At 38.5% G+C, this 62520-nt stretch overlaps 1 protein-coding gene and 1 long non-coding RNA gene across 2 annotated transcripts; one reads left to right on the forward strand and one right to left on the reverse strand.

Annotated features, from left to right (window-relative positions):
- Nucleotides 1-8547: 8547 nt before the first annotated feature.
- On the forward strand, nucleotides 8548-47135 carry BLOC1S5 (biogenesis of lysosomal organelles complex 1 subunit 5). Its single transcript, XM_004388938.2, has 5 exons — nucleotides 8548-8680; nucleotides 12990-13072; nucleotides 32118-32247; nucleotides 36355-36413; nucleotides 44991-47135. Exons 1-5 carry the CDS (start codon nucleotides 8566-8568, stop codon nucleotides 45168-45170), a joined length of 567 nt encoding a protein of 188 aa, XP_004388995.1. The 5' UTR covers nucleotides 8548-8565; the 3' UTR covers nucleotides 45171-47135.
- Nucleotides 14648-19214, reverse strand: LOC111822881 (uncharacterized). The gene is made up of 3 exons (XR_002825970.1): nucleotides 18942-19214; nucleotides 15717-15841; nucleotides 14648-15190 (listed from the first exon to the last, which is right to left on the reverse strand). It is a non-coding gene; the product is annotated as an uncharacterized LOC111822881 (long non-coding RNA).
- Nucleotides 47136-62520: the final 15385 nt, after the last annotated feature.

The following is a 62520-nucleotide window of genomic DNA, read 5'->3' on the forward strand; positions in this document are numbered from 1 at the left end:
ACACACACACACACACACACACACACACACACACACAGACTTGTCTTAAAGGCCCTTAGATTCTTAACCTTGGGTTGGCCTTACCAAGTCTGCAGTTCATGACTGTTCAGCGTTTGACTTTGAGTCTTGACACTGGACAAAAGAACTGTATACTTTACCATCATTGCCAGAAACTTGGGGAACGGGGGACAGACACTGCACTGAAGCAGTCGTCCTCAGACTGTAGCAGGCATGGGAATCAGCTGGGGCTTGTTAAAACACTGATTGCTGGGCCCTATTCTGAGTCTCTGATTCGTTAGGTCTGGGTGGGGCCAGAGAATCTGTGCTTCTAAAAAGTTCTCAGGTGATGCTGATGCTGGTGTGGCGACCACACTCTGGAACGGTTGTCCTACACCTCTCTGAAGCCTAGAGGACAGCCCTAGAACCACCTGCATTCTTCCAAAACTCATGCTTTTGTCTTTTTACATTACCTGAGTCCAATTTTCTGGGGGTGTGGCCTGTGTGATGATGGAGGCATTCTGAGTTCTGATTGGTTGGCTCTGTCACAGGAGCCCGGTTTCTCTCCATAGTAGCTCGCAGTAAAGCACTATACGTTCCTCTGATGATGTGGCAAGATTCAGTGCAGGAATGTAAAGTTGCTGCAACCTAGAAGACCACTATGGCCGATACACAGCTTGCCACAACACACCAACCTGATGTCCACGCCTAGTGTGGCGTACTCATCTCCATAACTTGATGAGGTTAATATGCACTAATATTTAGTATCTTATCCAAAAGACCCTGTAATCTTTTCTCTCACCTGCCTTCATCAGTTTCTTCCATTCCTAATTTTTTTTAAGTGTCTTTGAAAATAGGTTAGACAAAAGGGGTAAGCAGTAATGCCAACAGAAAATGTTCCAGAGGAAATTTCATGAAGTGGATCTGATAAAAAGTGAAATTAATTGAGGACCTTGATGGGCTTTGTCTTAGTTACCTAGTGCTGCTATAACAGAAATTCCACAAGTAGATGGCTTTAACAAAGACAAATTTATTCTCTCACAGTCTAGGAGGCTAGAAGTTCAAATTCAGAGTGCCAGCTCTACGGGAAGGCTTTCTCTCTCTGTCAGTTCTGGAGGAAGGTCCTTGTCATCAATCTTCCTCTGGTCTAGGAGCTTCTCTGCGCAGGAAACCCAGGTCTGAAGGACGTGATCTGCTCCTGGCACTGCTTTCTTGGTGGTATGAGGTCCCCACGTCTCTCTGCTCACTTCTCTCTTTTATATCACAAAAGAGATAGGTTTAAATTGTAGATTAATTTTGTAGGCTGAGTCTACATAACTGCCACTAATCCCATCTCATTAGCATCATAGAGATAGGATTTACAACACATAGGGAAATCGCATCAGATGACAAAATGGTGGACAATCACACAATAGTGGGAATCATGACCTAGCCAAGTTGATATACATATTTTTGGGGGACACAATTCACTCCATGACAGACTTATACTAAGGAATGAATTTGAATGTTTTTTGTTCTTGAAATACATAAGATTAATACTGTGAAAGCAGTCTTTTGCGCGGCCTTCTGACCCCCACATGGACGTCCTAGTCAGAAGTCTTGTTAATGGAGGCTGGGAGCTGAGCCTCCCTCTGTCCAAGTTTTTTCTTCCTTATCAGGGAAACTCATTCCCTGTTCTGGGTACAATGTCAGCTTACTGCTTACACATGTGTGTTACACGGCACCTGGCCAACCCGACTTTTATAGCTGTTCCTGGCCGGAAGGAAACAAGGTCCCTCTTACGCAGCAGAAAACTGGTGTGTGCAGAACATCATCCCTGCATCGGCTGCTGCAGGGAGTGACCTGCTGGCCATAGGTGACCGATGCCACTTCTGAAGCTGACCTTGCTGTTGCTTTTCTGAGTGAAGCATTGTTCCATCCAATGCCTGCATGTAAGTTGTGTCTTTTTTGGTGACCTCAGATCTTAGCTTGACAGTTTGGTGCAGCAGGTAGGAGGACTCATTTCTATCTTCTAATTTTCATACAATTAAATATGAGGTTACAGCAAATTATTTACCCTGAAGTCAGAGCTTTACTTCTAAATTAATAATATTTCCATGCTTTAGATGTTTTAACTCTCAAAAAGTGCAATGATTGGAAAAATCCTTTAAGATTCCATGGTTTAGAAGTGTTTGACATTGAGAATCTCTGAAAAATGATCTTGTATAGGGTGCTGAGGAGCCCTGGTGGCACAGTGGTTAAAGAGCTGGGCCGCTAACAAAAAGGTTGGTGGTTTGAATCCACCAGCGGCTCCTTGGAAAGCCTATGGAGCAGTTCTACTCTGTCCTATAGGGTCACTGTGAGCTGGGAGTCAGAATCAACTCAAAGGCAATGGTTTTTTTGTTTGTTTGTTTTATAGAGTTCTGTGAAGGTGAGAATAGCTATTCTTAAATACACAGTAATAGTAGATGATGTATGAATCCATATATATAAAATTTTTGATACGACATTTTAGAACTGGAGGACAGATTATAAGTTGCCAGGAGGTTAGGGCAAAGGGAAGAGTGGAGGGAGATGTGGTTATAAAAAAGGCAACATGAGGGATCCTTATAGTGTTGGAAGTATTCAACATCTTGTCTGTGATTGTGGTGGTGAATACACAAACCTAGACAGATGATAAAATTGTATAAAATTTAGTATACACACACATACGCACAAATGAGTACAAGTAAAACTGGGGAAATCTGAATAAGATTAGTGGATTGTATCAATGTCAATACCCTGTTATCATTGGAGAAAACTAGGAAAAGTATAAAAGGGATTCTCTGTATTATTTCTTACAACTGCATATGAATCTACAATAACCTCAATACAAATTTCATTTTAAAAAATATAAACAAAGTCTCATCAATCTACAGATAACAAGAGAGAACACCAAGACCTTAAGGGAGATGATCTAGAGTCCCTTTCAGCTGCGAAACTGTGACCATATAAAAATAAGAAGGATAATAAGAGGCTACTATGTACAACTAGGAAACCCTGGTGGCACAGTGGTTAAGAGTTCGGCTGCCAATCAAAAGGTCAGCAGTTTGAATCTACCAGGTGCTGCTTGGAAACCCTATGAGGCAGTTCTACTCTGTCCTACAGGGTCACTGTGAATTGGAATCAACTCGATGGCAACGGGTTTGTTTTTTGTTTATCTATAACTAACTGTACCCCAACCAATTACGTAACCTAGATGAAAAGAACAAAATCCTAAAAACATGCAAACTACCTAAGTTGATTCAAGAAGAAACAGAAAATCTCAAAAGACCTATACTAGGTGAAGAGATTAAATCAGTAATAAAAAACCTCCCAAGAAAGAAAAGCCCAGGACTGAAACCAACACCACACTAAAAGGATTACACACCATGATCAAATGGGATTTATCCCAGGAATGCAAGTGTGCTTCAACATTAAAAAAAAAAAAAATCAATGTAATATACTACATTAATAGAAGGAAAGAAAAGAACCAAATGATTTATGCATAAAAGGCATTTGACAAAATCCAACAGCCTTTCAAGATAAAAACAACAAATTAGTAATAGAATGAAAATTCCTCAAAATGAGGAATTTTGCAAAAAATCCACAGCTAATATCATATTCAATAAGGAGCCCTGGCGGCACAATGCTTGGCAGTTCAAACTCACCCATCGCTCCACTGGAGAAAGACCTGACAATCTGCTTCCTTTAAGATTACAGCTAAGAAAACCCTATGGGGCAGTTCTACTCTGTCACATGGCATTGGTATGAGTCAAAATTGACTAGATGGTACCTAACAACAACAACATCATATTCAATATTGAAAGAACTGAAAGCTTTCCATCTAAGAACAGGAAGAGGACAAGATGCCCGCTTTCACCACTGCCATTCAACATTGTACTGGCAGTTCTAGACAGAGCAATTAGGCAAGAAACAGAATCAAATAGTATCTAAACTGGAAAGGAAGAGTAAAACTATCTCTATTTGCAGATGGCATGACTGTATATAGACAATCCCAAAGAATCCACAAGAAACCTGCTAGAGCTAATAAATGAATTCAGCAAAGAGGCAGGGTACAAGATCAACGGACAACAATCAGTTGTGTTTCTATATACCAGCAACGAACAATTTGAAAAGAGAATAAAGAAAACAATTTCATTTGCAAAAACATCTAAAAGAATAAAATACCTAGGAATATACTGAATGAGGGAAGTGAAAGATTTGTATACTGAAAACTGTAAAACATTGCTAAAGGAAATTAAAGAAGACCTAAAATAATATAAAGACATCTGTATCGATGTATTAACTAAAAAAAAAAAAAAAAAAACCATTGCCATCAAGTTGATTCTGACTCCTAGTGACCCTATAGGACAGAGTAGAACTGCCCCATAGTGTTTCCTGGTGGATTTGAACTGCCGACCTTTTGGTTAGCAGCCATGGTTCTTAACCACCACGTCACCAGGGTTTCCAATGATGGATTGGAAGACTTAATATCATTATGGTGGCAATACTACCCAAAGCAATCTATAGATACAGTGCAATCCTCATCAAAATTCCAACAACCTTCTTTGCAGGAATAGAAAAGACAATCCTCAAATTCATATGGAACAGCAAGAGGCCTCAAATAGCCAAAGCAATCTTGAAAACAGAACAAAGTAAAAGGACTCACAAATCCCAATTTTAAAACATATTATGAAGCTACAGTAGTCAAAACAGTGTTGTACTGGTATAAGGGTAGATATATAGACCATGGAATAGAATTGAGAGTTCAGGAGTACACCCACACATCTATGGCCAATTTATTTTCAAGAAGGGTGCCAAGTCCATTCAATGGGGGAAAGAACAGTCCTCTCAATAAATGATGCTGGGACAACTGGATCTCCACATGCAAGAGTGAAATTAGACCAATACCTCACATCATATATGCAAATCAACTCAAAATGGATCAAAGACAGAAATGGAAAAACTAAAGCCATAAAAACTGTTAGAAGAAAACACAGGGGTAAAACTTCGAGACCTTGTTTTCGACAATGGATTCTTAGATAACACACTGAAAGCATGAGCAACAACATACATATATTGGGCTTCATCAAAATGAGAAAATTTGTGCAGCAAAGACTTCATTAAGAAAGTGAACGGACAACCTACAGAATCAGAGAAAATATTTGGGAGTTATATATGATAAGAGTTTAATATCTAGAATATACAAGGAACTCCTACAACTCAACAACAAAAAGACAAACAACTCAGTCAAAAAATGGGCAAAGGACTTGAACAGGCATTTCAAGAAGGTACACAAATGTCCAATAAGCATATGAAAAGATGCTGAAAGTGCTAAGTCATTAAACCAAACAAAACCGTTTGCTGTTGGGTTGATTCCGACTCATAGCAGGTAAGTCATTAGGGAACTGCAAATCAAAACCACAATGAGATACCATTTCTCACTGACTAGGATGGCTATTATCAGAAAAATGAAAAACAAGTGTTGGCAAGGATGAGGAGAAATTTGAGCTGGTGGGAATGTACAATGGGTGCAGCTGCTGTGGAAGACAGTTTGTCAGCTCCTCAAAAAGTTAAACATAGAACTATCATATGACCCAGCAAAACCACTCTCAAGAGTCTTGAAATCAGGGACTCAAATAGACACCTGTACACCAATGTTCACGGCAGCATTATTCACAATAGCCAAAAGGTGGAAACAACCCAAGTGTCCATCAACAGTTGAATGGATAAACTAAAAGTAGCATAAGCATATATTGCAATATCATTCAGCCATGTTGTTGTTGTTAGATGCTGTTAAGTTGGTTCCAACTCATAATGACTCTATACAAAAACACAACGAAACACTGCCCGGTCCTGCACCATCCTCATAATCGTTGCTATGTTTGAGCCCATTGTTGCAGCCACTGTGTCAATCCATCTCATCGAAGATCTTCCTCTTTTTTGATGACCCTCTACTTTACCAAGCATGATGTCCTTCTCCAGGGACTAGTCCCTCCTAATAATATGTCCAAAGTACATAAGAAGTCTCACCATAAAGACAAAATTCTGATATATAGTATGACATGGATGAACCTTGAAAACATTATGCTGAGTGAAATAAGTCAGACAGAAATGGCAGATATTGTATGATCCCATTTACATGAAATATCTAGAATAGGCAAATGCATAGAGAAAAACATTTACTAACGATTACCAGGGATGGTATTTTAATATCTACCTCGACTAATGAGAGGATTTAGACGTAAGGTAGGTGATGCGTGGATGGCACCTTAGAGTTTGTAAAGTGCTAAACAAGTAGAAGATATTATATTAGTGATGGATAAAGGTGAATGGAGGGATGGGGGCAGATTACACAGGGCTTTAAAAGCAGATAGAGGAGGTTATTGTTTATACTAATAACATTCATTGAGCATCTACTATGTGCCAGGGACTGTACTGAGTGAGTTACAGGTACTTCCCTCTTTCCTAGTTACAACCCTATAAGATGGGTGTTTCATTGCCATTTTAAAGAAAAGGAGTAAGTGGCAGACTGAGGATTTTAACTCTGTTCTGTCTGGTTCCAAAGTCTTAACTACTGCAGCCAGAGTTTCTTTTACGACCTCACTGTACTACAGTGAGCCTTCTCAGGTTTTCCATAGTTCAAAACATTAAAAAGATAGGTTTGGAGGAACTTTATTCTGGTAGGGGTAGAAGAAAGGCTTGAATGGGAAAAGTGCTTAGAAGTGGAGAGAGTAACAATGGGGTTTAAAAATACTTGTTTTGTAGAAATTGATTCTTAAACTAAGGAAATGATAGTAAGATTATAAAGATCAGAAGCCAAACTGAACTACCTGCAATTAACCAAGTTTACATTTTATTACCTCATATATTTTATGCCTCTTTGCCTTTGGGCTCCTTATTTCTTCTAGAATACTCCCAGTTCCTCCTTCACTCCACCCCACCTGGCTAACATCTATCTCCTCACTTCAAGTCTGAGGACAAACATTGGCCTTCTCCCGGAAGCTTTTCCAGACCCTCCCTCCCCACCTCATACCTCTAAGTGAACCACATTTGTACACCTTCCTCCCTGCTATCATTCCTAGGCCCTATGCTGCAAATATTAGTTTGTGTACCTTCTTTCGCACTAGACTGAGAGACCCCTGAGGGTAAACACTGTGCAGGAAGAGGGGAGAGAGGAGGGGAGAGATTTAGATGATTCTTAGAACCATTGGATGAACACCAGAGGTGAAGAAGCCACTGCAAAGTTGCACATTGTCTGTGTTTTGAAAAAGCTTGAGGACTTGTTGAGACTACAAGATGAAATTTATGGAGTTCATCTAATGGCAGCAGTTAGATACACGTATAGTCCTGTGATTATCTCCTCATGACTACAACAATTCAAAGCAGCCTAGCAAACCAGTCCCTTCCCTAATTACATCATCTTATTTTCGCCCACATAAAAAACAGTTGAAATTTTGCACATACTGTTGTAGAAAAAAAATTCAATCCTGTTTGAAGTTAAAACAGAGAAGTTGATTAAGGGTTTAAAACAATTGTAATTGGGTAACTATGGAGCCATGTAGTCCCAGGACATTTTCATTTTACAAGTATTCTTACCGCGTAAAAAGAGGAACCAAACCATAGGGAGGGCAATTGCAGGAAAATCAATGAATATTGTAATAATCACACTCTGATTGGTTACTGATTCTTAATAGTATAGTTAGTGATTACAGATAGTTTCACAGGATGCTTAGATCACGGTCACAAATGCTTATGTTTGTCTGTCTTACAGAAATAGCTTGTTGGCAACAGCACCCAGCCGTCTTCCTGAGTATGTGTATTTTGAGAATGCAGATGGTCACTTGGTTAAGATCCCTCAGGGCATATGGTTTCACATTTTGGTTTTGACTACGGAGGAAAAACATGTTTTTCTCCAAAAAAAAATAACTATTAGTCCAGAACTCCAGATTAAAATTAGATAGCACGGTCAGCATATTATGCCTGTCTCACTCACTGCACTTAAAAGTTTTCTTTCCCTGAGACAATACGAATGCCAACAGTTTTTTTTGTTTTTCACATGAGCATGAGTGAATCTCATAAGTGATTTGGGCAAGTTACTTAACCTCTTAATTCTGTTTCTTCATTTGTTAAAAAGAAATGATAAAACTGCCCCCGCCCCACCACGGGTTGCTGTGATGACCAAAAATGACAATGCACGTGAATATGTTTCATAAGATATTAGTGGCAGGCAATAACAACAATATAGTAATACTAACACTATTCAGCGACTGTAGCCCCGCCTCCACCTCCCAGCCTCTCTAAACCACAATGAGTTCCAGCAAGAGTTTAGCTCCAACTTTAAGTTATCTTCCTATTCCGACAGTATACGCCCCAATCCAGTATGGCGGCACCAGCTTCCTCAGGATCAACCTGCCGGCTACTTTCACGGTGTCTTTCCGGAATCTCCAGCCGCGTAGACTCAGCCACCCGGCTGCTTTGCGATGACGCCAAAGCACGCGCCTTGAAAGCGGGCCGTGCGGCCTCTGCGCAGGCGCAGCGGGGCCGCGGTGGGCGGAGCCGGCCGGGATGAGTGGCGGAGGGACGGAGACCCCCGTGGGTTGTGAGGCCGCCCCGGGTGGCGGCGTCAAGAAGAAGGACTCCTTGGGGACGGCGGGCTCCCCAGCGCACCTCATTATCAAGGGTACGGAATGACTCGGCTGTCGGCCCTAGCGGATCCCGGCGCAGTCCCTCTTCGCAGGCAGCGCCCTCTGACCCGGGCCGCGCCCCTGGCCGACCCCCAGTTCCCGGCGCGCGCGGGGTGGAGTGGGGTGGGGTGGGGGGTCGTGGCTCTTCCCTGCCGTGTCTTCCGCGCCTGATACTTCCCAGGAACAACCAGTCAGCCGGATTCCTCTTGCTTCTCCACTTTCCCTTGCCGCACATGTGAGCTGTCGGGCCCATCCAGTCTTCCCCTCTCAGCCCAGGGGACCCTGAGCCCAGGGCTTCCTTGGACGTGGCCTCACGGCCCTCCTGTAACGCCGAGAGCACTGAACTTGGAGGTCAGGAGAGGTTCACGCCTCCAGGCAGCCCTTAGGAATTGTATGGTTTTGGGTCATTCGCCTCACCTACTCTCCGAGCCTGTACGCTACTCTTAAAAATAGGGATCATACAAGGAGTAAATGATGTAACGTACATGAAAACATCTTAAAACACCCTAAAGCGCCCTACACTTGTAAAGCCCGCGTGTGCCCTGTCTGCTTTAAGCTCGGAGAAGGGGAGTGGTTGTAACGAAATTCTCTCGGAACCCGAATCCTGTTTGATTCGCAGGTCCCACAACAACCGTGTTACTTGCTTGAAGGTCTTTGCCAGCTAGATACAGTGCTGCACTTTGTCATCTCCATTGTCCCTTAACCCTGTGCTTACCGTGCTGTGCTTGTACAGCCCCGTCGTCTTTCATTAGGACTCCCGAGTCCTTCAGCGCTAGCCTGGGAATCGCTTCTTGGGGCTGCTGCCTGTTTCATTTTGACCTTGTTTGTCGGGCTTGTAGGCACAGATAGCTGTGGCTGTTGAGGCTTTATATTCCAGATTGTCTCTAAAATTTAATTAGCTGTGTGAGAGTGGTGCATGGATATTAGGGCTAAATTATAATCGTTTATATGGGCAATCGGCAATTTTGGTGAACTACTCTCTTTTTTTTCTTTTAAAGATAATTCCACTGAAGATTTCCCCGTGAATCCAAAGTTGAGTTGTGTTTGAAAATATGTCTGGAACTTCCCTGTTTTGTTTTTTTTTATGGGATCACTCTTCATTCTAAAAATAATCTGTTTTTAGTCCATCGTATTTTAAGAACATCAGTTGTAAGCAGGTACTTGTTCCGTTTTTAAAACATTTATTGTGGTGTTTTATATATATATATATATATATATATATACACACACACACATTTATATGTTGTTAGTTGCCATTCAGTGGATTCTGACTCATAGCCACCCCATGTGTGCAGAGTAGGACCACTCCATAGGGTTTTCAAGGCTGTACCCTTTCGGAAGTAGATGACAGGTTGTCTTCTGAGGTATCTCTGGGTGAGTTTGAACCATCAACCTTTCAGCTAGTAGGTGAGTGCTTAACTGTTTGCACCACCCAGGGGCTCATGTTCTCTCTCTCTGTATATACATACACACTCATGTATAACAAAAATTTTGCTATTTTTTACGTGTAAAATTAAGTGACATTAATTACATTCACTGTGTTATACAACCATCAGCACTATCTATTTGGAAAGTTTATCATCCCAAACAGAACTCTGTAACCATTCCCCATCTCCCCAGCCCCTGGTAACCACTAATAAACTCTTCTCTCTATGCATTTTCCTATACTAGATACTTCATGTAAGTGAGAATATAGAATAATTACCTTTGCTGCCTGATTTTGTTCACTTAGCGTGTTTGTAAGTTTCATCCATGTCATAGTATGTATCGGCACTTCATTTTTCTCTATGGCTCAATAATACTCTATTTTATGTATATACCACATTTTGTTTATTTTGTTGATGGACAGTTGGGTTGTTTCAATCTTTTGGCTATTATGAATAATGCTGCAATAAACATTGGTGTATAAATACTTGTTTGAGTCCCTGCTTTCACGTCTTTTGGGTATACAGGCAGTCCCCAGATTATAAACAAATTCTCTTCCTAAATCTGTCTTTAAGTCAAATTTGTATATGCCTTAGTTATCTAGTGCTGCTATAACAGAAATATCACAATTGGGTGGCTTTAACAAACAGAAATTTATTCTCATAGTTTAGGAGGCTAGAAGTCTGTATTCAGGGCACCAGCTCTAGGGGAAGGCTTTCTCTGTTGGCTCTGGGCAAAGGTCCTTGTCTCCTTTCAACATCTGTGGGTCTGGTGTTCCTTGGAGATGTCCATGTGTCTTGTCTTGGCATCAGTGTTCCCATGGGTCTAGGAGGCTCTCAGCTCAGGTTCCTTCTGTCTCTGCTCACTTCTTTCTTTTATCTCTTGTAACATAAAAGGTGTGACTCAAGCAAGGTTGTGGCGAGTAAGGGTGTGATTTAAGGGTGTGACTTGAGTAAGGTGGTGACTTGAGTAAGGCAGTGACTTCATTGACTTACTGAAGGGTGTGACTCAAGACATACTCCACACAAATCCTGCCTCATTCACATATAGAGGTTTAGGATTTACAACACATAATTACACAATACCACAAAACGGAGGACAGTTACATCAGATCACAAAATGGAGGACAGTTACACAATACTGGGAATCATGGCCTAGCCAAGTTGACACATATTTTTGGGGGACACTGTTCAATCCATGACAGTATGTAAGTCAGAACAGTTAGGTACGGTTTGTATCTGATGTCAGTCAAATGTCTATTGTAGTATATAGTATGTAGTGTACATTTCTATGCATAAATTATACACTTCTAGATACACTAAAACATCTTTAACAATAATATGGTAATAATAATAATGTTTTGATGCATGTTGGAAAGTATCGTCCGTTTGTTATTACGGACCATTATATATACCTCAAATTTTTAATATAATAGGCTTTATGGGGGTTGGTTCGTAATTGTGGGTTGTACATAAGTTGGATGTTTGTAACCCGGGGACTACCTGTATACCGAGGAGTGGAATTGCTAGGTCTTATGGTAATTCTGTTTAAGTTTTTGAGGAACTGCCCAACTGTTTAGTAGATTTCTGACTTAAAGTCTACTTTGTCCAATATTAATCTAGTCAACCCTGCTCCCTTTTGGCTGCTATTTGTGTGGAATATTTTTTTCCATCCTTTTACCTTCATCCTGCAAGTGCCTTTGCATCTAAAACGAGTCTTTCGTAGACACCACGTTTGTTGGATCATGTTTCCTATCCATTCGGCCAGTCTCTGCCTTTTGATTGTAGAGTCTAATCCATTTACATTTAAGGTGATTACTGATAAGGAAGGACTTTTGTCATTTTGCTATTTGTTTTGTGTGTCTTACATCTTTTTTGCCCCTCATTTCTTCCAATACTGACTACTTTTGTGTTTAGTTGATTTTTTGTAGTGAACCATTTTGATTCTCTTCTGGTTTCCTTTTATGTATATTTTTAGATTTTTTTTTGTGTGTGTGTGGTTACTGTATGGATTACATTTAACATCTAAAATGTATAACAACCTAGTTTAAATTGTTACTAACTTAACTTCAATAATATACAATAACTGTCTTCCTATACTGCTTTCCCTAACCTCCTGATATGTTGTCCCAAATTGCATCTTTATACTTTGTATTCCCAGTAACATACATTTCTAATTGATTTTTATGCATTTGCCTTTTAAATCATTTAAGACATAACAGGTATAGTTACAAACCAAAAATACCATAAAACTGGCCTTTATGTTTACCCATGAAGTTACATTTACTGGGAATCTGTTTTTCTTCATATAGCTTCAAGTTACTGTCTAGTGTTCTTTCATTTCAACCTATAGGATTCTCTTTAGCATTTTTTGTAGGGCAGGTCTCGTTGTAATGAACTGCATCAGCTTTTGTTTATCTGGGAGTGCCTTAATTTTACCCTCATTTTTGAAGGACGACCCACTGCTTTCTAGTCGTCATGGTTTCTGAGGATAAATCAGCATTTAATCTTATTGAGAATCCCTTGTACGTGACGATTTGCTTCTCTTTTTCTGCTTTCAAAATTCTGTTGATCACCCATGCTATAATAAACATTTATACATGTCTCATTCATTTGCACAAGAGTTTCTCTAAGGTACGTACCTAGGCATGGAATTGCTAGGTATACATATCTTCAGCTTTGATAGATACTGCTAAATTGCTCTCAGAAGTAGTTGTACTAATTTACACACCCGTAGTCCCTCTTAATTCATAGTTAAACTCTTAATTCATTCTTAAACTGGATTATACTCTTCATATATCCATGGCAGGGGGGAGTAAAACAAACTAGATATTACACCACTTAGCATGGATTAACCCTGAATTTCATTTTGTCTTTATAGATCTTGGAGAAATTCATTCAAGGCTTTTAGATCACAGACCAGTTATTCAAGGTGAAACCCGTTATTTTGTGAAAGAATTTGAAGTGAGTATTTGAAACTTACTTTGTAAAAAAGATACTGCCCTAATTGTTAGAGCGTTAATATATGAAGGGGAATTCTTGAATTTTAAAATCCCTAATTCCAGCTCTGGTGTTCATGAAATGTACAAGTGAAACTTACAGAGAGGCATGTCTTCCTCATCTAGTGCTGCTACAACAGAAATACCACAGGTGGATGGCTTTGAAAAAGAGAAATTTATTTCTTCACAGTGAAGTAGGCTAAAAGTCCAAATTCAGGGCATTAGCTCCAGGGCAAAGCTTTCTCCCTCTGTTGGCCTTCTCATCAGTGTTCCCCCAGACTAAGAGCTTCTCCGTGCAGGGACCCCGTGTCCAAAGGACATACTCTGCTCCTGCCACTGCTTTCTTGGTGGTATGAGGTCCCCCTGTTTCTTTGCTTATTTCTCTCATTTATATCTCAGGAGAGTGCCTCAGGACACAATCCAATCTTGTACATTGAGTCCTGCCTTACTAACACAACTGCCACCCATCTTCCCTCATTAACATCATAGAGGCAGGATTTACAACATATAGGAAAATCACACAATACCAGGAATCATGGCCCAGCCAAACTGATACATTTTTTGGGAGACATAATTCAATCCGTGATAAGGCATCATCTTTTAATGGAGTCTGTCTTAGTTACTCAGTGCTGCTATAACACATATACCACAATTGGATGGCTTCAACAAAGAGAAATTTTTTTCTCACAGTCTAGGAGGCTAGAAGTCCAAATTCAGGGTGCCAGCTCCAGGGAAAGGCTTTCTTTTTCTGTTGGCTCTTGGGGAAGGTCCTTGTCATCAGTCTTCCCCGAGTTTGGAGCTTCTCAGAGCAGGGACTCTAGGTCCAAAGGATGCAGTATTCTCCTGGCTGTTGCTTCTTCGTGGTATGAGGTCCCCCTGTCTCTGCTTGCTTCTCTCTTTTATGTCTTAAAATGAATTGACTTAAGACACAACCTAATCTTATAGATCGAGTCCTGCCTTATTAATGTAACTTCCTCTAATCCTGCCTTATTAACTGCCTTTAATCCTGCCTCATTAACATCATAGGGGTAGTATTTACAGCACATAGGAAAATCACATCAGATCACAAAATGGTGGACAACCACACAATACTGGGACTCATGGCCTAGCCAAGTTGACAGACCCATTTTTGGAGGGCACAATTCAACATAACGGTCAGTACAAGACTAGGCAGCAGGAGACTTGAGTTCAGGTTCTGACACCTATTCTAGGGTATTTAATGTCTGTTAATCAGTTTTTTCGTCTATAAAATTAAATGTAGTGAAGTACACAGATTTTAGAGACTTACGGTTCTGCATTTTCAAGACCTATTTTTTATATTTTTTTCTCAGTTGGAGCATCAGCACCTACCCCAGCACTCAAGTTAAAGCTTGAGAATCATCCTTGGCCATTCCCTCCTCATTAGGGGCCAAATTTAGTGACCAAGTATTCTAGATTTCACCTCCTCCATGTCCAGCCCGTCTGACTGGTATGCCTGCGTTATCATCTAGTCAAGTGTAGTCTTCATCCTGCTGCCAGAGTGCTCTAACATACTATTTCACCTTTTAAAACCCTTTAATAACATTTACGGTCTACAGGATAAAGTCCAAGCATTCTATGAACTGGCCCCTACCTTTCTAGTTTTATCACTGGCCACTCCCCACCTTGCATGCTATGTTCCAGCAACACTGATGCACCAAAATGCCATCCTGTTTCATATTACTGTGGTTCACTGTGCATTAAATAGTAGCATCCCAAGCTACCGCTGTTGGATGGATGGCCAGTGGTGTTGCACAAACAACTTCACAATTCTGTGTAAATTGGGGTTCTAGTTTCAGATGAGATGCCAATCAAGCAGGAAGTCTAAACCCGACGAAAGGAGAGAACCTTTTAATAAACCCTTTAAAGCTAGCGAAAGTCTATATGACTATAGAGCACTCAGGTAATGCCATGTGGGTCAGAGTAGAACTCTGCTCTATAGGGTTTTTCATGGCTGATATTTTAGAAGTAGATCACCAGGCCTTTCTTTCAAGATACCTCTGGGTGGACTTGATCCTCCAATCTTTTGGTTAGCAGCCATGAGTTGGAATCGCCTCGATGGCAGCTGGTTAAAAAAAAAACAAAAAAAGCCAAAAAACAACACTCAGGATAGAGGGACAGAACTGCAGCATAAGACAACTATTTCTGGGCTTAACAGACTCCATTACTCAAAAACTGCATAATACTTATCTCACAGGGTTTTTGTAAAGATTTAAGAAGTGTGTATTTGTGTGTTCCTTAGGATATTATCTGGTACCTAGGAGTAACTCTTAGCTATCATCATCATCACCAACATCATTATTATTTTGGGATAAGAGTAGTGTGGAGGACACAAAAAATTATTTGTTATCCCGCTATCCCTTATCATGTTGTATATAGTGAGAGTAAAGTGGAAATTTGTATACAAACTTGCTATGAGTTCTTTACAATATGTTGGATAGATATATTTTTAAAATTACATCAAATGTTCTGTGTAGGGTGTGTGTTTAGTCATTCTCAAACAGACCATTTGGTCGTCTTCATAAAGGTGTGAGTTAGAGAACTCTGCTGGGTATTGTTAGAGGTAGATACCAGCATTGAGAAAAATTTACCTGATTTTTGGAGTCCAGATTCTGGTGTGCAGGGCAGGCAAAGCTGTATAAAGAGCACCTTTTTCAGAATTTGGCTTTGATGATGCTTCTGTTGTGCCTAAGTAGAAGTCAGTCCTCCATTTTTCCTATAAAAAGATTCAATTTTTTTACCTAATTTAATTATACAGTGTATTCTCACATAATTTAAATCTTATGTATTTATTGAATCACATAATTCCTATCACACTATATAAAACAATATGTTAATTTAGAAATAGTACTTTTTCCTTTGTACATTTCATAAAATAATTTTATTTAAACTCTTCTCACATGTGTTTGACACCATCTTTATTGCTAGAATAACTTTTTGAATCATCTAACATTTTGCATACCACATTCTCTTAGATTACTGAGGTGCAACACTTACTGAATTTATGTATAATGCTGTTACTGGAAAACTTTTCAAACCATAAGTATATTTTTGGTAACCCTGAGACAGTTTTTTCTCATATATCCTAAGCATGTCTTTGAATTTGTATACTATAACGTATTATGATGTTTTTTGAAAAAGCAGTCTTTAAAAGATATGTGTACAACAACATTGAGCCTTTACAATTGAGAAGTCATACCGCTAGAAATAATTGCTGAATCTCTATTCAGTTTCTTAGCTTTAAAAAAAAAAAAAATCTGTTCCATTGGATGAGCTCTTGTTGTTGTTAGTTGCCGTCCATTCAATTCCAACTCATGGCAACCCCAAGTGTTACAGAGTAGAACTGCTCCATAGGGTTTTCTTGGCAGTAATTTTAATGGAAGCAGACTGCCAGGCACTTTCTTCCAGCAGTTGAGCACAAACCATTTGTGCCACCTAGGGACCTTGGATGACCTCTCTAAGAGTCTAAACCTTGATTAAGTTGTTTCAGGCTAATGTGTCTTCCCCACATAGTCCTTTGTTGCTCATAATAAAATAATTTATGTGAATAGGAGCAACTGTAATATTAAGAAACTCTCTCTTTACTGAGGAATTTTCTTTGTGGCTAGGAGTGGGAGGACGGAGCATTCATTTTATATTTTCGCTTTTACTGTATATCATTCTGGGCATACTACATATTACGTCTCTAGCGCCTTTTCCCCTTTTTTACACCTGGCAAGTGTGTACCTACCCTTTAAGATCTGGCTTTCTGAAGATTTCCTGACATTACCACCCTACTTTCTCTCTCCCTGTCCTACTTTGCTGCTTCCCCTTTGTTCTTTTTGCCCCACCTGTGTATCTTTATTATAGCACCTGTCATATTGTTTTGAAATTGTTTACATAACTGTCATCTTTTGAGTGCTTTGAAAGTAGGAATTATGTTTTATTTACCTTCGTATTCCTAGCACTGAGCAGAGTATGTGGCCCGTAATAGTTAATAAATGTTTTTGAACTGACTGTTCTTAAATTGAGTTTAAATTTTGGCTCGTCTGCTTTTTAGCTGTGTGACTTGGATGAGTTGATTAGCCTTCCTGACCCTCACTTTTTTCTCGTATCTATCTGTAGTTTTGATGTAGTCTGAGCTGTGTCAGTGGGATTTGTTAATATTGTTGGTTAATGTGCATAAAGTGTCTAGCAACTGCCTACACGTACTGAGTATATATTTGTAAATCCTTTACCTCTTTTCCTTATCTCTCAAGTTTGTTGAGGTGTTCATATACATATACACACAAACACACCCATAAGCTTGCTTTGAGAAACCTAGAACTAAAAGCTATTACAGTTTATTTTATTTATGTGTGTTTGTGCACACACGTATGTGTTTGTGCATATATACACACACACATAGTCCCTGGGTGGTGCAAATGGTTAATGTGTTAGGCTGCTAACAGAAAGGTTGGAAGTTCAAGTCCACTCAGAGGCACCTCAGAAGAAAGGCCTGGTGATCTATTTCTGAAAAATCAGCCATTGAAAACCCTGTGGAGCACAGGAACACATGTGGGGTTGCCATGAGTCGGAGTCGACTCATCGGCAACTGGTTTTATACACACACACACACACACACACATGCACGCACTGTAATAAAAATAAATTACAATACGTACAGATTTTAGTTCTTAAATTTTAATGTCTAATTATCTTGACAGTCTTGTGTGATAACAAGGACAAATACGTATTTTAATTGTCAACCCTGCTTGCTGTGCCAAACTATCAAACTAAGGTTGGGGTTGTCAACAGAAGCATGACTTAAACACACAGGCAGTGTGTGGAACAGTGCATTACTCACACAGAGAAGAGACAGAGCAAGGTCAGCTGTAATAGTGGGTGCCAGTCCCCTATGGCCAGCGAGTCACTCCTCACAGCTGACACAGAGCTGGTGGTCTGCAAACACCCATCTTGTGTTGTAGTTTAAGGACCTTGTGTGCTTCCCCACCAGAAACAGATATAGTAGTGGGTTGGCCAGGTGCCATATGACATGCAAGAATGTGCAGAACAAACAGGTACTCATTAGGCCTCTAACAGGGAAATCGTTTCCCTGATAAGGAAAATGAAAACAGGGACAGAAGGAGGCTTAATTCCCAGCCTCCGTTATCAGGGAATGTTCTGGACTCAAGGCTTCTGATCCGGCAGCCCAGGTAAGAGTTGCTAGGCCATAACAATGACTGTCCTCCTTGCACTAATTTTACAAATGGGCAAACTAAAAAATAGAAAGAGTAAATAACTTACTCAGTGCTACCTGACAAGGCAGGTCTTTGTCGACCACTTCCAAATACAGATTTCTATCCCTGACCTCTTCCTGGGCCACCAGACTGGTATAGCCAGCTGCCTACTTGACATGGTCACTGGAGGGTCTCACAGACAACGTAAACCCGTATAACTAAAAGAGTGCGCTTGATTCCACCCCTGCCTCAGCTGCTGTAACCCTGTTCCTTGCCTGTACAGCAGATGGCACCACTGTCTACTCAGTTGCTTAAGTCAGAAACATAGGAGTTATATTCATTTTCTTTTTCCCTCCACTCAACAACCAGACTTTTAGCAAGTCCAAAACATATTAAATCTTTTTACTTACTCCTCTTGACACTACACCCCACCCTAACCCAGCCCAGCATCATCCCTCACCTGGTCTATTGTAACAGGCTCCTCTCTGGTCTTCCTGTTTTCAGTCTCTTTCTGTGAAATAATCTTCCCTATTCAGGAGCCCGAAGAGTTGTAAATCACATCATTCCACACGTTGTTTAAACACCCCCCTGCATGGCTTCTTTAGTCCAACTCCTTACCTGTGAGAACTCTTGGTGAGCTCTGACTCCTGTTTACCTTTCAGACTTCATCATGTACCACTCTTCACTTACTGTGCTCCAGCCACATCTTCTTCCTGTCTTTTTTTTAAAGACACCAAGGTGATTCTTGCCTTTGTACCTTTGCATCAGCGATTCTGTCTTCCTAGACAGCTTCTCTTCAGTTTTGCATGGCTTCCCCTTTGTTGTTTAGGTTGCTGGTTGAATGTCACCCCTGACCCCTTAATCTAAAACAGTCACTCTGTCATGTCACTCTGCTTCTCTAGAAAACAAACAAAAGACCAGACTCTTGCTGTTGAGTCATTCCAACTCATGGTGACCACATGTGTTATAGGGTAGAATAGTTCCATTTGCTTCCCTGTATAGTACTATATTTGTTTTCTAATGATCCGTAATGAATTATCACAAATTTAGCAGCTTAATACAACACCAATTTATTAGCTTACCGTTCTGTAGGTCAGAAGTTGGGGCATGGCGTGGCTGGGTCCCCTGCTTCAGAAGGCTAAAACTAGGGTGCTGGTCAGTCTCTGTTCTCACCTGTAGCTCGGGGTCCTTTTCAAAACCAGTGTGGTTGTGGCAGGTGTAGGACTGAAGTTCCCATTTTATTGCTGGCTGTCAACCAGAGGTCACTCTTGGCTCCCGGAGGCCACCCCTTTTCTTTGCCACATGGCCCCTTCTGTCTTTAAAGCCAGTAATAGAGTCTCCTTCATGTTGAGTCCCTCTCATGCTTTAGATCTCTTGCTGAGAAGAGCCCGATCTCTTTTAAGGACTCATCTAAGTCGCCCACTGAGGATAATTTCCCTTTCTTAAAGTAAACTGATTTGGGACTTAATTGTATCTACAGAATCACTTCGCAGCAACACCTAGATTAATATTTGATTGAATACGTGGGAGAAGGTGTGTGCACACCAGAGGGTGGGTGTTACGGATTGAATTGTGTCCCCCCAGAATATGTGTTGTAAATCCTAACCTCTGTGCCTGTGGTTATAATCCCATTTGGAAATGGGTTGTCTTTGTTACGTTAATGAGGCAGCGTTAGTGTAGGGTGTGTTTTGAGTCAATCTCTTCTGAGATATGAAAGAGATTAAATAAGCAAGCGAGTGAGCAGAGATGGGGGAAGAGAGACGCCAAGCCATGTGATGTTTACCCAGGAGCAGAAGCTCAAGAGAGGCAAGGACCTTCCTCCAGAGCTGACAGACAGAGAAAGCCTTCCCCTAAAGCCAGCACCTTAAATTAGGACTTCTAGCCTTTTAAACTAAGAGAAAATAAATTTCTGTTTGTTAAAGCCACCCACTCATAGTATTTCTGTTACAGCAACACTAGATAAGTAAGACAGCGGGCACTTTGGAAACCGTCTTAGAATTCTACCTACCATAAGTGTTTATAACTGCCTTTTATTTTTCTTGTTATTTACTTGTTTATTGCTTGTCTTCCTTCATTAGAATACAGGCACCATGAGAGTAGGGACTTATTTTTCCTATTCTGTTGTATTCATAATGCCTAAAGTAACGTCTGGTACGTGTAGGTTCTCTTTTTTTTTATTGTGCTTTAGGTGAAAGTTTACAGCTCAAGTTAATTTCTCATACAAAAATTTATACACATATTGTTATGTGACATTAGTTGCAATTTCTATAATGGGACAGCACACTCCCCACTTCTACCCTGGGTTTCTTTTGTCCATTCAACCAGTTCTTGTCCCTTCCTGCCTTCTCATCCTGCCACCCTACAGGAGCCACCCATTTGGTCTCGTGTATCTGCTTGAACTAAGAAGCACACTCTTCACGAGTATTATTCTGTGTTTTATAGTCCAGTCTAATCTTTGTCTGAAGAGTGGGCTTCGGGAATGGTTTTAGTTCTAGGTTAATAGAGCATCCGGGGACCATGGCTTTGAGGGTTCCTGCACTCCCATTAAGTCTGGTCTTTTTACATGAATTTGAGTTCTGTTCCACAATTTTCTCCTGCTCCATCTCTCTGTTGTGTTCCCTGTCAGGGCAGTCATTGGTGGTAGCCAGGCACCATCTAGTTCTTCTGGTCTCAGGGTGATGGGAGTCTCTGGTTTATGTGGCCCTTTTGCCTCTTGGGCTAATATTTTCCTTGCGTCTTTGGTGTTCTCTTCATTCTCCTTTCTTCCAAGTGGGTTAGGACCAAATGATGCATCTTAGATGGCCGCTCATAAGCTTTTAAGACCCCAGACACCACTCACCGAAGTGGGATACATGTAGGTTCTTAGTATTTTTCAAAAAAACACATAGCAGAGCTTGGACTAAAACTTGGGTTTTCTTACATCTACTACGCTTTTTCATAAGTCATCTCTTTTTTGCCAGTCAGATTAATTTGAAATAATAGATAGATTTTAATAAGAAAAAAGAATGTTTATAAATGCATCTCTAAAAATCTACTTTATATTAAAAGAGTCATAGAATTTTGGAATTAAGATAGATTCTTTAATCCAAGCTTCTCACTTGGTAGAAGCTGAGCCCAGAAATGGAAAGTCATGTGTGAAGAGTCATGCAGCGAATTAGCGGCTGAGTTGTCCCTAGAATCCACGTGTCGTAATACTTACACCTGTGTTTTAAATACTGTGGATGGTTTCTGTGAAAGGGCTGTATAAGTCAAACGAGGTCTTGAATGAAAGGTAAAAGAAGCGTTACTTTTATGCTTTTGAATGCGTCATATTCAAGATTGCTTCTTTTGAAGCAGATACCTCTTTAAGCTAGAATAGAAGATAGTTGCCAAGCCAAGATGGGCATGTGTCAGAGAAAGGAGGAATTCCTTGCATTGTTCAGCCCTTCCAGCATCTTTCTGGAGAGGAGACTATGTTGACGGGTAGAAAGAACATGGACCATGGAGCTTATGTACCTGGTTTCAAATCTTGGCACCTCTCCTATATACCTTGCTTTACTAAGGCTCAGTTTCCTCATCTGTAAAATGGGAACAATATATACTGCAGAGTTTTCAAGTTTTTGTGAAGATTGAATGATATAACGTTTTTTAAATCCTTGGCATATAGGTGTTAGACAAATGTTGGTAAGTATTATTAAGAGAAAGAGGGTAACAAGTACAGGCAAATACAAATTTATTAGTTCAGAACTTGCAGTAATTTGAATTGAATAATTTTTTTTTTGTAATATCTTTAGGAAAACTAGGGATTTGTTAAGCAAATGACAAATATTACCTTAGGAAAGTGTTTTTAATATAAAATTAGGGTATTTATATTTGTTCTAGTTATCACACAAGGTTGCCAAGGAGATGTTTACTAAAGAATAAAATGTTCACACTGGGTATGATAGACACAAGCTTATATTAATTAAGTGGAACAGAATGTCTTGAGCACCTATTTGTGTGAGGCATAATGTCAGGAACTAAGTAAAGCTGTATCAGTTATTAAGACAAACACAGATCCACCCTTTATGAAGCAAGGCATTTTTGCATTGTCATTGAAAAATTCCATCCAAAGGTCTCAAAAATATTGTGTCAGCTGTTATCTTCAATTAAGTGTAATGTAACTCCTTTTCTTGAAAAGCCCTTGATCCAGTCTTTTCACACAATGACCTTTCCAGTTGGGCTTTATGAGGGCTTAGTGTGGTGCAGAAACTTGCCTGCCTGTCAGGCTCAACGACCTTTCTATGTGTTACACTCTAATGGTTCCCCTCCAATTAGAAGGAAAAAGCTGAAGGTATTTTAGAGACTTTCATATATTTTTGCATTATTTGCTGTTCTTTCCTATCTTGGCCCAAATAATAATGTCCTATATTTAATAATAGTGGCCTTGGCCCAGAGTTATATTGTTGGACAGGGGAGAGTGGTAATGTATAGATATCAGTACTTCCTAGAATTTTCATCTTGTCTATGCCACTTAAATGTAGTTTAGTTTAAGAAAAACTGGCTAGCATTCAAAAGTTGTTCATAGTTTATGTATTTTAAAGATAACATGCATTATGGCAACATGATTATCTTTTTGTTTAAACAATTTTATTTCTAAAAGAAGTGAAAGGTACCACATGGTGGCAGCATTACTTAAATTATTAAAGTATTGCTGTAATGTGTTAAGGTCTCTTTTTGTGTTCGTTAGTATTTAAGAACAGTTGACTGTCTTTCTCCTGGTGTGGTATAAATTTTTTATTCCCTTGATTCCAGTGATAATCATGAACAGATTCAGAACTGTCTCTTTTCAGGTGGATACTTCTCTTGAGTATTTATCTAGTAGGATCAGTGGATAAAGGCATTGTCCTTTGAGCCATTATCTTTCTATCCACAGAGGCGATGTCATGGCCTTTGTCACGTGGCACAGAGGAAGATCCATGAGCAAGTATTTATGAAGTGTTTAGAAGGTATAAGATGCTGTACAACTTCATTATTTAGCTTTTAGCAGGCTTCGTTCATTCAGTGCTTATGGAAAAGAAATAGTTAAAGACAAGAAAAAGTAATAATTATTAACGATAGTTTCCAAATATACAATGTATGTGTGATATGAGCCCCTGGAGAATAAAATCAAAGCAATGGAATAGAACAAATATAAAAACCTAGAATTCAAGAAACTTTCCTCAGATAAAAGTAATATTGGAATTATATATTGAAAGGACACATTGCATATCAGGGAAAATTAAGTCAGAGCAGCCAACACTGAGACATTTTCTAATCTATTGGGAGTTTATCGAAAACATAATCTTTTAGGCTTACAGACAAAATGGTTAAGTCACTTATAAGGCGGAGAAATGAGATTGTTAGCAGATTTATCTGTCTTCTGCCAGAAGACAATGGAGTAACATATATAAAGTGCTTAAGGGATGAAAATGCGAGCCAGGGATTGTATTTTATTATGTTGGTGTTTTGAGAACTGGAAAGAAACAGGTAAGACAGGAGAATTAGTAAAAACTCTGTAGCCCTGAGTTTAAATTTGGCAATCAGTATGAGCTCAAGATGTATCTTTTCTTTTTTCTTGAAATCTTAAGTATCAGATCTATTCTGGGGGATACCTTTTATTTTTTAAAAACTTACTTCCTAGCTTTGCCCACTGAAAGGCCTAGAAACAGTGAGCAGCCCAGTAACAGTGTGCACCCCCAGTGCTCGGTCTGTAAATACTATTTCTAAAGCCCAGTGGAATTTAGAGCCCTGCTGACTCCAAGTCTGGAGCAGGAATCTACAGGATGAGTCTGGAACATCAGGTCAAATCCGAAAGCAAAGAAGTTACTAAAGAATACTGGGGGTTTGTCAGAAGCACTGCAGAGCTGACTTGAGTAGGCTCCCACTGGCCAAAGACAGGACAGTTGGAGCATCAATAGGAGAAATAACTGTAATGAATTGAAATGCCTCAAATATGTTTAAATCTATGAATCATAGAGTTGTGTAAAAACATACAAAAACCCCTTACTAATCACCTTTAATGAATACTTGGCTGCTAATCAAAAGATTGGCAGTTCGAATCCACCAGCCACTCCGCGGAAGAAAGATGTGGCAGTCTGCTTCCGTAAAGGTTTACAGCCTTGGAAACCTTACGGGGCAGTTTTATTCTGTCCTGTAGGGTTGCTGTGAGTCGGAACTGACTCAGCAGCAGTGGGTTTTTTTTAAGGAACCAACTTCTTATTTTTAAAACTGGTAAATATGGGGAAAGAACCTAGCATTTTATTGTGCCTTTCCATATATGAACTGCCCTCAGAGTAACCAAATAGTAGATACGGGGAAGTTTCTCTTTATAGAGGTATTCCTGTGAGTAAATGAAGAAACGATGCTTCTAACATCCTGGTGGAGGTATACAACCTTCCTTTGAAATATTCTTGCAAAAAAAAAAAAAACAAAAACCAAACCCTGAGTCTGATAAAACCTAGTTTTGACTACCAATTTACAGGAAAGAGAGGAGACACAGGAATATATTAAATGACACCTTGGGTATTTATTCAGCAAAAAACACATTGTGGGAAACTGGACAGAACAGATGACTCACTTTTTAAAACAAATTACAAGGGGAAAAGTGGCTGAGGGGAAATCTATAGACTAAAGAAGACTTATTAACCGATTACAATGTACGAGTCTTATTTAGATTTCGACTCAAACCGAGGGATAAAAAAGAACATTTACAGGACATTGGGAGGAATGTGAAAACTAATTTGATATTTAATGATATTAAAGAATTATTGTTGATTTTGTGTTATGTGATGGTCTTATGTCTTTTTTTTTGTAAAGAATCTTTGTCTTTTAAAGATATGTATTAGAATATTTACAGTAGAAATGACATACTGTCTGGGATTTGCTTCAGAATAAAACTGGGGCTGGGGGTGAGGGGATGCATGGAGTGCTTATAGAGGAAACAGACATCAGCCTCAAGTGGAGAATTATTGAAGTGTAGTAATGGATACATGGAGGTTCATTCTGTTATGCTCTCTCAACTTTTACATAAGTTTTCAATTTTTTTCTTATAGAAAAAGTAAAAAACTGGCCACAGTTGCTCCATAAGAATGACTCAGAACGAAACAAAAACCCCAGTAATGTAACTAACTTACTGTTTTCTTACCATCAACTTTACCACCCTTCTTTTTTTTAATAAACTTTTTATTTTGGAATAATTTTGGATTTACAGTATAGCTGCAGAGATAGAACAGAGAGTTCCCATATCCCCCTCACCCAGTTTCTCCCATTACTAACATATTACCATGCCACATTTGTACAAACTAAAAAACAGACATTGGTACATTACTATTAATGAAACTCCAGACTTTATTTTGATTTCCCCAGTTTTTCCATTACTGTCTTCTTTCTGTTCCAGGATCTAATCCAGGGTACCACATTGCATTTAATTGTCCTGTCTCCCTAGTCTTCTTTGGTCTGTAACCATTTCTCAGTCTTTCCTTGTTTTTCATGACCATGACAGTGTTGGGTACTGGCCAGGTGTCCTGTAGAATGTCGCCCAATCTGAGTTTGTCTGATGTTTTTCTCTTGATTAGACTGGGGTTATGGGTTTTGGGGAAGAATACCGCAGAGGTGAATACCACATCATATCATTGCTTGGTTGAGGTTGTGTTTGCTAGGTTTCTCCACTGTAAAGTTAATATTTTTACCTTTTCCCTACTCTCTTCTTTGGAAGTGAGTCAGTAAGTCTAGCCCACCCTCAAATTGGGTTGGAGGGAGGTTAAGTAACGCTTTTTGGAGGGGAAACCACCAAGACTTACCCTCAGGTTCCATGACTTACACCTATGATATATTACAGTAAAAAGATACAAAGGAAAAGCAGCAAAGGTTTAAAGGGTGCATGGGAAGAAGACTGGAAAGCAGACACAAGCTTCCAACAGTCCTCTCCCAGTGGAGTCACACAAAACCAAAAACCAAACCCACTGCTGTCGAGTCGATTCCGACTCATAGTGACCCTATAGGACAGAGTAGAACTGCCCCATAGGGTTTCCAAGGCTGTAAATTTTTACAGAAGCAGACTGCCACATCTTTCTCCTACAGAGTGGCTAGTGAGTTCAAACTGCCAACCTTTTGGTTAGCAGCTGAGTGCTTTAACCACTACGCCACCAGGGCTCCTGGAGTCACACAGGGTGAGCGTAATTCCTCCAGCAGTGAGCTGTGACAGCACAGGTGAAACACTGTCTGACAGGGATGCTTGTCTGAGCTTCGAGTCCAGGGTTTTTACTGGGGACTGACCATGTAGACATCCTCTGCCTGATATGTACTAAAATTCTAGACTCTTAGAAGGAAAACAGGTGTTCAGAATTAACCATGTTGTTTGTACAGCAGTTTAGGCACAGTGAGACCCTCTTATCATTTAGGGAAAGTTTTATATCAGTGTAGGGAACTGTTTACCTGTTGAATTCCCAGGCCAAAGGCTAACCTTGCAAGCAGGCCTTTTTAAGGATAGCAGTCTCAGGCCTGCTATCTTAACTCTTTTCTACACAGGGAAGTATCAGCATGTTTTTATTTTTACCACTCATATTTATTTCAACAAAAATTGAATCAGATAAAAAATATGAAACATAATAATAGAAGTGATATGATGGTAAGAATGTGAAAATAAAATTTAAAATCTGATTAAAGATACCTTATTATTTTTCTTTGCTGCACAGAATAAAATGTATGCTAATCCAGGCCTATTTTCTTTTTCCTTTACTATTTTTCTTGCCAGTTATTTTTTCTGTGTCTTCACAATGCTTTCTCGTCTGTGTGTGTCAAATCTCCCTCTTTTTTTATCAGCATTTATTGTATTTAAAAAAATGTATATATACATACATAATATATGTGTGTGTATATATATTTATACCATTTTATATATTTCCATTTTAACCATTTTAAGCCATGACTCGGAATTGACTCATTGGCACCTAACAACAACAACACAGATGTACAATTTAGTGACATTAATTATATTCACGATATTTTGCAACCACTAGCACTATCTCTAACTTTTTTCATCATCCCAAACAGAAACTCTGTACTCATTAAACAGTAACTCCTTACTTCCCACTCCCCCGGTCCCTGTTGTTGTTAGGTGCCATCAAGTTGGTTCTGACTCATAACAATCCTATGTACAGCAACAAAATATTGCCCAGTTTACGCCATTGTCACAGTCGTTGCTGTGCTTGAGCCCATTGTTGCAGCCACTATGTCAGTCCATCTTGTTGAAGGTCTTTCTCTTTCTTGACTAACCCTCTACTTTACCAAGCATGATGTCCTTCTCCAGGGACTGGTTCCTCCTGACAACGTGTTCAAAGTATGTGAGACAAAGTCTAGCCGTCTTCACTTCTAAGGATCATTCTGTCTGTGCTTCTTCCAAGACAGATTTGTTCGTTCTTCTGGCAGTCCATGGTATATTCAATATTCTTCACCAACACCATAATTCAGAGGCGTCAGTTCTTCTTTGTTCTTCCTTATTCACTGTCCAGCTTTTGCATGCATGTGAGGTGATTGAAAATACCAAGGCTTGGGTCAGGCGCACCTTAGTCCTAAAAGTGACATCTTTGTTTTTTAACACTTTAAAGAGGTTTTTAGCAGCAGATTTGGCCAGTGCAATATGTCATTTGATTTCTTGACTGCTGCTTCCATGAGCATTGATTGTGGATCCAAGTAAAGTGAAATCCTTGACAACTTCAATCTTTTCTCCATTTATCATGATGTTGCTTAGTGGTCCAGTTGTGAGGACTTTTGTTTTCCTTTATGTTGAGCTGCAACCCATACTGAAGGCTGTAGTCTTTGATCATCAGCAAGTGCTTCAAGTCCTCTTTGCTTTCAGCAAGCAAGGTTGTGTCATCTGCGTGTTGCAGGTTGTTAATGAGTCTTCCTCCAGTCCTGATGCCCTGTTCTTCATATAGTCCAGCTTCTCGGATTATTTGCTCAGCATACAGATTAAATAAATATGGTGAAAGGATACAACCCTTACACACACCTTTCCTGGCTTTAAACCATGCAGTATCCCCTTGTTCTGTTCGAGCAATTGCCTGTTGGTCTATGTACAGGTTCCTCATGAGCATGATTAAGTGTTCTGGAATTCACATTCTTCTCAGTGTCATCGATAATTTGTTATGATCCACACAGTTGAAGGCCTTTGCATAGTTAATAAAACACAAGTAAACATCTTTCTGTAGTCTCTTCAGCCAAGATCCACCTGACATCAGCAGTGATACCCCTCATTGCACATCCTCTTCTGAATCCAGCTTGAATATCTGGCAGTTCCCGGTTGATGTACCACAGCATCCACTTTTGAATGATCATCAGTAAAATTTTACTTGTGTGTCATATTAATGATATTATTCGATAATTTCTGCATTCTGTTAGATCACCTTTCTTTGAAATGATGAGTGCAAATATGGATCTCTTCCAGTCGGTTGACCAAGTAGCTGTGTTCCAGATTTCTTAACATAGACAAGTAAGCATCTCCAGTGCTGCATCCGTTTGTTGAAACATCTCAATTGGTCAATTCCTGGAGTCTTGTTTTTTGCCAGTGCCTTCAGTCCCTGGTAACCTCTAATCTACTTTCTGTCTGTTTGAATTTGCCTATTCCAAATACTTCAGATAAATGGGATCATACAATATTGGCCCTTTTGTGTCTAACTTGTTTCACTCAGCATGTTTTCAAGGCTCATCCATGTCATAGCATATATCAGAATTTCTTTTCTCTTTTGGCTGGGTAATATTCTGTTTTATGTATATACCACATTTTGTGTATCCTTTCATCTCTTAATGAGCACTTGGGTTGTTTCCACCTTTTGTCTGTTGCGAATAATGTTGCTATGAACATTGGTGTGCACATACTACATACCTTTTTGAGACCATGTTTTCAGTTCTTTTGAGTTTATACCTAGAAGTAGAATTACTAGGTCTTACGGTAATTCTGCGTTTAACTTTTTGAGGAATTGCCAAGCAGTTTTCCATTGCAGCTGCACCACTTAACATTCCCACCAGCAATGGACAAGAGTTCCCGTTTCTCCACATCTTTGCCAATACTTGATGTTTTCTATCTTTTTGATATTAACTATCCTGGTGGATATGAAGTGGTAGCTCATTGTGTTTTTGATTTGTATTTCCCTGGTGACTAATTGTGTTGAGCATCATTTCATGTACCAGTTGGCCATTTGTATATCTTCTTTGGAGAAATGTCATTCAAGTCCTTTGTCCGTTTTTTAATTGGGTTGTTTGTCTTTTTGTTGTTTCAGTTTTAGGAGTTCTCATATATGCTGGGTATTAAACCCTGGACATTGTATCAGATATATAATTTGCAAATATTTTCTCCATTCTGTCGGTTCTCTTTTCATTCTCTTAATTGTGTCCTTTGATGCACAAAAGTTTTTAATATTAATGCAATTCAGTTTTATCTGTTTTCTTGTTGTTGTTGTTGCGCATGCTTTTGGTGTCTTATCTAAGAAACCATTGCCAAATCCAGTGTTTTGAAGATTTACTTCTGTGTGCTCCTGAGAGTTTTAGCTCTTAAATATATATTTTTGATTGATTTTAAGTTAATTTACATATATGGTGTAAGATAAGAGTCCAACTTCATTCTTTTACGTGTGGATATCCAGTTTTCTCAGCACCATTTGTTGAACAGACTGTTGTTTCCTCATTGAATGGTCTTGGGACCCATGTTGAAAATCAATTGATCATAGATATATGGGTTTATTTCTGGGCCCTCAATTCTCATTGGTCTATATGTCTATCCTTATGCCAGTACCACATACTATCTTGATTACTGTCGCTTTGTAGTAAGCTTTGAAATTGGGATGTGTAAGTCTGCCGGTTTTGTTCATCTTTTAAAAATTGTTTTGGCTAATCTGTGTCCCATGAAAATCCATATAAATTTTAGAATGTGTTCTTCTGTTTCTCCAAAAAACACCATTGGGGTTTTGATAGAAGTGAACTGAATCTGTATATCATTTTAGGTAGCATTGTCATCTTAACTATATTTATTGTCTTCCAGTCCATGAACACTGGATTTCTTACCATGTTTTTAGGCCTTTAATTTTTTTTCAGCAGTGTTTTGTAGTTTTCAGTGTACAAGTCTTGTGCCTTCATCATTAAATTTATTCTTAAATATTTTATTTTTTTATGCTAATGTAAATGGAATTGTTCAATTTCCTTTTCAGGTTATTTATTACAGTTGTATAAAAGTACCGTTGATATTTGTGTATTTATTTTGTGTCCTGTGACTTTGCTGAATTTATTAACTCTTAACAATTTTTTGTAGGTTCTTTAGGAGTTTCTGGTGCTCTAGTGGTGCAGTGGTTAAGAGCTTGGCTGCTAACCAAAAGGTCAGCAGTTCGAATCCATGAGCCATTCCTTGTAAGCCCTATGGGGCAGTTCTACTCTGTCCCATAGGGTCGCTATGAGTCAGAATTGACTCAATGGCAACAGGTTGGGTTTAGGAGTTTCTAGATACAAAATTGTCATCTGTGACTGTTGTTGTTAATTGCTGTCGAGTTGATTCCAACTCATAGAGACCCTATGTGAGCCAAGTAGAACTGTGCTTCTTTGCATTTTTCAAGACTGTGACCTTTCAGAATTAAATCACCAGGGCTTTTTTCAGTGGAGCCTTTGGGTGAGTTTGAACTACCAACTTTTCAGCTAATAGTCAAGCACTTAACCATTTGCACCAACCAGGGACTCCCATCTGTGAATATAGATAATTTTTTGTCTTCCTTTCCAATTTGGATGCCCTTTATTTCTTTTTCTTGCCTAATTACTCTGGCTAGAAGTTCCAGTACAGTGTCGAAAGGCGTTGGTGAAAATGGACAGCCTTGTCTTGTTCCTGACCTTAGATGGAAGCTTTCTTTCTTTCTTCATTGCTTATGATATTAGCTGTGGGTTTTTCATAAATGTCTTTTATCACGTTGAAGAAGTTCCCATCTATTTCTAGTTTATGGAGTGTTCTTATCATGAAAAGGTATTAGATTTTGTCAAATGCTTTCTCTGTATCAATTAAGATGATTATGGGGTTTTTTTTTTTGGCTTCATTTTATGAATGTGAGTGTATTAATTGATTTTTGTATGTTGAAACACCTTTGCATTCCTGGGATAAATCTCACTTGATTATGGTGTATAATCCTTTTAACATGCTGCTGAATTCAGTTTGCTAATATTTTGTTGAAGATTTTTGCATCTGTATTCATAAGGGATATGGGTCTGTAGTTTTCTTGTAGTGTCTTTGGCTTTGGTTAAAAAGTGTTCCCTCCTCTTCATTTTTCTGGAAGAGTTTGAGAACAATTGGTGTTAATTCTTCTTTAAATTTTTGGTAGGATTCACAATGAGGGCTTCTGGTCTTGAACTTTTATTTGTAGGGAAGTTTTAGATTATTAATTTAGTCTCATTTGTTACAGATCTATTCAGATGTTCTCTTTCTTCTTGAGTCAGTTTTGGTAGTTTGTATGTTTCTAGGAATTTATCCATTTCATCTAGGTTATCCAGTTTGTTGGCATACAGTTTGTTAATAGTATTCTCTTATAATCATTTGTATTTCTGTAAAGTTGGTGGTAATGTCCCTTCTTTCATTTCTATTTTTTTGCTCATTTTTGAATGTTGCTGTGAAAATATTACTCATATTGCAACTTTTAGAGAATTTCATAGGAAAAAAATGACTCCAGGTTGTGACCTTCCATGCTGCCAAAACCTGCGTGGAAATCCCAGACAGCAGTTACTAAGATTTAAAACACTAGTCATTTAATTTTTTTTTTTTTTTAATAGGAAAAGCGTGGCCTTCGGGAAATGAGAGTTCTCAAAAATTTGAAGAATATGATCCATGAAACAAACAAACATACTCTTCCCAAATGTAGAGAGGCAATGCAGGACAACTTAAACGAGGTTCTCCAGAGATGTAAGCTGCGATTTTTTATTTATGTTGCCTTAATTTCAGATTAAATGAATGCTATATGTCAAAATATATATCCTTGAGTATTTTGGTGGGAGGTGGAAAGAGAGAATTCTTAACCATGATGTATGTCAGAGGGAAGCTCTGTCACAGAGGTAGTGGTGATCTAGTGATTGATGTGTGTTGCCATTGATGTTAAGAGCATTAATCTCCAAAATGAGATGTGTGCACCCTGGGGTGCATGCAGCAATCCTTTGGGATCTGAGAAAAGAGAAAACAATTTTTACATTTGTTTTTTTTTAATGTATCCGTAGAAAATTATATTTTCATATGCCTGCTAATTTTTTTATTTTTTACTTAAAATACACTTTTAAAGCGCATGTGTCCCTTTGTTTTAAATTTAAAAAATTATTGCTTTTAAAAAGAGAAAGGGAAAGAAAGAATATTATTTTACTACAACTGTGTTAGTAAATTTGAATGAGGGCTAACCTAGAGGTTCTCTGACCTTACTCTTTAAACTCAAGGACTGGGTCCTCAATACTAAGGCAAGATTGCCTGACATCAAACTGAGTGAAATTTACAAGTATATTAAGTAATTATTAAGTCAAATATAGAACTGCTGTACCTCCAGGATGAGAAAAATGAACATGCTGTATCTTGACGACAAGTTACTTTATGGGTTGCCTTTATGCACCCTCCTAGAACTCTCATTTACTTTTTGTGGTTTTAAGCAACCAAAGGTGAGTGCTGGTTATTATAAAGCCTCCACTCGTCCAGTCAGAGGACACTTTGCAAAGTGGTTGGCTGCATAGACAAAAGCATAAACAGTTCTGAGCTGAGGCTTCTGTAATAGGCCCCCGTTCTAACAGTTCTTGACATTCCCACTGTCCTTCTCCATAGTTTCTTAGCTTTGTGCACAGTGTTAGACCGCTGGCTTGAGATGCACCATCTTTCGAGTTCTGAGATGCTCAAGCACAGTTTAGTACATATACAGGCTTGTGTGTGAAGAGACAACATAGCAGTTCTACTAATAGGCATAGGACAGAAGTCACTCCTCCCTCACTAGTCTTGTAATATACTACTTAGAATATACCGCATGTATAAACTTGCTTGCATGATTTTGTCTATCTCCCTGATCAGTTAGTAGTGAAAATAAACAGTCTCCTACTATGGTTTAAAATGTGAGGTTTGCACACTCACATTATAACAGAATGAGTTTCTCTCTTATGTGAGGAAAATCAGGACATTAGTAACTGCATGTGGTGCGATAACTCTGTATGTGTTGCTAATCTCTTTGAATAATCTTTTGGTTAACAGAAAAGCATTTGATAAGTTACTGACTTTTTGAAGTCACTGTAGTCTCCTGAAGCCCTGAGAGAACAGGAGAAACTGGACTGAGTTACATATGGGCAGTAAGCGAAATGGAAGTGATAGGGGCTTTGGAGAAAAGGACCTTCACTTCTTGGAGGCAGTAAGAGTGAAGACAAGGGATGTTTGCTGTAGTCAGGTGATTTCCTTAGATTTTAGAAAAGCTGATTTCCTAAAATTTGCAAAGTAAAACTTTTTTTTTATTGTGTGACTAAAGAGTTAAAAAGTGAATTATCTCAAAGGACTGAAGTTTCTAAAATTACATATTCTGTCTAAACACAAAGACAGTCCTGATGAGGAAGAAACGTGTGTCAGTGTAAGATGTGTTCTCATTAAATTTTCAAAGGATGTTAACAAACGACCGACTAAGTGTCAGACCTGTAACTCTTCTTTCAGATTAAGCCCCGAATGATGTGAAAATTGTGAAGCACCTAAACCACAAAATGGGGTTTTAAGTTATGTTCAGAGCCAGGAAAAAAACCCAAGAAATGATAGAGGCTCCGCTTGGGAAAGATAATGTCATATTACTACGCCTCAGAGAGAAGGCAGATCTCATCAACTCCTGATTTGTTTCATTTTCATCTTTTCTGTTAGAACTCACAGTGACTGAGAACCTACTTTTCAGTACTGAAGTATTATCTTTGATAGAACTAAATTAATGGCTATTGATTAAAACATGACTTTTATAAAACAAAATTTTCCTCTTTTACTGTATTTTCACAGGGAGGTGGCCAACATTTTTCTGAAAGAGGAACCACAGTCCCTGCCCTGTTATGGAACTTATGACCTAGTTGGGGTGGGGTGGGGGTGGGGCAGGGAGTGAGGCATAATTGTAAAACAACTCGATAACCCTCTAGTTTTAGCTTATGCAAGATAAAAGGGTATGATGCCCTCTATTCTCCTGATTAAGGAATTTCAAATAAAGGGAAATCCTTAGGGAAGGATTAATCTGGGAGGGCCTTATGAAGGCAACAGACCTTGAACTGGGCTTTTAAAACAAGTAAAACATTTTTATTATAAGAGAGGAATAAAGAGAACATTTTCAGTAGGGATAGTATAGTAAATACAGTAATAGTAATAACATATCTTGACTGCTTACTATGTGTGAAGACCTGCTGTAGGTATATTATTACATTTTTAAATGATTTATTTTTGAGCATAATATCTACTATAAAAAAAAAGTTGCCATTGAATCAATTTCAACTCATGATGACCCCATGTGTTTCAGAGTAGAACTGTTCTATAGGGTTTTCAGTAGCTGTGATCTTTCAGAGACCTTTCAGGAGCAGATGGCCAGCCCTTTCTTCTGAGATGTCTCTGGGTGGATTTGAACTGCCAACCTGTCAGTTAGTAGCCAAGCACTTAACCTTTTGCGCCACCCAGGGACTCCTAATCTCTACTACGTTATTTAATTCTCATGCCAGTTCTGAAGTCTTGTTATTAGTTGTTATGTCCATTTTACAAATGAGGAGCTAAAGTGCTGAGAGACGAGGATGGGAACAAGAACAGTGCCTGGTACGCAGCAAATGTAAATATTTGACAAATAATGAACAAATGGGCAAGCTAACACACCTTGCATCAGCTATACAATGAGTAAGTGCTCAAGCCAAGACTTGAACCCAGGCTGACTCTTGAGCTTGGCCTCTTAGTCTGGACAGTAAACGTCTTTATTTGGCTGCAGTAAGTGGAAACATTTGTGGTCAGGAATAAAATGGATCCAGCAGGTGAAAAGGTTTGAATAATTGAAGAATTAAAACCAGTTTAGTTGATGAGGAACCCTGGTGGCCAGTGGTTAAGAGCTCGGCTGCTAACCAAAAGGTCAGCAGTTTGAATCCACCAGCTGCACCCTGGAAACCCTATGGGGCAGCTCTGTTCAGTCCTATAGGTCACTGGGAGTCAGAATCAACTTGATGAGAATGGGTTTGGGTTTGGTTTAGTTGATGAAATCTTAAAGGAGCCAATAGAGTGCTGAGGTCTCAGAGTGATCATTTTAAATCCTGTTTCCTGTACTTAGTTGGTGACCCCCTCTCTTGCCACTTAACCTCTCTGTCTCAGTTTTGCCATCTGTGTAATGAAATAATGATCCTCTCCTAATAGGAAAGTGGGATTAAGAGGGATGATACAGGTGAAGTACTTAGCACAGTTCTTGGCACACAGTAAATAATAAATGGTGACTATAATAATTTATTACTAGCAGTTTTGGTTTTTAAGAAGGGTAAAAGACTCAGTGGTCCAGAGAAAGATGAATCTGGCAGTAGCAACCAGGATGAGTTGGAAGACAAGAGCAGAGGCAAGAATAGTAGAAAGTTTATTGAAGCAATCTAGATATCAAGTACTGCCTGAAAGTGTTGTAGTATTATGAATGAGCAAAGAGAGGGGGAAGTTAATGAATCAGCGAGTCAATGCAAAGGCATAATCAGAGTGTAATGATACATTTATCAAGCACTTTCATCTTTTTAGAGAGTTCTGAGGTCATTGTTAACTTGTCATTGGCGTAAGTACGTGGGTACCCTTTTGGCTTGCAGCTCAAGAGTGATGGTTCTAATTATGACATCCTGAATGTATTGGAAAAACTTTTTTTCTTCCATTCGAGCCATCCCTTCTGCCAAAATAATGTCCTTTTTTTTTTGTATATTTTTTAGAGGTCTAAAACAATCCAGGTATCCCCCCTCCACCTTACCCCCAGGTAAGTTTCTTCTTGAGCAGGGACTGCTGATTGAAATTCCATCGTATGTTTTATTTCAGTGCAAGCAGCTAATCACTCAGTCTGTAGACTCCAACAGAAGGAACAGGAACAAAAAAAGGTAAAAAAATTTGGATAACGGAGCATATAACTCTTGGACTTTTATTATCATATATTATTAAAAGATGCTTTCTCTGAATTTGTTTTCTTTTATGCAGTAATTTTAAAAGATTTTAAGATGGCTAATTCACAAATTCATTGAGAAGGGTCACGTGATTACACCATCAACATTTTTTATAATTCAAATGCAGACCCCTTTTATTCCTTTTCAATATTCCCACCTTTTTTCCACAAATAGTATTTCTCTCATGGAGGAAAGGGAAAGCAGGACTTTTATATGGAACAAATAATACCTACCAGATTGGAAATATAAACCTTTCCTTTGAGCCTAAAGTATTGAGTATATTATGTATATTTCTTTTAGAAAAGGAGGCACTTCATGCTTGTGGATGGGTTACTTAATGACTAGTCATAGGATTGTGTGAATCATTTGTGGGCAGTGCTTTGCTTATTTGAATTATATCTTAACTAAATTCAGATGTGGAAAAACAGTCTAAGAATTTAAGTTCCTGTGATAATTTGGTGTTTTCACATAGTATTTTGCCCTTAATTAATAAAGATACATCTTATACTTACTAAGAAATGTTTAAAATACTAAGTCACTCAGAAAATAATGCCATTTTGCATGTGTGTATCAACAAATGTTACTATCTCCATTTCCCTGGAATGTGTTGTGGTTAATCCACAATAATAGTTCAGACCTGGCACTGTATAAAAATATAATGAAATGAACCTTGCCTGGGTTTAAGTTTTTGCCCCCTCTGCTCAACTCTGGATGTTGATATAAAGTTTGAAAATTCAGCACTTTGATGAAAGTGAAAGGACCCCACATTTAAGACAGGTGGGAAGGCTGCCCAAAAGTAGTAGAGTCCCAGCAGGCCAGGTTAGGAAGCAGGGTCATTACTGAGCACATCTATAATAAGACAAGGCGAACCCATAGTCAGGAAATGAGCATCAGGGTGTGGTGCTGGCACTTGCCCAGAGAGTGCTGTAAAGGCTGGGCACTAGGCCTTCAATGGCCATGCTGGCTGGACAGTAGACGCTTTCTTGGTCCTCTACCTTTAGGTGCCAGTGGGGATGAAAGATTTTAATTTGTTAAGTTTGATGTGATTTTTACACTTGAGGAGCTAAAAATCTAGAAGGGGAATCCCAAACCACTAACACTAATATAACATTAGATAAAGTAAGAGGTGTGATAAAGTTGTAGAGAACTTTGTGGGATCTTGGCAAGAGGAATAATTTATTAGGGAGATGGTGGAATTCAAGCCAGACTTTGATGGGTAACTTGTTAGTTGCCATTGAGTCAGCTCTGATTCATGGTGATCCCACGTGTATAGAGTAAAACTGCTCCATAGGGTTTTCAAGACCTTTTAGAAACAGATGGCCAGTCCCATCTTCCAGGTGTCAGCAGTCTCCCTTCTTGGCCTTGGGTTCCCAACCACCAGCTTTCCTATCCCCTCCTGCCTTCTAGTCCTTGCCCCTGGACTGGTGTGCCCCTTTGGTTTCGTTTTGTTTTATGGGCCTGTCTAGTCTTTGGCTAAAGGACAAACCTCAGGAGTGACTTCGTTACTGAGCTGAAAGGGTGTCTGGAGGCCATATTCTCAGGGTTTTTCTAGTCTCTGTTAGGTCAGTAAGTCTGGTCTTTTTTTGTAAGTTAGAATTTTGCTGTACATTTTTCTCCAGCTCTGTCCGAGACCTTCTATTCTGATCCCTGTCAGAGCAGTCAGTGGTGGTAGCCAGCTGTACTGGACTCAGTCTGGTGGAGGCTATGGTAGTTGTGATACATTAGTTTTTAGACTAATCTTTCCCTTGTGTCTTTGGTTTTCTTCATTCTCTCTTGAGGAGCATTTCCTTTTTTAAGAAGAGGAATGACTTTATCTGGTAGAACATTGGCTAGACATTTAATATATGCAATTCTCTTGGCTTTCAAAATAAAAATTTGGAAGAGATATTCCATTCCACATGTTGCTTCTCTGACATGTTGCTGTATGATTGAAGCAGGTTCCAGTGAGTGCACATTCAAAGGACATCAGTCCCTGTACAACATAGTCAGAGCATTTATAATTCTGAGCAAATGGCAGCTCTTGTCATTTAAAGCAGAAGTAATGTAAAATTAAATTATAATTGCAAAAGTTCCTCTCATCACTTTGAACTGTTTTCACATTTGGTGTGTAAGGAGCCATGTAGTAGGAAAATTACCAGATTTGAGGAAAAAGACCTGGTTCTATTTGTAGTGGTTCTGTTTATTAGCTGCGGTCCTTGGACAAGTCCCTGAGTTCCAAGCACCTCATCTACAAAATAAATACCTATTCTGCCTGCTGGCTTGACAGGTAGGTTGTATTCTATAATTATGTGAAAATGTTTTACAAATTGTAAATCACCATACAAGTGGAAGACTGTGTTTTTTTCTGTCAGCTCACTAATTTGTTTAAGATTTAGGCCTAAGTGGATGAGAGCCCCGTTTTAGTCTATTAGAGTTGGTGAAGATTTGAGGACCCTGTGCATTCATAATAAAGCCCTCAGAATATTTTAGTCTTAAATACATTTCTTGTAGGTATTATGTCTGAGAATGTTATTAAGCTAAATTTTGTGAAATACATTATAAAAGTTAGTATTTTGAATATACTTAAATGCTTTGTATTTCACTGAGAGTTGCATGGAATCTGAAATCTACATCCATAAGCAGCCACCCTAATTATTTTCTTTTCTCCAGGTAATTTAATAAAATTAACCATCTGAAAGTCACACAAAGATGCGTTTTTCAGACAGAGCTCAGAGAAAAGTAAAAATGCTTTGTGTTCTTACTGGGACAATAAACCTTTATTCTTAAGTCTTTATTTCTTTTTTTTAGTGTGTATATAATTAACAGAACATCTAAGGTTTTTTTGTTTTTGTTTTTTTTTACTATCATATCTGTTTTATTCCAAAACTTTGACATGGCAGGGGAATCTCAGACTACATATGCATATAAGACATAGGGGAGCAAATTTTAATATTTCATCTAGCAAATATGTAAAAAAGCAAAATTGACCTCTACCTCCAATTTATAACTGATGCTACTTGTTGCCCTTGGTTATAGTGTTGACTACATTTGGTGTGCTTGAATGGCTCTCAGAACAAAGAAAGATAGGAGTAGTAATGGAATAAAATAGACTATTGTCATTTATCATTAATTCTTTTATGTCAAGACAATTTGTGGAATTTAGTGGGAAGTAAATTATGATAAACATCATTCATCCAAATCACATTTCCCACAATTGATATCTAAAAGTACATTTAGAAGAACAATAAATGCACATTCCCCAGTTATTTGACACATGTCTTGGAAACTGCCCTAATACAAAGAAGCGTTTTTGGGTACTAGCAATAAGAATAGTGCCCAAGTGAAAATATGATCGGTTTATAAAACTCACTGGCTCTTAAAAACACTGTTGTTCTCAAGGGAGATGAGGTGATTAATAATGTCTGTCAATAACTTACACTTAAGTTCACGCACAGCATCATCTTTTGAGGCCCTGTTCAACTAGACTAGAGATAATAAAATAAGCATGAGTGCTCTGATTCACCTTGTCCACAAATATTTATTAGCTTTGCTTATACCCGTGTAGTTTGTTTTTTTGTTTTTTTGTTTTTTAATGTAAGAGCAATGAGATTGCATGGCTTATACATTTGTGAAAATAGTATGTGGATGGTGTCTGACCTCCTCTAACTTCACGAAGGGGGAAGAGAATCAAGATCAACAGCCCAAGGCTGATACCTATGAGACAGAGGTCAGACATACCTGCTGTCTACAACCTTTTTACCAATTCTGACACCAGCCATCCCTCCCACAGCACTCTTTACTTCTCTCCTGGGTTTGATAATTCATTGCAATGGCCACACACAACTCATAGACAGTGTTCATTTTATGGAATTTATTAGGGAATAAATAAATTAGGATCAGGAGTTTATTAGGGAATGAATAAATCAGAATCAGGAATGACTCAGGATACAGTTCTTCAATCAGGACAACCTCTTCTCAGCCATGCCTGCAGGAAGGACTTTCTCTGGCCCTCAGCCTCTTGGCCTCTCAGCCTGGTCTCTGTCCTCCTTAGACAAGTGTTACAAAGCTATTTAGCTCCACCGGTAAGTGCCTGGAGGCAGCTCACTCTGCCGGTAAGCCATGGCCCGAAGGTTCTCCACTCTCTCTCGCTCCGTGGGTCAGCGAGCCTAGCTTTGCCAAGTGCCCTGAGGCACCCCACTTCACCAGAAAGCCTCCTGCCCAAAGGCACTCAGCTCTCTCACTCTGTGGGTCAGCACACCTGCTGTAGCTGCCTTGTTCAGTGGGCCAGGAAGCCCACCATGCCAACTCGCATCAATCTCCTGGTTCTGCTGCCACTGTTTTTCTTTGCCACTGCTTCTTGCTATTTCATGCTGTCTCCAGTGTTACAGCTCTCTCTGGCTCCTGGGTCTAGGAGGTTCTCAGCGCAGGGACCCTGGGTGCACCACTCCTGGCTTTTCTTTCTTGATGAAAGCTCCCCCTTTCCCCCTCTGGGATGGCTCATTTTAAACCTAGCAGGATGATAAAACTGATCAATCTCCTCTTTAGGGTTCCATACACCTTATTTGCATGATCCCACCCCCACAGTGGTTCCATGCACCTTATTTAGCAGCAAGCTGTCCAATCCCCTTGATGGTCCACAAGTACCTTATTTGCATAGTCCCACCCAATCATTGTGTGGGAGTGACAAAGACTATGGCTAGAAGGGCCATATTAAGTAATTCTCCACACTACAACATTGGTCTTGATAGAGTTTGACAATGCAGAGTAATATATCAGTATGTAATATTCTGTTTAAAATCATTATTGACAGTTACTATACTGACACTTCTTACCAAAGTAGTTTTTCATATGTCTGTGTAAGGCATATGCAAAATTAATGGCACCTGTATTACTGACAGCTATTCCAAAAGTCTTTTTTGGACCTTAGTGGACTTATTCAGAGTTTTCCCCTAGACCAGGGTTACTCCACCTGGGCACTATTGACATTTTGAGCCGGATAATATATTTTGTTGGGAGCTCTCCCCTACATCCCATTGTGGAACACTGAGCAACATCCCTGTCCTCTTGATTCTGTCTCCTTTGCTGTAAGGCTGATACCTATCATTTCTTCTTATCTTCTTTGTCATCTTTTTCTAATTTGTGACTTTAAATATGGTGTAGCCTTAGAAACCAGTTAACTCCACTGGTTAGAATTGTGTGTAAACTAGTGCAAAGAAGTTCCAAGTCAGAAGTTTTTCTTGAGAACGGCAGTGTTTGTAAATGGACTTTGTTGTGTTGTGTGGGGTTTGTTTTTATTTTTGATGGTTTAAAGTCTTAAGATAAATGGTATTTCCAAGTAGCTGAGTTTTATTTATAGGTGATGACTACAGTATTATCTGTAAAGGAATGTATAACAAAAACAAACAAACCCATTGCAGTCAAGTCAATTCCGACTCATGGCGGTCCCGTTGGTGATAGAGCAGAACTGAGCTCCATAGGATTTTCTTGGCTGTGATCTTTAGGGAAGCTGATCCCTAGGCCTTCTTCACAGAGGCAGTGCAACTGGATGGGTTCTAATTGCCAACCTTTCTGTTGGTAGAAGAGTGCAAGGCTGTTTGAGCCACCCAGGGACCTTTTAGTAAACTAAGTGTTGTGAAGAATGCAAAAATACAGAGCATAATTAAAGGTGAGAGACTAAGAAAAGATAAAGAGAGTGACTTTAAACCTGGTGATAAGAAAGCAAGAGTAGATGTTCGATTGAGCTGGGGAGTCCTCAGTATTCAGCTTATTTTCAGCTGGACTCTGAGGCCAAGAAGTGATATGCCTGATGTGAAAAGCTACTTGAATGTATTTATCTTTAATCATAATATTCTGAATCTACAGAACAGAGATACTGATCTTTGGTGGGATCTTAATTAAAGTTTTACAGCCAGGTGGTTAATAGTGGATACATAGGAAGATTTGAATTGAGTGTGGGAGGGGCAGGGGAAGACTTAATTGTATTTGAACTGTCTGTATTGTTTGAATTATTACACAAATCTATTTCTAAAACTATTAAAATGAAAAGAAAACTTAAATGAGAGGGTGGATAAAAATAGTCTGATTTTTCCTGCTAGATGTTTTGCTTGTGATTTGTATAATAATAAAAATAATGTTTACCTTTTATTAAGCACCTCAGGCACTGAGCTAGCATCTTGAAATGTATTACTTTAATCTTCATAAATATTATTTATGCATGTAAAATATTATTTTCCTCATTTTAAAAATAAAGAACTTTAACTTGCTCAGGGTCATGTAACTGGTAACAGGTAGAGCCAGATTTGTAGTTAGGTTTGTATGCTTCCCAAATCTGCATTTCTCTGCACTGAGCCACACTGGGTGGAGTGCTGTTGGTGGGAAGTAGAACCTGGGCTGTTGCCTTGTGGTCCAAATCAGGCAGGGTCAACTGAGCCAATTATTGCATTTCAGTTAAAAATAATAATAACGATTTATTAAATAATATCCGGAGTCCTTAGTGGTGTAAACGGTTAAGCATTCGACTACTGGTGGTTTGACTCCACCCAGAGGTGCCTCAGAAGACAGACCTGGTGATCTGCCTCTGAGAGGTCACAGCCTTGAAAACCTGGTGAAGCAGTTCTACTGCTCACACATGGGGTCACCATGAGTCAGAATCGACTCGACAGCAGCTAACAACACCAGTAACATCTGACTACGCCTATTTGCAATTCTCTGTATTTATTAAAAATTAACTTACACCCAACGCAAGATACCATTTTGATAACATTTGTTTGCATTTTTCTTCTCTTCTTAGTCTGACTCGGCTTTGCTTTTAAAAGAAAAGTTTAATAAACTTTTATTAGTGTTTGCCAAAGTTCCATTAAAAGAGATTAATAAACTCTTGATGCTTTATTCATCTTTTGAGGAGTTACATTGCATAGGCTGAAAAGTTAAAAAGCAATGTGTTGAATTTTGTTTCACCTTTTTCCCGAATTTTTTGCATCAGCACACCCCTCCCTAACTCTCTCCCCACCATGGCCATGTATGTTGTGCTCCCAGGGTTCTGTGGGACACACTGTAGGGGAATGCCGGCTATAGCTCTCAGACTTCAGGCTTGCTTAGCCTCTTCTCACTTGAAAAGCCTAGGTGCTGAGGGACGCCAGATCAGCTTGCAGAAAAAGCTCTTGCAAGAGCATTTTTTGTCTGATGAGAGAAACTTTTAGCTACCTATGTAAAACTTCCTCTGGAATGATCTGATTTGCACTTGGTGATAGAAAAAGCATAGGTTTGGGCGTCAAAAAGCCCTGAGTTTAATCTACAGCTTACTAGCTGAGTCCTCATGAAGAGTCAATTTAGGATTCCTGATCCTTAATTTCTTCAACTATAAAATGAGAATAACGTAGCCTTATAATAGGGCTTCTGAGAACTAGATAAGCAGTCAAAGCAGAGAGCAGAAATATGCTATTCCTAGGTACTTGGAGCAGATTGCTTCATCCAGCTCTTCATCTTGCTTCTCATCATGACCCAGATGAGAGAGAAGATAGGAGAGCAGGGCTATCATGGACTTCAGGAGAGCGCTGTTTGCATCTTTTCCTATTAGCTACTTTTCTGGTGGCTGGTGTCTGAGCCCAGAAGCATCTGGGGATCCCAGGTGTCTCTTTTTTATTAGAGCTCTGGGATTAATATTCTGGAATTAGTAATGACTTCGGGTGCTTTGTAGCTTTTTGTGGTTTGCTTCTGTCACAATTTTTGTTTGTTTGTTTAATAGGGCTGAGCCTGTATCAAAACTTTACTTTTAAAGACATGTATGTAGAATACTTGAAGCGGAGATATAGTTATTTCACCGTATTTTGTTTTTCTGTTTAACTTTTTGTTGTCCATATTCAAAGGAAATGACTGAAATTATGCTTTTTGGGGGAGAAAAACTAAATTTATATAAAAGATTGATACAACCTTTTAGTGTTGCTGTACTCAATAGAAAAAAACCTTTTCATTATCATATAAAACTATTAGAGAACATCTCAAAAAGAACTTTTTAACACAGATGTTTTAGGCGTTCGTTTATTTTAAGGAATTGATCTGAACCAGAGGAGATTTATTGGCTTCTCTAACAGTGATAAATAATTTATGATTATTTTTACTATAGCCTAAAATATATGTAAGACATGCCTTTTAATTTCTTATAGTAATGATTCTTTTAGCATGTATTTTTTAAACTTCATAAAGCACTTTATAAATGCTTCATAAAACTTGGAATTTTAGAAGCTAGAGATATGAAAACTTACATTGTGTTTGATTTTGTCATTTAAAAATAATAGCTATTTTTGAAAATTCAGAAATGTGAATACCTATGTTCAGTCATAGTAAGAGAAACCTGAGGTGTTTCTAATATGTTGTGTTTTTGTTGGTCGTTAAAACTATAATGCAGTTGTATCATTGTAACTTATAAGTTGATACAATAACCAAATACCAAGAGATAAAGTTATGTTTATGTCTCTTCTGCATAGAAAAATAGTTGTCTGGAAAATGTCATGTGACTGTCACATTTTCTTTTCTCAGCTTTATAGTGACCATTTACTAGCTAGTGAAAACCAGCACATAACCCAGTGGGAAGATTTCATGAGAGAACAGCATAGCAAGCGGGCTGAAGTGGACGAAGAGCACAGAAAAGCCATGGAGAGGCTTAAAGAACAATATGCTGAGATGGAGAAGGACCTAGCGAAATTTTCCACCTTTTAACAGCTTGAACCTCAGCAATAACAAACTAGTGAGAAAACATTGACTTTCCCCCCAAAATACTCCCACCGAACCAGTTAGCATCTGTTCAAGCTTAGCAATATATTCAGTGGCACTCTTAACATCAGAAGAAAGAGACATCTGCTGGAGTCCCGATTAAAGGTTGTGCAGAAGAAGAGTGCTGTATCGTGTCCGTTTCAAGTGCCTACCTATGATTATTTGAATGGGCAGTAAGAGGAGGAAAAATGGGATACAGTTACTCTTTCTTAATCAGAATTGTTTGTTCTTCTTTTCCATTGATTATGTCAGAGAATTGTAAGTATAGATTTCTTAGACATTAAAATAATTTGATTCTTATACAGGATTAAGGAGCTCTGGTGGCACAATGGTTGAAGCACTCAGCTGCTAACCGAAAGGTCAGAGATTCGAACCTACCAGCTGCTCCTTGGAAAAAAGATATGGCAGTCTGCTTCCGTAAAGATTTACAACCTTGGGAACACTGTAGGGCAGTTCTGCTCTGTCCTATAGGGTCGCTATTAGTTGGAATCAACTTGACAGCAATGGGTTGGCGTTATACAGCATTAATATTAGTTTATTATTGTGGCTTAAAAGGTTAAAAGGCAATTTAATAGATGCCTGCCATAGCTTCCAGGCTATAGGAAAATGTATAAAGTTTTATTCCATGAATAATGTAGACAAAAACAACTGTCCTTGGAGCAGAGATTATATCTAAGGGAAGTGAGAGTCAAAACATTGTCTCAACCATGGCAAGGTGGCCATGTTGGTCTAATGTGTGTGTGTGTGTGTGTGTGTGTGTGTGTATACATATATATATGTATATATATGTTTCAACTGTTTAATGAGTAATCAGCAAAGTCTGCCAAGGGTCCCTCTGGAACCATATAAAGATTTTGGCTCTGAATGAACCAGAAGTGTTTGCCTACATGGCAAATGATCCATGTTAAATGTAAATCCTTTTTAATGTTAACGTCTGTTCTCATAAGCAGTGTATTATGGTGAAATGTACCAATTCTGTCATCACTGTGATCTTTAAAAATCTACGTTTAGCAATCTAGTTGAAGAACTAAGTTTTTTTTGTTTTTTTGCCACAAACTAAGCAAAATTAAATGCAATAATTTCAGGAGATTTATGGCAAATGATTTTGAGGTATGGATAAATCTTTCAAATATTTTTTATTGTTCTGTAGTAAAGAAAGAGGAAGGAAGAAAGTTTCCAACTTTCTTGTGTTATCTCAGTGTTGAGACTGCAGAAAATTGACAATGCTTGCCTGTGTAAATGTATGGCTTACTGTCAAAGCTTCATTCTTGGCTGCACATTGAAAATGTGATTAAAGTTCATAGAGGAGATGAAATAAGTATTTGCGATTTCTTTCAGTAACACTGAACTTCTGCCAACTTTCTCTGTCTGCTGCTGTAGGCTTGACAGGTTCATCAATCATCCTCTGGTACCTGGACTGAAAAAGAGCACTTGGTGACACCAAGACATGTTGGAATTCTCTTAATTCTCTTTCAGTGGGTGGAAAAAAAAATAATAACTTCCAAAAATATCCCACACATGAAAAGGGAGGGGGACCATAAATGAAAATTCCCTTTGTATCTTAGGCAGTTTTTGGAATGCTATTAATTGCCAGTGCACCACTGAACACACGTGATAGCCAAGAAATCAAGACTATGCTGGAGCAGGAATATGCTCTTAATTGGCACTACCCAACTTGGCCAGAAATATTTCTCATAGTTTTTGTTCATCTCATATAAATAATAAATACTTTACCTTATAGGTTTGCATATATTATATAAGTAAGGGACTTCCTAAACCTAATTAAATTGATGGGACTTTTTGAGCTTTAAAGATTAAGAAACTAAATTCTTTCTTTGTAACTTGGTTAGTTATTCAGTATAGCTTCTAAAATAGTCAATCTTCCTTTTAATTTTTTCTTTTTTTTTTTTTGGTGGTGAGCAGTTTTACTTTTGTTCCCTAGTTTCCAAATCACTTTTAATAGGTATTTTATTTATATGTAAAAATTAAATTTAATCATTATGTAACTTGTAACATTTCTGCTATGTTTATGGTATTAAGCACAGATAATATGGGTTCTATGTCACAGTATTCAAATGAAATAATCAAATGTTTTATAATTTTAAATTCTTTAGAAATGTTTTCATTATGATTTTGACTTGTATGTGGGTTTTTCTTTTCATTTCTAAGTGTAGATTTTAAAATTCTGTTCTTATATTATTGGTTTATGTTTTAATTGAATGTGGTCAGGGGAATGAGGTTTATGTAAAACTAATATGTTGAAGTTTGTTTCACGAACTAGAACATGATTAGTTTTTGGAAATGTTTCATGAGTACTTGAAAAGTATGCATATGTTCTAGTTGTTTGGTGTTAATTGTAAGCTTGTTAATTGTGTTGTTCAAATTGTCTCTATTTTAATGTTCTTTCTCCTTCTACTTGATCTCTCAGATTCTAAGATGTGTTAAAATTTCCCACTCTAGTAAACTTGTTCATTTCTCCCTGTAATTCTGTCAGTTTTTGCTTTATACATTTTGAGGCTTTGTTATTAGATACATACATGTTTAGAATTATCTTCCTAGAGAATTGAATTATATTTATTGTAGTAACCTTCACTTCCAGTAATGTTTTTATTTTACTTTGTGCTTCTTTAAAAATCTGTGTTCTATTATGTTTGCATAGGCCACAACAGCTGGTTAGTACTCGTGTTAGGTTTTTTTATCCTTTTATTGGACCTTTATGTTTTAGGTGTGCCTCTTGGAAACTGTAACTAGATTTCTTTTTCTTTCCATGTGATTATCTTTTAACTGGAGAGTTTAATCCATTCACAATGATTTATATATATTAGGGTTTATTTCTACTGTCTTATTTTGTACTTTTTATCCCACCTTTTCTGTTTCTTCACTTCCCTTGCTTTCTTGTCTTCTTTTAGATCGGTGAGTTTTATTTTGTTTTGTATTTCCATTTACTTTTGTTCTACTAGTTTGGAAGGTAAACAGTTGTTATGGATTGAATCGTGTCCCCCCAAAAAGACTGTGTGTCATCTTGGCTAGTACATGATTCCCAGTAGTATGTGATTGTCTACCATTTTGTCATCTGATGTGATTTTCTTATATGTTGTAAACCTACCTCTACGATGTTAATGAGGAAGGATTAGCAGCAGTTATATTGATGAGGCAGGGCCCAATCTTCAAGATTAGGTTGCAGCTCAATCTCTTTTGAGATGTAAAAGTGAGAAGCAAACAGAGAGACAGGGAAAACTCATCGCCGCCAGGCAAGAAGAGCCGGGAGCGAGCATCCTTTGGACCCAGGGTCCCTGTGCTGGGGAGCTGTTGGACCAGGGGAAGATTGATGACAAGGACCTTCCTCCAGAGCTGACGGAGAGAGAAAGGCTTCCCCTGGAGCTGACACCCTGAATTCAGACTTGTAGCCTACCAGACTGTGAGAGAATAAATTTCTCTTTGTTAAAGCCATCCACTTGTGGTATTTCTGCTATAGCAGCACTAGATAACAAAGACAATTTTTATCGTTAAGTGCTTACCAAGAAATTTAACTTATGTTACAAATCTTTCTAAACGTGACAGAGATTTTTGAACAAAGTCTGCTTTCCTCCTCTCAATTTATAAATTATTGTCTAGAATTTCAGTTCTGTCTTTGTTTAACTTCAAAAGTAGTTATTTTATACAGTCAGTATTTGTTTAGATTTACCTACGAGTTTACCATTTTATTATCCTTGAATGGTAGCTGGGTATATACTTCTAGGTTGATAGTATTTTCTGTTAGTATTTGATGTTACTTTACTACCATCTTCTTCCATTATTGCTTCTGAGATGACAGTTGTCAGTCTGATTATTACTCCTTTGTAGGTAATCATTTCTCTCTCATATGACTAAGATCTTTATCTTTGGTGTTCTTCAGTCGTTATTATACTACATTGTATCTAGCTGTGGATTTGTTTTCATTAAACTGTTGGGATTCATTGAACTTCCTGAATCTGAGATTTAGTACCTTTCATTAATTCAGAAAAATTCTCAGCTGTGATCTCTCTGAAGCGTGCATCTTCCCGTTCTCACTATTCTCTCCTTCAGGATATCCAGTTAGACTTGTTTCACCATCTCACTTTATTCTCCATGTCTCTTAATCTGTGTTTCATGTTTTCCAACTTTGTCTCTCTGTATAATTCTGGATGATTTCTTTAAATGTATTGTCTAGTTCACTAATTCTCTTTTCTCTTGTATATGATCTATTTTTTGGAGCCCTGGTGGCACAGTAGTTAAGAGCTCATCTGCTAACCAAAAAGTTGACAGTTTGAATCCACCAGCCACTCCTTGGAAACTGTGGGGCAGTTCTACTCTGTCCTCTAGGGTCGCTATGAGTTGGAGTCGACTAGACCACAGTGGATACAGGAGTATTGAGTTCTTAATTATAGTTGTTTCTTCATTTCCAGGTGTTGTTTGGTATTTTGTCAAATCATCTTCATCATTTGGTAATGACAATTTATTATTCGCTCTTTTTCTTTAAACATATTAAATATTTTATGTTTTATAGGTGATAATTTCAATATTTTTCTCTTGTGTATCTGAACATACAGTTTGTTGCTGGTTGTTTTGACTGAAACAAGTTTATGGTGGCTTGTTTCCTAATGAGATTATGATTTTTGTGGGTTCATATTCCTGTGAAATTTATTTTGGGGAATTTTTTGTTTAAAGTATGTTCCTACAGATAAGATTAGGTTCTATTCTTTGGAATTTAGCATAATGATCACCCTTCCTGAAATGGTACCATAGAGGCTCTTTTTTTTCTTTAACCAATTGGGGCTATAACTGTATATCTCAGGATGTAAAATACCAGGAAATTATTTTAAACATTAATTCAGGCAAAATATTTGCAAGTTGTCATTATAGAAAATGTATTATCGGGTAGTTCGTGTTAGTCCTTCAGAAAGGTTTGGTAATTACTAATTTTCAGCCCCAATAGAAGGTGACTGTTAAAATTTTATTGACTTACTGCAGCCCAGGATCCTACATTGAACGGAGGCTTGAAATCAGTTACATCATTTCCTGCCTGCTCTTCCTTGTTCCGCTCACTTTGAATTTTGACTGCAAAAAACAGTACTTTCTTAGTCTAGCAGTATCAGCAAAACAGTATTTCCTCTGATAGTTTCATACTTATATTCCATAAGGAAGAGAAAAGAAACTTGGATTTTCAAATGTGGTATACTTCACAAAGCAGCCACTTAATAAGTACACTACCATTTGATCTTCACAAATACTTGTGTTCTCTGAAAAAATAGCCAAATAAAGTTGATTTAAAGTAATTAAATACAATATTTATATTTGTATAACATAGCGTACAGTGTACTTTTAAGTACCATGTATGTAATTTAATATTATTTCATCCTTATAACTAAGAAGTACTCACTTTGTTCTTTTAGAGAAAGAGCAAAATAATAGGGAAATACAGGGAATATGGTGTTTTGCCCACCTAATGTTGAACTAGGAGCAACAGATACTAAAAAGATACCTTTATGTTTTTTTTTTAATTCCATAAACCATATCATGAAAATCCATAGTACAAATGTATCAAAAAATTATTAACAATTATGTAACTTATTCTAAAGAAAGCTTCATGTACTACAAACAATACATCAATGTGAAATTCTGCTGCTCTAAAATATTCTGAATTATTAAAGGTATTTAATATACTTAAAAAAAATTGGAAGTGAATACTGAATATGTGCTTTCCTTCATTCTTAGAGTAACTGTTTTCGTTCCTCAGACTTAAAAAAGAAAATCATACTTGGTTGAGACCAGGCAGGCATGGAAAAGTTAGCCCCCAGAGCAAATATTATCATCATTTATAGGTCAAAAATTTGGCTATAAGGGAAGTCAGGTTAACTGTATCGTGCTTAAGTTTTTCTGTTATGTAGATTGATCTTGACTTTTATGAAATTGCCCATATTGCTGAAATTATAATTCTTCAGAGAAGTATTCATAAATGTTTTAAGATTTACTATAATACTTTCCTTAAAATAGAGTTTATAGAGAATTTGAAAAGAAAACTGCAAAGCTAAATCACTGTTTAAAAAACTTCATGTAATCTGAAATGCTTAAGCAGCTTTTTTGGAATTGTATATTTTTAATGAAAATACCTCAGGAAATTAAGATCATTTCATGGAATAAGAGAAATCTTTTATTTGTGGTCAATTTCTTTGTTAAATAAATTTGTTTAAAAAAATTATACATCAAATAAATAACTTATTGAAATGGAAAGGCTTAATATTTAACTTTACTGAGAAAAAATTTGACACTATAAAGGATCTATCCTTAGAATCTAAAGTTGATAGCTAAGAACCAGCAGGTGTCACTGTGATAACAGATTCGCTCGTCATCTAAGCATTTTGTGCAGATAGGTGCATATACCATCTGTGGACAAAGATGTTTCAGCAATAATAAATTGAAGTTATATAGCTAAACAAAAATCCTAAGATGTAGGGAAGCATGTACAGTATCCCTGCAAGGGTAGGGAGTGCTTTTGAAAACTCTGTTTTTTCCTAACTTTTCATGTCTCGAAATATAGATTCTTCCATTATGTAATTGATGTGGAGATTTTATTAGCAATAAAAGTACAGTAAAAACTACCTGGTAATTTCTTGAACTTTATGTTGACATATACAGCAGTACAGGAATCATAAGGTTGTGGTTTATGGTAACCAACACCAAATCAAGAAACAGAACATTTCCAGTAATGTTTTTAATATGGATTTTGAAAAAAACCTTGGTCCTTTCCTCCAAATTAAGACAGAAGTATAATTTCTAAACTAATGTTTAAACAAACAAAAAAACACATTGTGGCCAAGTTGATTCCGATTCATAGCGACCGTATAGGACAGAGTAGAACTGCCCCATAGAGTTTCCAGGGAGCGTCTGGTGGATTCAAACTGCTGACCTTTTTTGGTTAGCAGCCCGTCTCTTAACCACTGTGCCACCAGGGCTCAATGGACTCCAAGTAGAATTTAATAAACATTTAAACATTGAAGCATTGTGCTGTGTCAGGATTATATGCCGAGAGAAATACAGTCAACCATAGCATGTCATCTTAAAGATATTTATAATCTGGTTGTGTACATGTAAAAATTGAATAGCGAAACCAAGACCATAATATTACATAACACATTCAAGACCACAATATCACATAATATATTCAAGACCATAATATCACCAGTCTATGATTAAAATAGAGCTGCTTTGAATTCCGAGTAGGAACTATCTTTGTAAGTTGTGGTGATCAGGGAATCATTCATAATAACATAAAACTTGAATTCAGTTAGATCATGAAAAGGTGGCCAGAATAGTTCAGGTTCAGTTTAGTTCAGTAAACATTTGTAGAGCACCCACTTTGTTCTGGGCACTTTGTATTCGTAGATATTAGGGATGGAGAGGTAAACACGGATGGAAATACTCCTGGCAAATTGAAACCATAATTAGTAGACCTCTTTGATGTTGAAAACGGTGGGTAAGACTGGAAACTGGAAACTACTGGTTTGAGAGTCAAAAGACCTGGGTTTAAGTCAGGCTTCTGTCACTAAGTTTGCACAGGGACTTTGACACATCACTTAGACGATATTCAAATCCTTTCCAACTTGAATAATTTGTGCTTATTCTGTAGATAATGGGACTATTAGAGGAAGTAACATGGATGCATGACTGATAAAGGAAATCACTACCCTGCACATGGATTTTTGAGAATGTAGCTGAAAATGGCAGTTCTAGTCTAGGCAGGGCGGTGATCAAGATGAAGAGCTTGGTTTGGAATTTAGATTATGGGAATTTTTTTTAACATACATAGGTAGGTAGCTAGGTTGGTAGGTAGATATAAAGATACAGATATGTCTGAACTGTTTGTATTACTTCTGACAATTGCTATCACAGCTTCAGATTTAGTTAATCTGCCCCAATGGCACCTAGCAATAATTGCTCCTTTATGTATATTCGTAACTGTTAGCCCAAGTGATTTAAGTTTTTGCTCTGGAAAAGATCATCTCTATAAATTAGGAAAACAAAAAGAGGTGTTAAAGGGTCTCCCTATGTCTTTTAGATAAATATTTTGCTTTTATAGAATTAATGAGAAAATGCTAATTATAATCAATATAATTATTAAGCAGCCATTTCCGTTCTCAGAAGACTGAATTCTTCAAGGACGAAGAATGTGTTTTATGCTGTTTTATATCTCATGCCTAGGACATGTGCTAATCATGTATTAAAAAAGAAAAGTTCTCTCCGCATAATAAAGCTGATCATGAATTTGGTTAAGGAAGATTTGAATTGTTCTTACTGTAGAGATTATATTTGTGTTTTACAATGAGTGAATATGAAGAAATACATAAATACTAAACGAAAATGACCCATCGTTTATAATCTACACTATCAGGTTTCTAAATAATCTATCATCACAAAGTTTGTAATACAGTAAAACTTGCAAAAGCTGGAACCTGTGTAAGGTGGAAAACTGTCAGAGAAGGAAAGCTCGAATATTTTCCACTAAAACAAGCGAAGGAAAAGTGATAAGAATGCCCTGTCAAGAGGCCCTGTTTTTGTGAGACCCAGAAAAACAAGGGGTCCTGTCTACTTCCGGCTCTCACAGGTTTCACTGTATTTGCTATTTCACTCAAGAAGACTTTTAAGGTAAACTATATGCTGCAATGGAGCCCTGGTGTCACAGTAGTTAAGAGCTCAGCTACTAACCAAAAGCTCAGCGGTTTGAATCCACCAGCTGCTCCTTGGAAACCCTATGGGGCAATTCTCTGTCCTATAGGGTTGCTATAGTCGCAGTTGACTAGACAGCAATGGTTTTTTTTTTTTTTTAATGCTGCAAAAATAGAAACTTGAAGTCTTTGAAAAAAATATAGTTACCCCCAGTTGACAAACAGCTTTTATTTTCTTTCCTGAAACTTCTAGATCTTCTGTTTGAAACTTGGAATGACTCTTCCTATAGAAATGGTGATGTATGTTGTGATTAGGCTCTTGGGTATCTCACAAAGACCATAATGTCTCAAAATATTATAGAACCAGGAGTATTAATGGAATGCTGTAAGCTAATAATCACACACTATTGTTTAATGAATTTTTTTTGTTTTGTTTTTTTTGAGGCGTGTCCAGATTTCCAGCTTGTGGGACCTGGACTGTATCCTTGCTGCAGCTCTGAAAGTCACATTGCCAGGTAGAAGCTAGCAAAGCAGAATCTCTTAGTTCCTGATCCCCAACGGAGGCTTCTAAGGTTTAGAATGAGTCCTTCTTTGTCCAGGTCCCAACCTTCCACCAGTCTACTTCTCTTTCTGTTACAGTTTGCTGTTGTCAGGTGCCATCAGGCTGGTTCTGACTCATAGCAGTACTATGTACAACAGAACCAAATATTGCCCAGTCCTGTGCCGTCCTCACAGTCATTGCTGTGCTTGAGCCCATTGTTGCAGCCACTGTGTCAATCCATCTCGTTGAGGGTCTTCCTCTCTTTTGCTGACCCTCTAGTTTACCAAGCATGGTGACCTTCTCCAGGGACCGGTCCCTCCTGATAACATGTCCAAAGTACGTGACACAAAGTCTTACCATCCTCACTTCTAAGGAGCAATCTGGCTGTATTTCTTCCAAGACAGAGTTGTTCATTCTTCTGGCAGTCCATGATATATTCAGTATTCTTCACCAGCACCATAATTCAAAGGCGTCAGTGGCATCCCCCCACATGTCTATCAGTTTGTCATACTGTGGGGGCTTGGATGTTGCTGTGATGCCACCGGTATTCAAATACCAGCAGGGTCACTCATAGTGGACAGATTTTAGCAGAGTTTCCAGACTAAGACAGACTAGGAAGAAGGACCTGGTGGTCACCTTCTGAAAACAATTAGCCAGTGAAAACCGTAGCAGCGGAACACTGTCTGATACAGTGCCAGAAGATGAGCCCCTCAGGTTGGAAGGCACTCAGAAGATGACTGGGAAAGAGCTGCCTCCTCAAAGTAGAGTTGACCTCCATGACGTGGATGGAGTCAAGCTTTTGAGACCTTCATTTGCTGATGTGGCATGACTCAAAATGAGAAGAAACAGCTGCAAACATCCAATAATAATCAGAATGTGGAATGTACGAAGTATGAATCTAGGAAAATTGGAAATCAATGAAAATGAAATGTAATGCATAAATATTGATATCCTATGCATTAGTGAGCTGAAATGGACTGGTATTGACCATTTTGAATCAAACAATCATGTTATGCTGGGAATGACAACTTGAAGAGGAATGACGTTGCATTCATCATCAAGAACATTTCAAGATCTATCCTGAAGTACAGCGTTGTCAGTGATAGGATAATATCCATACGTCTACAAGGAAGACCAGTCAATATGACTATTATTCAAATTTACCCACAAACCACTAATGCCAAAGATGAAGAAATTGAAGACTTTTACCAACTTCTGTAGTCTGAAATTGATCAAACATGCAATCAGGATGCATTGATGATTACTGGTGATTTGAATGCGAAAGTTGGAAACAAAGAAGGATTAGTAGTTGGAAAATATTGCCTTGGTGATAGAAACGATGCCGGAGATTGCATGATAGAATTTCGCAAGACCAATGACTTCTTCACTGTAAATACCTTTTTCCAACAAAATAAACGGTGACTGTACACAGGGACCTCACCAGATGGAATACACAGGAATCAAATCAACTACCTCTGTGGCAAGATGATGGAAAAGTTCAATATCATCAGTCAGAACAAGGCCAGGGGCTGACTTCAGAACAGACCATCTGTTGCTCTTATGCAAGCTCAAACTGAAGCTGAAGAAAATTAGAACAAGTCCACGAGAGCCAAAGTACAACCTCGAGTATATCCCACCTGAATTTAGAGACCATGTCAAGAACTGATTGGAAGCATTGAACACTAATGACCGAAGACCAGATGAGTCGTAGAATGACATCAAGGACATCATACATGAAGGAAGCAAGAGGTCATTAAAAAGACAAGAAAGAAAGTAGCTAAAACAAACGGAAGAAATGACGAAGTAAAAGAGCTGAACAGAAGATTTCAAAGGGCAGCTCAGGAAGACAAGACAAAGTATTATAATGACATGAGCAAAGACCTGGAGTTAGAAAACCAAAAGGGAAGAACACTCTCAGCATTTCTCAAGCTGAAAGAACTGAAGAAAAAATTCAGGCCTTAAGTTGCAATATTGAAGGATTCTACCGGGAAAATATTATATGACACAGGAAGCATCAAAAGAAGATGGAAGGAGTACACAGAGTCACTATACCACAAAGAATTGGTCAACATTCTACCATTTCATGAGGTTGCATATGATCAGGAACTGATGGTACTGAAGGAAGAAATCCAAGCTGCACTAAAGGGAATGGCAAAAAAGAGGCTCCAGGAATTGACAGAATACTAATTGAGATATTTCAGCAAATGGATGCAGTGCTAGAAGAGCTCACCTGCTGTCATGGATTGAATTATGTCCCCCCAAAAATGTGTATATCAGTTTGGCTGGGCCATGATTCTTGGTACTGTGTGATTTTCCTGTATGTTTTAAATCCTGTCTCTATGATGTTAATGAGGGAGGATGGGTGTGTTAGTAAGGCAGGACTGGATCTACAAGACTGGATTGTGTCCTGAGGCAATCTCTTGCGATATAAAAGACAGAGGTGAGCAGTGAGACAGGGGGACCTCATACCATCAAGAAAGCAGTGCCGGGAGCAGAGCACGTCCTTTTCACCATGGTCCCTGCGCCGAGAAGCTCCTAGTCTAGGGGAACACTGATGAGAAGGCCGAGAGAGAGAAAGCCTTCCCCTGGAGCTGACACCTTGAATTTGGACTTTTAGCCTACCTTGATTATGAGGAAATAAACTTCTGTTCAATAAAACCATCCACTTGTGGTGTTTCTGTTATAAGCAGCACTTGATGACTAAAACACCTGCTAAGAAATTTGGAAGACAGCTACCTGGCCAACTGACTGGAAGAGATCCATATTTATGCCTATTCCAAAGAGAGGTGATCCAACTGAATGTGGAAATTATCGAGCAATATCATTAATATTACAGTTATGTAAAATTTTGCTGAAGATCATTCAAAAGCAGTTGCAGCAGTACATTGACAGGGAACTGCCAGAAATTCAAGCCAGATTCAGAAGAGGACATGGAACCAGGGATATCATTGCTGATGTCAGATGAATCCTGACTGAAAGCAGAATACCAGAAAGATGTTTACTTGTGTTTTTTTTTTTTTGACTATGCGAAGGCATTCAGCTGTGTGGATCATAACAAATTATGGATAACATTGTGAACAATGGCAATTTCAGAACACTTAATTGTGCTCATAGATTAAGAGGCAGTCATTCAAAGAGCACTGCCTTGTTTAAAGTCAGGAAAGGTGTGCGTCAGGGTTGTATCATTTCACCATACCTATTCAAACTGTATGCTGAACTAATAATCCAAGAAACTGGACTATATGAAGAAGAACATGGCATCAGGTTTGGAGGAAGACTCATTAGCAACCTATGTTATGCAGATGACACAACCGTGCTTGCTGAAAGGGAAGAGAACTTGAAGCACTTACTAATGAAGATCAAAGACTACAGCCTTCAGTATATGGAGTACACCTCAACATAAAGAAAACAAAAATCCTCACAACTGGACCAATAAGCAACATCATGATAAACGGAGAAAAAATTGAAGTTGTCAAGGATTTCATTTTACTTGGATCCACAATCAACATCCATGGAAGCAGCAGTCAAGAAATCAATCGATACATTGCATTGAGTAAATCTGCTGCAGAAGACGTGTTTGAAGTGTTAAAAAGCAAAGATGTCACCTTGAAGACTAAGGTGTGCCTGACCCAAGCCATGGTGTTTTCAGTTGCCTCATATGCATACGAAAGCTGGACAATGAATAAGGAAGAACGAAGAGGAATTGATACCTTTGAATTATGGTGTTGGTGAAGATTATTGAAGATACCATGGACTGCCAGAAGAACGGACAGCTCTGTCTTGGAAGACATACAGCCAGAATACTCCTTAGAAGCGAGGATGGCGAGACTATGTCTCACATACTTTGGACATGTTATCAGGAGGGATCAATCAATCCCTGGAGAAGCATATCATGCTTGGTAAAGTAGAGAGTCAGCGAAGAAAAAGGAAGACCCTCAATGAGATGAATTGACACAGTGGCTGCAACAATGGGTTCAGTCATAACAAGGATCATGAGGATGGCGCAGGACCAGGCAGTGTTTTGTTCTGTTTTACATAGGTTGCTATGAGTCAGAATGAACTAGATGGCACCTAACAACAACAACATAAATGGTATTGTTCTCCTGATTTCCTTTTCAAAGTTCTCTTTGTTGGTGTATAGGAATCCAACTAGTTTATGTATGCTGATCTTGCTGAATCTTTCTGTTAGTTCCAGTAGTTTCTTGTGAAATCTTTGGGGTTCTCTACGTATAGTATCATATCCTCTGCAAATAGGGATAATTTTACTTCTTCCTTTCCAATTTGGATGCCTTTTCTTTTTCTTGGCTTATTGCTGCAGCTAGGACTTCCAGCACAATTTTAAAAAGGAGTTGTGATAACAGGCATCCTTGTCTTGTTCCCATTCTGAGGGGGAATGCTTTTAGCCTCTCTCCGTTGAAAATGATGTTGGCTGTTGGTTTTTGTCATGGATTGAATTGTATCCCCCCAAAATATGTGTCTACCTAGCTAGGCCATGATTCCAAGTATTGTGTAGTTGTCCTCCGTTTTGTGATCTGCTGCAATTGTCCTGTGTGTTATAAATCCTAATCTCTGCCTTTGGTTAATGAGGCAATATTATATGGTTATGTTAAAGAGGATCAGGGTGGGATGCAACACCCTTACTCAGGTCACAGCCCTGATCCGATGTAAGGGGAGTTTCCCTGGGGTGTGGCCTGAATTCAGACTTTTAGATTCCTCAACTGTGAGAATAAATTTCTGTTGTTAAAACCATCCACTTTTATAGCAGCACTAGCTAACTGTCTTAGCTAGTCTTAGTTAGCTAGTGCTGCTGTAACAGAAATACCACAAGTGGATGGCTTCAACAAACGGAAATTTATTCTTTCACAGTCTAGTAGGCTAGAAGTCCAAATTCATGACGTCGGATCCAGGGCAAGGCTTTTTCTGTCGGCTCTGGAGGAAGATCCTTGTCATCAATCTTCCCCTGGACTAGGAGCTTCTCAGTGCAGGAACCCTGGGTCGAAAGGATGCGCTCTGCTCCAGTTGCTACTTTCTTGATAGTATGAGTTCCTCCTCTCTCTGCTCACTTCCCTTTCCTTTTATCTCTTGTAAGATAAAAGGTGGTGCAGGCCACACCCCTGGGAAACTCCCTTTACATTGGATCAGCGATGTGACCTTAGTAAGGGTGTTACAATCCCACCTGAATCCTCTTTAACACAAAATTACAATCACAGAATGGCGGAGAACCACACAATACTGGGAACCACAGCCTAACCAAGTTGGCACATATTTTTGGGGGACAGAATTCAATCCATGACAATAACTAAGACAGTTTTGTATAGATGCCCTTATTATGTTGAGGAATTTCCCTTCTATTCTTACTTTATTGAGAGTTTTTTTTTTTTTTTAAACCAGGAATGAGTGTTAGACTTTATCAAATGCCTTTTCTGTGTTGAGATGATAATGTGATTCTTTTCTTTTGTCCTATTTATGTGGTGGATTATGTTGTTTGATTTTCTAATGTTGAACCAGCCTTGCATACCTGGTATGAATCCCACTTGGTTGTGGTGTAATCCCACTTGATCGTGATATGAAGGTGGATTTTTTGTCTATGAGCTTTACATATGGCTCTCCACATGGAGACTTCATCCCCATTGTCCACCTAGGAGTGTCTACATATAATTTTAGTAAGGGAAGTGTAAAGCTCCCTTTTTTAAGTGTTAGAGAAAGGAAAACTCCAGGCTGTAGCAACTGGAAAGTAAGAAGCAATACTCATAGTTGCTGTGGCCAACTGACTGGCTGACCAAGGATAGAGGATCATTTGTATGTAAGGGATGGTCTTACATTACTAAATTGCTGTCTTGTATCTTAACAAAAATGTACACACAGAAAACTACACCCTAAATAAATGTGTCCAGAACAAAAATGTTCCAAACATTAAAGTTATAATCAATTAATTTTATTCCATTTTTTTGGAAGATGAAAAGATAAAAATTTAGAGATTATGGGGAATTATTAATTTAACATATTACGAATGTGTTATAACTGCTATTGTCTTAATTATCTAGTGCTGCTATAACAGAAATACCACAAGCGAATCGCTTTAACAAACAGAAATCTATTCTCTCACAGCTTGGGAGTCTAGAAGTCTGAATACAGGGCATCACCTCCAGGAGAAGGCTTTCTCTCTCTTGGGGAAAGTCCTTGTCATCAATCTTCCCTGGTCTAGGAGCTTCTCAACACAGGGACCTCAGGTCCGCTCCTAGCTCTCCCTTCTTGGTATGATGTCCCTATCCTCTCTGCTTGCTTCTCTCTTCTATGTCTCAAAAGAGATTGACTCAAAATACAATCTAATCCTGTAGATTGTATCCTGCCTCATTAACATAACTGCTTCTAGTCCTACCTCATTAAAATCATAGAGGTTAGGATTTACAACACATAAGATAATTACATCAGATCACAAAATGGAGGACAGCCACACAAAACTGGGAATCATGGCCTAGGCAAGTTGACACACATTTTTTGGGGGACACAGTTCAATCCATAATAGCCATCTAAACCCAAGAAGACTTTCTTAAGCTCCGCATTCACCCTTTAGCTACTGCTCCATCTGTCTGCCTAAAGGAGTTGTTGGTATTTGCTGTCTACACTTACCTCACCTTGCGCTCTGTCTTGAACACTTGCCACCCCAGCTTTCGTACCACTTCTGCACTGAAATCACTCTTGCTACAATCGTCAGCCACCTCCATCTAGCCAAATCCAATGGTTGGTCCTTACATTTCATATTTTTCTACCTCTCAGCATTTGACACTGTTGACCACTTCCTCCTACTAGAAACACTTTTTTTCACTTGGCTTTCTGATCACTATATACTCCTGCTTTGTCTTTTACTTCACTACTCTTATTTTCAACCCCTAATTATTGATATGCCTCAGGGTCAGACTTCCAACCTATGCTCTTCCCCATGGGTACTTCCTTGCAGCTGGTCTCTGACTTTAACTACCAACTCCCCAGTGTATATGCAGCCCTGACTTCCCCTCACATATCCAACTGCTGAATAACATTTCCACTTAGCTATCTAATAGGCATCTCAAACTTACTATGTCTAAACAGGTCCAGATGCCTCTTCTGAGACTACATCTCTTAACCTGTCTCCTTGCTTTCACTCTTGCCCCCACTTACCGGAACAAAGCAGGTCATGTCATTCCTCTGCTTAAAACCCTCTAATGACTTTCTGTGCTACTCAGAATAAAATCCAAACTCTTTGCCATGGCCTGTGAGGTCCTGCCTGTCAGATCTCATCCCCCACTACTGCACCTTGCTGGTGTTCATCTAGCCACAGTGGCTTTCTTGCTGATCTTTAAACACACCCAAGCTCATCTCCACCTGGGAGCTTCTGTCTGACATGCTCTTCCTCCAGATCTTATAAGACTTCCTCTCTCCCTCACTTCATTCAACTCTGTTTAAATGTCGCCTCCTCAGAGAGACCTTCCATGACCACTCTGTCTAAAAATAGCACCCCCACATTTTTTTTTAATTTAATATCTTTCCCGCTGTAATATATGCTCCATGATCAAAGGAACCTTGTCTGTCTTACTCATTCTGTATTCCCAGTGTCTGGCATGTGGAACTTACTGGATGGATGGATAGATATGCTGTAGTCTAGCACTCTTCACTTGATTTCTTCACACTTGGTTTTTTAAAGTGTAATATGAAAAAGCTAAGGTATTTCTTAGTAGCTTAATTCTACATTTGTTATTGGATTTTTTCAAAAGCATTTAAAGATAGTATATCTTTAAATGGTTGAATGACAGTGCTAGGCATAGACACCACATGGAAACAGTTTTGGTTTTATTGAAGTAGCTTATCCTATATCAGCACAGCATCCTCTTCAAGGAAAAAAATTAAATCTCTCTTGAGCAACTGTTAGAAACTAATGTCGAATCATTATAGAACTACGGTGTTTCTATTAAAAGTATTTAGACTCTAGATCTTGGACTGCTATCGGAGACCAGCAAACAGGGGGTACGAGAAAGCAGCCTCACAGAGTGTCCAGCGGGAGACAAAACAACCGGTAATTTGCGATATATGCTTTCCC

This window comes from Trichechus manatus, unplaced genomic scaffold (genome assembly GCF_000243295.1).
Source record: "Trichechus manatus latirostris isolate Lorelei unplaced genomic scaffold, TriManLat1.0 scaffold00223, whole genome shotgun sequence".
Lineage (NCBI taxonomy): Eukaryota > Metazoa > Chordata > Mammalia > Sirenia > Trichechidae > Trichechus > Trichechus manatus.

Bases quoted from the DNA above. Each gene is read 5' to 3' on its own strand.
- BLOC1S5 (XM_004388938.2), top strand. From the start codon at position 8,566: ATGAGTGGCGGAGGGACGGAGACCCCCGTGGGTTGTGAGGCCGCCCCG. The intron at 13,073-32,117 runs GTGAGTATTTGA...TTTTTTTAATAG, and splicing joins ATTTTGTGAAAGAATTTGAA to GAAAAGCGTGGCCTTCGGGA. The intron at 32,248-36,354 runs GTAAGCTGCGAT...GTTTTATTTCAG, and splicing joins AAACGAGGTTCTCCAGAGAT to TGCAAGCAGCTAATCACTCA.